Genomic DNA, 50,826 nt, shown 5'->3' with positions numbered 1-50,826 from the left:
CACTCTCTCACAGGGTACAGAGGAGGCTGGTGTACACAAAAACTGCAGTGCCGTCACATATAGATGGGGAAACATGTTTTTGTTCTTTCCAGTATTCAAGTGGATCATGGGTTCTGGGTATGTTAGTTTCCTTTAAGTATCAGTCAACCTCTATTACTGGTCAGCAGCTGTGGCATTAGGTTTTTGTACTCTGGTCCACAGCACTAACTAGCAGGTGCCACAGGTGTCCACCTAAACAATTAGAAGGAAAAACATCTAAATATGACTGCAAATGTGACTGCATCACACGCTAATATTTATGTCATGAAATATTCACAAAAAAATTTTTTCCCAAAACAATAAAAAATATATACTTGAAGTAGTTGCCGCCTGTTGACTTGTTGCCTGTTGAGATGAAGTTTCTGTTGAATCAGTGCTTGACGTTGATGGGGTTTGTTCTTGGATTCCGATGATGGTGGCACATTCCCCTTTTGGCCTTCTAACAGCTTCAGTCATTTTATTTTGAATAAAAGAAAAAAAATGATTAATTAAAAATAATGTTAAAGAGGTGTGTGAACTTGCAAGTACGATGTCAGAAACTGTAATATGCTCTGGTCCGCTCCCTGCTTACCGGGGCGATGAGATTCATAGCAGACTGTCGTCACTCAATGGCTGGATGTCTAAGTGGTGCCCGCAAAATAACACAGGCTTTATAGACAATTGGAAAAATTTTTGGGGCAGACCTGATCTGTTGAAAAGAGATGGTGTTCATCCCTCCTGGGGTGGTGCCGCTCTTCTCTCTAGAAATATGGCACATAGTCTTAGAGTTCGTATTTGACTAACTGGGGCCCAGGTCAGGAAGCAGACAGACTGGCTAAACCGACCGTCTGCTAGCCGCCTCACGTCACAGAAGTCAGTTAACTCTCAGCACATAGAGACTCCTTCACCTAGATATCACTCTATAGAGACTGTGTCTGTTCCCCGTAAAGCCCTGCCTTTCGGCCCGGGCCCGACGGGCCCCGACTTTTTTACGTCCCTAAGGCCGGGCTTCGGGCCAATTTTCACGTCATAGTTCAGACGAGGGCCGGGCCTCGGGCCTGTTTTAGTTTTGACACCCTCCACAAAGAGGGTAAGTCACAGAGGGTCATTACTGAAAGGTGTGGCTGTTTACAGAGTGCTGTATCAAAGCATATTAAATGCAAAGTTGACTGGAAGGAAGAATTTGGGTAGGAAAAGGTGCACAAGCAACAGAGATGACCGCAAGCTTGAGAATACAGTCAAGCAAAGCTGATTCAAACACTTGGGAGAGCTTCACAAGGAGAGAACTGAAGCTGGAGTCAGTGCATCAAGAGTCACCACGCTCAGACGTCTTCAGGAAAAGGGCTACCAAGCCACTTCTGAACCAGAGACAACATCAGAAGAGTCTTACCTGGGCTGTGGAGAAAAAGAACTGGACTGTTGCTCAGTGGTCCAAAGTCCTCTTTTCAGATGAAAGTAAATTTTACATTTCATTTGGAAATCAAGGTCCCAGAGTCTGAAGGAAGAGTGGAGAGGCACAGAATTCATGTCGCTTGAAGTCCAGTGTGAAGTTTCCACAGTCAGTGATGATTTGGGCTGCCATGTCATCTGCTGGTGTTGGTCCACTGTGTTTTCTGAAGTCCACAGTCAACGCAGCCATCTACCAGGAAATTTTAGAGCACTTCATGCTTCCTTCTGTTGACAAGCTTTATGGAGATGCTGATTTCATTTTCCAGCAGGACTTGGCACCTGCCCACACTGCCAAAGGTACCAAAAGCTGGTTCAATGACCATAGTGTTACTGTGCTTGATTGGCCAGCAAACTCGCCTGACCTGTCAAGAGGAAGATGAGAGACACCAGACCCAACAATGCAGATGAGCTGAAGGCCACTATCAGAGCAACCTGGGCTCTCATAACACCTGAGCAGTGCCACAGACTGATCGACTCCATGCCACGCCGCATTGCTGCAGTAATTCAGGCAAAAGGAGCCCCAACTAAGTATTGAGTGCTGTACATGATCATACTTTTCATGTTCATACTTTTCGGTTGGCCAAGATTTATAAAAATCCTTTCTTTGTATTGGTCTTAAGTAATATTCTAATATTTTGAGATACTGATTTTTGACTTTCATGAGCTTTAAGCTCTAATCATCAAAATTAAAAGAAATAAACATTTGAAATATATCAGTCTGTGTGTAATGAATGAATATAATATACAAGTTTCACTTTTTGAATGGAATTAGTGAAATAAATCAACTTTTTGATGATATTCTAATTATATGACCAGCACCTGTAAATGTAAGGAATTATTATTATTATCAATTAGTGATGAAAAAAAATTGCCGTGCTGGTGGAAACAACACGAGACCGTGCCGCGACTGCGAAGAGCGGCTCAATGGTGTTTAGTGTCCCGCAGCAGCGATCGCGCCGTTCTGCGTTCAAATACACGCAATAAAGCTTGCCGTAAAGCCCCAGCAAAAGTAATTACCATGAATGTGTCCGAGGGAAATAGTAAGGAGATATTTGAATTACTTACTAATAAACTAGTGTTTTCTGTGTCAGTGTTGCATTGTGGATTCATCTCCTCATTAGACGCGCCTTTGGAGAGAAGTGCATCTTCACGGATTATGATTATAATGAATGAGTTTTTGTTTTCGATTTGATTTATTTCGTTAAGTAGTAATTCAAAGCTTTCTATAGATATATTTATCATGTCTGTGAGGCATGTATTTGCTGACTTTCGGTTCATTTTTGTGAAGCGCTCCTTTTCAAGACGAGACGGCAGAAAGCGTATCCCCAGCCAACACATCCATGTGGGGCCCATAGGGGTTGCAACTGGGCCGATATCTGGGGCCCATCTGGGCTACCCAACTGGGACCCAGCTAATTTTGTCCTCAGTTTCCATGGTGGCCCAACATGGGTTAGCCCAGATGGGCTGATGATGGGCCCTTGATAGGCTCCACATAGGGCCCATACGGGTTAACCAGGTAGCTCCCATTTGGTGCCTATATGAGTCTGCCTACATGGGTTAGTGATGGGACCCAGCTAGGTCTTATGTAGGTCTCTTATGGGCCACAACAAGTATACACATGGGCTAACATTTGTCTGTTTGGGTTACCTTATTTTACAGTACACCCCTAAATACAAACATTACATTAAATCCACTAAAATGCTAAAGGTATTCAATAAACAGAAACCAGTAGTTCATGATTTTAAGCAAAGTTTATTTGGAATAATTTAAACATTACTATTATAACTTGTACATTTACAACTTTATAAAACAAGTATAAAAAAAGAGTTAATTTTAAGCTCCTGAAAAACTTTATTTCTTGTAAAAAATAAAAATCATCATAACTTGTATTCTGCATGCTTTAAACAAGGTTTCGTTGGAATAATTTGAACATGACCATTATAACTTGTGTATTTACAACTTTATGAAAACATAAGCATCTTAAAAAAAGTTAAAGTGAAGCTCCTGCCAAACATTATTTGGAATAACTTGTATCGTTTGTATACACATATCTGAAAACTCTAAAATACATTATTTCACAAACAAACAAACCAACCATGCAGCTCCTCTCACCTCTGTCCTCGCTCTCCCAACGGCCCTTTGAAAAGACAACAATTAATGAACCACTGTGCCACTTTTTCAGTTAAAACAGACGATTCTTGTCTTTTTAAAGATTGTATTTCCATTTAATAATCACGAATATCACTTACCTATCTTGCTCTCTACTACGAGACTTCGCAGAACGGTTTCCTCCCGTCACCGATGAGCCACTTTGACGCTGACTTTTCTGCCTCTTTTCTGGTAATTTGGTTAAGAGAATTTTTTCAGGCTTCCTGTCAAGCACATCAAAAGCATTAAAGATAGATTAAATTCCATATTTAAGCCCTTGCAATAAATAAGCAGTCATCTCCATTTTTAAATTTTTTCAGGATGTACAATAATGGTATCGGATATAATATTCTATCATAAATGGATGTGTGTAAACAAGGGCACAGGGCAACATTTAAAGGCATAGTTCACACAAAAAAATGTATTTGTCTCATTTAAATCACAAATGTCAAAATCTGAAATTCTTTAAAAAATTATAATTTTTATCAGGCAAATATAGGTCATCATTCAATTCATTGCCATTACAGTGAAATAACTGAACATAAACATAAGAGCCTGAAAATTTCAGACGGTTTTTGTATCTGATGTCTTCGTTTGTTCTTATTTTATTACCACTTCACTTGTATTAGTGTACTTGTCTTTAATAAAGTTTGAATGTTATTTATTATAAACTCTTTTTGTGCTGTTGCATATATCCTTTGTGGATTTGACCCGCCACCTACTGGACATTTAAAGTACTACTCGTGATATGTTTAGTTTCACTTTCTCTCAGTGAAGATTGTTTAGGACAATGCGCACGCAATGTACTTTGAGTGGTTGATTTCTTCGTTTGAACCTTGGATATATATGTCCGTAAGTGCCATATTTGTGTTAAAACATACTAATGTCCATAAGGAGGTGTTTATTTGTTGAAAGTATTGATTGAAACTGCATTTATTGTGGGAGAACGAATTGCTTTAATAATTAATGCTACATGCTAACGGTTCTAGGGAACGTTAGGTTTCTCGTTGTTTGACACAAAATGCATGTATTTATAGTATATACAAAGCTAAAATAATGTTGTGAAGAAACTAGGTACATTGTATTGTTTGACTATCATAGATATAAATATAATGCTTACACACAATTTTCTTCTTTGTTTGTAGTTTTACAGCTAAAATAACCAGTAAAGTCACCAAGGTCACAAGACTGCTTTCTGGAGTTTTCTTTGTTCGCTATCTGTTAACCCTTTGCTTAAGTAACGCATTGGTGAGAACAGAATAGTAAAAGGACATTGACACAACGGGTGAAGACAACAGAATTATACTGCCATTGTTACATTGCATCGTACAGCTCATCAGAAGCTAGTGAAATATGGAGTCACACAGTGCAGAGAAGGATGTGTCCCAAGCCTTTGAAATTAGATCACAAGTTCCTAGCTCAAAGTCATCTCGAAGATCAAGTAGGTCATCGGCCAGTGTGGCAGCGACTCGGGCAAGAGCTAAAGCAGAAGCGGCGAGAGCTAAAGCATCTTATGCGGAAAAAGAGGCAGCTATGATGAAGAAAAAAGCAGAGGTGGAAGCAGATCTATTTGTGCTACAATCTCAAAAAGAAGCAACTGCAGCATCTGCTGAAGCAGCAATTTATGAGGCAGCAGCCGACATTGAGGAGGGAAATATAGACGAATTGGTTAGTGAGACACACTCAGTGCGAACCCAGCGTACCAAGGAGTATGTTCAGAAGCATGCAATTGAACAACATCAGCAGCAGTTTGTTGATATTCCGATTCCACAGTTGTCCTTTAGAAGTGCTGAACCCCTTCAACATGAAGCTACGGGAACTTCTCATCGTGAATATCCATCATATGGAATGGAGGAGTTAAAAATTAAACAGGAGACAGAGGATAACCAGAAAAATGAAGTTCATGGATGTCGCTCTGCTTTCCAAGAATCTCCTACTCCCATGGTTAGTTTGCCATACACGTCTGATTTAGCTAACTACATGGTGAGAAAAGAGATGGTAAGTTCTGGTCTCATGAAGTTCGATGATTGTCCTGAGAACTACTGGGCCTGGAAATCCTCTTTTCAAGATGTGACAAAGGACCTTGGATTAACAGCCAGAGAAGAGCTTGATCTTCTCACTAAATGGCTCGGCCCAGAGTCATCCAGGCAAGCCAAACGCATTAGATCTGTTCATGCACACTATCCAATAGCAGGTGTTCATATGCTCTGGCAGCGTTTGGGAGAGTGTTATGGGAGCCCAGAAGTAATTGAGAATGCACTGTTAAGAAAACTGGAAGAGTTTCCAAGGATTTCTAACAGAGATGGTCAGAGACTCAGGGAGCTAGGAGACATGCTTTTGGAATTGGAATCGGCAAAGACAGGTGGACATTTACCTGGGCTGGCAATTCTTGACACAGCCAGGGGAGTCAATCCCATCATTGAAAAACTTCCCTTTAACCTGCAAGAAAGATGGATCACTCATGGAGCCAAGTATAAAGAGGATCATCGTGTCTCTTTCCCACCATTTGGCTTCTTTGTGCAATTTGTTTGTGACCAAGCAAGAATAAGAAATGATCCCAGTTTTTCTTTGTCTATGCAGAGTCATCTTAAACAGGAGAAATTTTCACGGCTCAGTAACAAAATACCTGTGTCAGTGAGGAAAACTGAGGTGCTAGCCACTGTTTCAAATTCCAAAGCCAAGCAACTCCCTGAACAGAAGGTTCTGGATCCGAGTAAGCAATGTCCAATTCACAACAAGCCGCATCCATTGTCGAAATGTCGTGGATTTAGAGTAAAGCCCCTGGATGAAAGAATAAACATACCTCAAAGATCTATCTATCTGCTTCAGGTGTTGTGGTTCCCGTAAACACATAGCAAAAGAGTGTGAGGCAGCTGTTAAATGTCGAGAGTGTAACAGTGAGCGCCATGTCTCTGCAATGCACCCAGGGCCTGCTCCATGGGCGGAGGGAACTCCAGTAACAGAGCAAGAGCATGGCGGGGAGTCCGAAGGAGACATATCATCTGAAGTTACCTCCAAATGTACAGAAATTTGTGGTAAAGCTCCTAGTCCTAAATCGTGCTCGAAAATCTGTTTGGTTGACGTTTTTCCATCTGGTTGTCCTGAACAAGCTGAGAGAATATATGTAGTTCTGGATGATCAAAGTAACCGGTCCTTAGCAAAGTCTGCCTTTTTCAAGCTGTTTGGTATCAAAGGAGATTCGTACTCCTATACCTTACGCACATGTGCAGGAACAGCAAAGGCAATGGGAAGAAGAGCGGACAATTTCATTGTTAGGTCACTTGATGGGGAAGCCCAGGTGTCACTTCCAACACTTTTAGAATGTAATATGTTGCCTGAAGATCGAGACGAAATTCCAACACCTGAAATAGCAAAGTATTTCTCTCATCTCAAGCCGGTGGCTGACAAGTTACCACCCTTTGACGCAAGCGCTCCTATTCTTCTCCTTTTAGGGAGGGACATTCTAAGTGTCCATAAGGTTCGAGAACAGTATAATGGACCTGGTAACATGCCATATGCTCAGCGTCTGGATTTAGGCTGGGTCATCGTGGGAGAGGTGTGTATGGGAGGAGTACACAAGTCTGAGACAGCAAATGTGTTCAGGACAAACATACTGCAAAATGGACGCACTTCCTTTTTCTCATCCTGTTCTAAAGGAATTCAGGTCAAAGAACAGTTTGGCACTCCCATTCGTCAATACCAGTCCACTCTACCTGGCTATCCAGTCACAAGCTCTTGTACAGATCACCTAGGAAACAATGTGTTTCAAAGGACTCCCAGTGATGATAAGCTTTCGCTGTCTGTTGAAGATGGCATCTTCCTTGATATTATGTACAGAGAAATGTACATGGATGAGTCGAACCACTGGGTAGCTCCCTTGCCGTTCCGTTTACCTCACAACCCATTGCCGAACAACCGAGACCAAGCAATTAAGCGTCTTAATGTTCTGCAACGCACCTTACAAAGGAAACCTGAGATGGCCAAACACTTTGTGGAGTTTATGCAAAACATGTTCATCAATAAACATGCAGAGCTAGCTCCACCATTGCAGCCTGATGAAGAGTGCTGGTATTTACCAATATTTGGTGTATACCATCCCATGAAACCTGGGAAGATTAGGGTCGTCTTCGATTCTAGTGCTCACTGTGAAGGAATCTCTTTGAACGACACTCTTCTTTGTGGACCAGATCTAAACAACAAGCTACTTGGGGTCCTGATGCGTTTCCGTAAGGAACAAGTTGCAGTCACGGCTGACGTAGAACAAATGTTCTACTGCTTCAAGGTCCGAGAAGATCACCAAAACTTCCTGAGGTTCTTGTGGTTCAAGGATAACGATCTCTCCAAAGAAATCACGGAGTACAGAATGACAGTACATGTTTTTGGGAACAGCCCATCTCCAGCTGTGGCAATCTTCGGGTTGAGACGGGCAGTGGATTTTGGAGAGGAGGAGTATGGTAGAGAAACCAAACAGTTTGTCCATAGAAATTTTTACGTGGACGACGGCCTGATCTCTGTTTCCAGTGCAGCCGAAGCCATCAGTCTCCTGAAAAACACCAAGAACATGTTGGCGGAATCGAACATTAGGCTTCACAAGATTTCTTCAAATAACCATCAAGTCATGGAAGCATTCCCTGTATCTGATAGGGCAAGTGACCTGAAGGATCTGGATTTAAGTGTCGATCCTCTACCTCTCCAACGAAGCTTAGGGGTGAGCTGGAGTTTAGAGACTGATTGTTTCACGTTCCAAGTATCTCCAGACATTAGACCATTCACTCGACGGGGCATACTTTCAACAGTTAACAGTCTCTACGATCCTTTGGGATTTGTTGCTCCTGTTACCATGCAGGGCAAGGCCTTAGTAAGAGAGCTGTCTTCAGGCCAGTTTGACTGGGACACACCACTCCCAGCAGATAAGGAGGCCCAATGGAAGGCATGGAGGAGAGACTATCTTGCTACATTGCAAGTACGGAGAAAGTGGACGGAGGAAAACGTAACCTTCAAGAAGGAGATGTCGTCTTGCTTAAGGACTCTAATGTGAAACGCAATGAGTGGCCTGTTGGGCTTATAGTGAAAACCATACCCAGCAGCGATAATAGAGTGAGGAAGGTAGAAGTAAAGATAATTAAAGAAGGATCTGAGAAGGTGTATCTGAGACCCATCTCAGAGGTGGTACTTCTCCTGCCTGGGAAGTCATAGAAGGTTCAATAGTGGTATAAAGTTATTATACCAGGCGGGGAGTGTGCTGTTGCATATATTACATGGTTACCCAAGATGGCGGCGCGAGTACATCGCGAGGCTCTGGGTCTCTCCAGATTTTGCAATTTTGCGGTATTTTTCTTACTCATCTCGGCCTGTTCGCAGAACAGTTGTGCCTTTACATCGTACACCCGTTGTGAGCTTTTGGATATCGGTTTGCAATTTCCGACACTTTTATGGACAATCTTCGACTCCTTCCTGAGATCGCTAGGACACCCGAGGCTATGCACCCTACCCGGCCGGGCGGAAGTGCTCGCAGGCGGCGCCGAGATCGTAAACAAAGGCGGGGAAGCGCGGAGGACTAAGAGCTAAGCTAAGGCTAACACCACACCGGCTCTCTTTACCCAGCATTTTCCTTGCCAATGTACGGTCGCTAGTGAACAAAATGGAGGAGATTCGACTCAGCATCACACACAGCAAGAAACTTTTGAACTGTAACGTCCTAATCTTCACGGAAACCTGGTTAAACAGCGGAATACCGGACACCGCTATTGAGCTAGCGGACGCCACACACTCGGGCGGATAGAACATTAGATGGCTCGGTAAGACCAGAGGTGGTGGATTGTGCATTTACATTAACAAAGCTTGGTGCACAAACTCTGCTATTGTTGGGAGTCATTGTTCAGCTAACCTTGAGTTTCTCATGGTTAAATGTAGACCGTTTATCTACCGCGGAGTTCACTTCCACCATTATAACTGCAGCCTATATTCCCCGGATGCTGATGCCAAGCTTGCTATGAAAGAACTTCACGCAGCCATCAGTAAACAACAGACTGATCACCCGAAGCGGCTTTTATTGTTGCAGGTGACTTTAATCACTCAAACTTAAAGTCAGTGCTACCCAAGTTTCACCAGCATGTTTCCTGTCACACCAGAGGAAACAAAACCTTAGACCATGTTTACACAAACATGGCTGGAGCTTACGTTGCGACACCCCTCCCCACCTGGGACAGTCAGATCACCTTTCTTTGTTCCTCACCCCAAATATGCACCCCTCATCAACCGTGTGAAGCCATCAGTGAAGACCATCAAAGTGTGGCCTGCGGGGCAGATTACACACTCCAGGAAAGGTTTCTACACACAGACTGGAGTATGTTTGCTTCTCAAGCCACCAGTGGCGCTCACACAGACATTGACTCTTACACCTCCTCTGTATTGGATCATATCAATATCACCATTGACAGTGTTACAACCCAGAAACAGATCACCACATATCCAAATCAGAAGCCTTGGATGAACAAGGAAGTGCGACTCCTGTTGAAGTCACGCAACACTGCCTTCAGATCAGGAGATGCACAAGCCTACAGCACATCCAGAGCAAACCTGAAGAGGGGCATCAAAAGGCCAAGCACTGCTACAAGCTAAAGATAGAGGGACACTTTTCCAACTCTGACCCTCGGCGCATGTGGCAGGGCATTCAGGCCATCAGTGACTACAAACCCACCCACTCCACCCCGCAGCCACTGATGTCAACTTCCTGAACGAGCTAAATTACTTTTATGCTCGCTTTGAAAGAGACAACAGAGAAACTGCCACCAAGCTCAATCCCTCAGATGACCACCCACCAATCATACTCTCCTCCACAGATGTCTGCAAGGAACTGAACCGGATCAGCGCGCACAAGGCTGCTGGACCAGACAACATCCCTGGTCGTGTTCTCAGGGCATGTGCGGAGCAGCTCGCTGGGGTTTTACAGACATTTTCAACCTGTCTCTTGCCCAAGCAGCCGTACCAACATGCTTTAAATGCACTTCCATTGTGCCAGTGCCAAAACACTCTAGTCCGAGGTGCCCTAATGACTACCGCCCTGTAGCACTCACACCCATCGTCATGAAGTGCTTTGAGCGGCTGGTCCTGGAACACCTAAAAGACTCTCTACCATCCACATTGGACTCACACCAGTTTGCCTACCGTAGCAATAGGAGCACAGAGGACGCAGTTTCCATGGCACTGCACTCTGTGCTCACTCACCTGGACAATAAGAACACTTATGCACGTATGCTGTTTGTTGACTTCAGCTCAGCATTCAACACTGTCATCCCAACCAAGTTAATAGCCAAACTTGGAGACCTGGGCATCAATACCTCAATGTGTAACTGGATTTTGGACTTCCTGACCAACAGACCCCAGAATGTTCGATCAGGATTCACCTGCTCCACATCCATCACACTTAACACTGGTGTACCACAGGGCTGTGTGCTAAGCCCGTTTCTCTACTCCCTCTTCACCTCTGACTGCAAGCCTGTGTATGGATCTAATTCCATCGTCAAGTTTGCAGACGACACCACGGTGATTGGCCTCATCAGTAACAACGATGAGACTGCCTATAGGGAGGAGATCCAGCACCTGGCCACATGGTGCACTGAAAATAACCTGCTCCTCAACACCACCAAAACGAAGGAGCTCATCGTGGACTTCAGGAAGGAGTCAAGAGACACACACGACACCATCCACATCAATGGAATGGCTGTTGAGCGTGTCTCCAGTTTCAAGTTCCTGGGGATCCACATCTCGGCGGACATGTTGTGGAAAACCAACACCTCCAGCCTGGTCAAGAAGGCTCACCAGCGCCTCTTCTTTCTGAGGACACTGAGGAAGAATCAGCTCTCCTCAGCTATCCTGGTGAACTTCTATCGCTGCGCAATAGAAAGCATCCTGACCAACTGTGTCACAGTATGGTATGGGAGCTGCTCTGTTGCGGAGCGCAAGGCACTGCAGCGGGTGGTGAAAACTGCCCAGCGCATCACAGGGACTCCACTACCTGCCATCGAACACATCCAGAGGAAACGCTGTCTGCATCGAGCTCGCAGCATCCTTAAGGACTCCTCTCACCCAGCCCACAGACTGTTTTCTCTCCTGCCCTCCGGCAGGCGTTTCAGGTGCCTCCGGACCAGGACCAGCAGACTAAAGAACAGTTTCTTCCCCAGAGCTGTCTCTTTACTGAACTCTACCCCCCGTTGATCCACTTCCTCATATATTATTAACTCTTCTCTCCTACCTCACATCTGCCTTATTTGCACTACTGAATGTAAATATTTATCACAGTAACAACTGTTTACTTTTGTATCTTGCACTACCATACCTAAATTGGACTATGCTCATTTGCACTGCCGACTGTTGTTACATTATCAATGCTTACATTAATATTTTGTACAGTTAATCACTTCCACTGCACTTTTACACCTTGTTTATAGTAACAGTCATCTGTATATATATTATATTGATAGTACATATCACCTGTAAATTCTGCCTATAGTAATAGCCATCTGTATATTTATTCACTATACATATTCACCTGTAAATTCTGTATATTTATTCACTATACATATTCACTTGTAATTTCTGTATATTTATTCACTATACATATTCACTTGTAAATTCTGTACATTTATTCACTATACACATTCACCTGTAAATTCTGTATATTTATTCACTATACATATTCACCTGTAAATTCTGTTTATATTAATAACCATCTTTCTATATATATTTATACATATACTCAGTACATATCCTTGTCCTGCACTTATTCAACCATTGTATATACTGCACTTGCTACTATTGCACTTCTGGTTAGACCTAAACTGCATTTCGTTGCCCTGTACCTGTACTTGTGTAATGACAATAAAGTTGAATCTAATCTAATCTAATATCCTTTGTGGATTTGACCCGCCACCTACTGGACATTTAAAGTACTACTCGTGATATGTTTAGTTTCACTTTCTCTCAGTGAAGATTGTTTAGGACAATGCGCACGCAATGTACTTTGAGTGGTTGATTTCTTCGTTTGAACCTTGGATATATATGTCCGTAAGTGCCATATTTGTGTTAAAACATACTAATGTCCATAAGGAGGTGTTTATTTGTTGAAAGTATTGATTGAAACTGCATTTATTGTGGGAGAACGAATTGCTTTAATAATTAATGCTACATGCTAACGGTTCTAGGGAACGTTAGGTTTCTCGTTGTTTGACACAAAATGCATGTATTTATAGTATATACAAAGCTAAAATAATGTTGTGAAGAAACTAGGTACATTGTATTGTTTGACTGTATCATAGATATAAATATAATGCTTACACACAATTTTCTTCTTTGTTTGTAGTTTTACAGCTAAAATAACCAGTAAAGTCACCAAGGTCACAAGACTGCTTTCTGGAGTTTTCTTTGTTCGCTATCTGTTAACCCTTTGCTTAAGTAACGCATTGGTGAGAACAGAATACTTTTTGTGATCGCTTCACCACAAATGAACAGTTACTTATCACTAAAATAAGCAGTACACCTGGTTCATATTCTCATAATTTTGGGGTATTGCTTGTCCAAATATGGACAATTATTTGCATTCAATCAAACTGATTTGATTCCACTGATTTATGAAACTCAACTCTACCAAATAACCTCTGTTTGCACATGAACGTTAATAATGCAACAGCAAGTAAACATACCTTATACAACCTCAAGCAGTTTGAGCCCCCGAAACTCTCACTTTCCATGCCGGCTAACAAAATTGAACTCTCTTGATAAGGGGTGGTCCAAAAGGAAGGCCCTCATTCTTCTCGTGGCTTCATCCACAGTACTGCCTCCAATTTCTACCACCACAGAAAGCTAATGGAAAACAAGATTATTATTATTGGGGAGACAACACAAAAAATTAACCCCGAATAATTGCAATTACATTTTCCCCAAGATCTACTGTGTGTATCAAGTCCATACAAGTCTATTACTCTCAATTCCTATGGAACACTTCCATAATTCCTATGCAGTTACCTCTGTAACAGATGTTTTATACTTGTACTACAATTGTGTTGCCTGTGCTACAAAAATATTCTCTATAGCAAAACAGCTACAGTACTGTGAAAATGTGTTAGGCCACCATTACATTTGTTGTTTTGGAAATGGTATAATGATTATCTCAGAGTTTTTTTTATTAGAATACAACAAGAAAATACAGTTAATTTATAGGCAGTATTAAAAAAAATGAAAGAAACGAAATGGTGGCCTAAGACTTCTGCACAGTACTGTAACTTAGGTGCAGAAACGTTAACGTTCAGCCCTGTGAACCTGCTAAATGGTCATGTTAGAACATACCACTTGTTTCTGGAAGGTGGGGTCTGCCAATTTCTGCTCCACTGCATCAACATCCAAGACCGTCCGATTACTTTCTGTAAGAAAAATGCTTATTACTTTAAAAAAATTAAAATTCTAATTTAGGCAAAAACATTTGTATAGTCATAACAATTTGTATGATTTGTAATAACACCCGAATGCAAACTGTTGCAGATTTATATTTAGATTTATCTAAGGCAGAAACTCCTGTTTGCATGATAAATATTAAATATTGTTGTACTATTATTGTATTATATTTATTGTTAAAAGTACAACAGCCTTGTTTACTGTTCAAATGGAGATCTGTCCCAGGCTAAGGTAATTACACTAACGTTAGCTTCTCTGCTAGAAGCCATTTCACATCGTCGTCGTAATCTTCCTGTATCGTGAGCACACAGCCCGCTGCCAAACTTTGCAGTTTGAGCTTTTTTAGTGTTTTTTTTGTTTGTTTGTTTGTTTTGGAGGGCGTAGGGAACATCAATACAGCATTATCGTTTAACGTTAGACATTGGCGCCAGAAATAAGAGGAAAATATGGCGCGATCTGAGTATGGGGTCTAAATTCTAACGTGACAAAAGCCAAACTATGTTTCGGTTAACATCATGGTTTGTAAACAATGTAATTACATGCTCTACATTTTTTTTTAAATTGTAATTCTTACCTTGGTTACACTGACGGCAAACGTCTTCTCTCGAAAATTACAGCAAAGCAGTCAGAGAGTAGTAATGGCGTCGGCGCGATGCAGCGCGTGCTGCGTGGGGGATGGGAATTGCTGAATGAAATCTCGCGGGATCCACACTGCATGCAGATCGAGGCAGGGCTGCATCTCGCGGTAGTTTGATGTCGTGGGGAATGGGATCTCGATGGAACTCGGGAGATCTCGAGTTGTCAGCACAATTAAAGTGGCAGCATTTTTTTTTTTTTTGGCTAAATGTCAGTGGAAAATTGGGTAGAATAAGTGTTGGAATTGATTAAAGTAATCCAAGTGTCAAAACAACAACAAAAATAATTTTAAAGACACATATGTGCATATATATACATACATGTAATCACCCCATTGGATTAATTATTTTTGCACTTGTATATTTGATAAAACAAATAGGGTCCCATGTGCAGCCCATTTTGAGCCCATGCACACATTTCCCATTAATTACCCAACTGGGAACCACATGGGGAGCCCACCTGGGTTCACCCAAGTGGGCCCCAGATAAGATACCCACCTAGGTTCACCCATGTGGGTCCTAGCTGGGCCACCCAAGTGGGCCCCAGATAAGATGCCCACCTGGGTTCACCCATGTGGGTCCTAGCTGGGCCACCCAAGTGGGCCCCAGATAAGATGCCCATTTTGAGCCCATGCCCACTCTGTACCCCTGTAGCCCATGTGAAACCCATGTGGGCCCCACATTAACGTGTTTGCTGGGTCGTTTACTTAAAAGCACGACGTTTTGTTGATATTGTGAGTGCACACAAATAGAAGTAGACCCTTTACAGTTCCGAATGATGTATTTCTCTTACCTTTATGAGCAAAAATTACAGCCTATTTTAAAAAAAAAATGCAATTGATTGCGCTGGTGCCTCCATTTAGCTTCCACTCTCCGCACAAACTATTGGATGCAGCGCACATTTATCTAGGTTTAACCTTTAAACATTGTTATATGCTTGAACTGTTTTAGTATATCTATAGATTTTATTTTAGGCAAGTCGTGATGATTTGAGAAGGCTAAATTGATCAAACATGCTGATCAGCATGATCTAGGGTCGGACTCGGGCCGGTAATTCTGATAAGCTGTCGGACACGGGCCGGGCTAGGGCCTAAATTTGAGGCCCGTGCAGGGCTCTAGTTCCCCGTACTAGAAAATACAGAAAACATCCAAACCAAAGTAATAGTAACAATTTAATTGATGTTCAACTAATAAAAAACAGATATAATACAATTAAACACATGATAAAGCTTGGCTCATTGAATATTAAATCCCTTTCTACAAAAGCACTTTTTGTAAATGATATGTTCACTGACCATAAACTAGATGTGCTTTGTTTGACAGAAACCTGGCTAAAACCAGATGATTACATTACTTTAAATGAGTCTACACCCCAAGATTACTGTTACAAACATGAACCGCGTCCAAAAGGTAAAGGGGAGGTGTTGCTACAATTTACAGCAATATTTTCAGTATTTCTCAGAGGTCGGGTTTTAAGTATAATTCATTCGAAGTAATGGTGCTTCATATAATGTTATCCAAAGAAACAAGTATTAATGATAAATTCCCTGTGATGTTTGTACTGGCAACTGTATACAGGCCACCAGGGCACCATACAGACTTTATTAAAGAATTTTCTGATCTTCTATCGGAGTTAGTACTGACTGCAGATAAAGTCCTAATTGTTGGTGATTTTAATATCCATGTTGATAATGAAAAATATTTGTTGGGATCAGCATTTATAGACATTCTAAACTCTATTGGTGTTAAACAACACGTGTCAGGACCTACTCATTGTCGAAATCATACTCTAGATTTACTCTAGATTTCTGATATCTCAGATCATTATCTAGTCTCCTGTATATTCCATATAGCTAAAGCTGTAAAGCCAACTCCTTGTTACAAATATGGTAGAACCATCACTTCTACCACAAAAGACTGCTTTATAAATAATCTTCCTGACTTATCTCAGTTCCTCAGCATATCCAATAGTTCAGAACAACTTGATGAGGTAACAGAAACTATGGACTCGTTCTTCTCTAGCAACACCGAGCGAACACCGCCGCTTCGGGAGAATCGGGAGCTTTGTGAGCGGACACCGCCGCCTCGAGAGGAACGTGAGCGAACACCGCCGCTTCGGGAGAATCGGGAGCTTTGTGAGCGGACACCGCCGCCTCGAGAGGAACGTTGTGTGCGGACACCGCCGCCTCGGGAGGACCGCGAGCGGACACCGCCGCCTCGGGAACCTTGTGTGCGGACACCGCCGCCTCGGGAACCCTGTGTGCGGACACCGCCGCCTCGGGAACCTTGTGTGCGGACACCGCCGCCTCGGGAACCCTGTGTGCGGACACCGCCGCCTGGGAACCTTGTGTGCAGACACCGCCGCCTCGGGAACCCTGTGTGCGGACACTGCCGCTTCGGGGATCCTGTAAGGATCATGAGCGGCCACCGCCGCCTCGGGAACCTTGTGAGCGGACACCGCCGCCTCGGGAGGACCGCGAGCGGACACCGCCGCCTCGGGAGGACCGCGAGCGGACACCGCCGCCTCGGGAACCTTGTGTGCGGACACTGCCACCTCGGGAACCTTGTGTGCGGACCCCGCCGCCTCGGGAGGACCGCGAGCAGACACCGCCGCCTCGGGAACCTTGTGTGCGGACACCGCCACCTCGGGAACCTTGTGTGTGGACACCGCCGCCTCGGGAACCTTGTGTGCGGACACCGCCGCCTCGGGAACCTTGTGTGCGGACACCGCCGCCTCGGGAACCCTGTTCCCTCCCGCAGCTCCACCTCCTTCAAATAGATGACGTGGTCGACCATCTCCCAATAGGACCACGTATCCATTTCCCCCAGCTCCTCCCGGTTGACAGGCTCATCCAGGCCCGCTAAAAACAGGTGGATGAGGTTGCTCCCTCTAATCCCCAGCTCCTGGCCTACCTCGAAGAGGTCTTCGGCGTACCACCCAAAAGGGCGATTGTCTTGTGGGCAAGGAATTCCCATTGCCGCTGAGTCTTCAAATGTCTCGTTTGTACTGTCACGGGACGGGAGAGACGAAGACTCAAATGCTGGCAAATGGTGTTTCCTTTATTTACAAATTACTAAATAAACCAAAACACAAATGAAACCACCCCGAAGGGGAAAAAGCCAGAGCTAACACAAGCACTGAAAACAAGACATACACGGGGCACAAGGCAGACAGATATCACAGGCATTACCTGGCACCAAAGTGAGACAAACGAGCCCAGAACAGAAAACACAGGGAGCTTAAGTAGGGACGGCAATCAGGAACACAGCTGGGGCAAATTAAACAATAATGAGGTGAGTGGAGTTTGGGGAATTGAATCCGGGAGACAGTGACCTCTGGTGGTGAGAGGGAGCATCGTGGACCCGGATTCATGACAGCGCAGTTGGAGGAAATCAAAACTAGAGGTATTTCGTATAGCTTGGCGGGAAAGTACCCTATCCTACAGAAAAGCATTAAAAACTGCTAGATCTGATTACTTTTCGTCTCTTCTAGAAGAAAACAAACATAACCTCAGGTATTTATTCAATACAGTGACTAAGTTGATGAAAAATAAAGAATCAACAGGTGCTGGAATTTCCCAACAGCACAGCAGTAATGACTTTATGAACTACTTTACTTCCAAGATCAATACTATCAGAGATAAAATTGTAACCATGCAGCCGTCAGCTACAGTATCGCATCAGATAGCGCACTATAGATCCCCTGAGGAACAGTTCCACTCATTCTCTACTGTAGGAGAGGAAGAACTGTATAAACTTGTTAAATCATCTAAACCAACAACATGTATGTTAGACCCTATCCCATCTAAACTACTAAAAGAGCTGCTTCCAGAAGTCATAGATCCTCTTTTGGCTATTATTAATTCATCATTGTCATTAGGATATGTCCCCAAAACCTTCAAATTGGCTGTTATTAAGCCTCTCATTAAAAAAACACATCTTGACCCCAAAGATCTAGTTAATTACAGACCAATCTCAAATCTCCCTTTTCTGTCAAAGATACTAGAAAAGGTATAGTATCCTCACAATTATATTCCTAAAATGGTATCTGTGAGGAATTCCAGTCAGGATTTAGACCGTATCATAGTACTGAGACTGCTCTCATTAGAGTTACAAATGACCTGCTTCTATCATCTGATCGTGGTTGTATCTCTTTATTAGTTCTACTGGATCTTAGCGCTGCGTTCGACACTATCGACCACAACATTCTTTTGAATAGACTAGAAAACTTTGTTGGCATTAGTGGAAGTGCCTTAGAATGGTTCAAATCATACTTATCTAACTGCCATCAGTTCGTAGCAGTGAATGAAGAGGTATCATAGTGAGTGCAGTATGGAGTACCTCATGGCTCAGTACTAGGGCCGTTACATTTCACGCTTTACATGTTACCCTTGGGAGATATTATCAGGAGACATGGTGTTAGCTTTCACTGTTATGCTGATGATACTCAGCTCTATATTTCTTTGCGGCCTGGTGAAACACACCAAATTGAGAAACTAACGGAATGCATAGTCGATATAAAAAACTGGATGACGAGTAATTTTTTACTGCTAAATTCTGAAAAAAACCCACATGTAATAACCTTGAACACTATCTAACACTTGATGGCTGCTCTGTCAATTCTTCTTCATCAGTCAGGAACCTAGGTGTGCTGTTTGATAGCAATCTTTCATTTGAAAGCCATGTTTCTAGCATCTGTAAAACTGCGTTTTTCCATCTCAAAAACATATCTAAATTGCGACCTATGCTCTCAACGTCAAATGCAGAAATGTTAATTCATGCGTTTATAACCTCAAGGTTAGACTATTGTAATGCTTCATTGGGTGGTTGTTCTGCACGCTTAATCAACAAACTACAGTTGGTCCAAAATGCAGCAGCTAGAGTCCTTACTAGAACCAGGAAATATGACCATATTAGCCCGGTTCTGTCAACACTGCACTGGCTCCCTATCAAACATCGGATAGATTTTAAAATCTTGTTAATTACTTATATAGCCCTGAATGGCTTAGCTCCTCAGTACTTGAGCGAGCTCTTATCACATTATAGTCCTCCACGTCCACTGCGTTCTCAAAACTCTGGCCGTTTGATAATACCTAGAATATCAAAATCGACTGCGGGTGACAAATCCTTTTCCTATTTAGCACCCAAACTCTAGAACAATCTACCTAACACTGTTCGGGAGGCAGACACACTCTGTCAGTTTAAATCTAGATTAAAGACCCATCTCTTTAACCTGGTGTAACCGGTCCTTTGCTGACCACTGCTACCGTCATCTGCGTTGTGTATAAGAAGTCTCAGGACACTTTCACTTCTGTTCACCAAAAGGGGATTTATTGACAGCCATGTCCAGCATTAACTTCACTCCATCTGTGAATCAACATGAATAAAGTTCATATCTCTCTCTTGGGTAGTCCATAGACACATTCCTCTCACCAGCATATACAATGCAAACTCCCTTTTAACAATTGAGTCTAACAATTAAGAACGACACTGTTAACACTGAAACATAGTACAAGAATATAGAAGAAAACCAATAAGAGTGAAATACCTGTGAATTAACATGAATAAAGTTCATATCTCTCTCTCTTGGGTAGTCCATAGACACATTCCTGTATGATATATTTATTAGCTAATTAATAACTCAAAACCATGCCAATAGCATATCATACGGCCCACATAATATAACTTTACATTCTTAATCCACTCGTGCATAAAACTTATAACAGAACACTGCATATAGTCTCAGAAGTACTTATAAGATAGATAGATAGATTCTAAGGACCTCAGAGTGGTTGCTATGATGGTTGCTAGGGTACTTGGGGTGGTTGCTAGGGTGTTGCTATGCGGTTTCTAAGGTACCAAGGGTGGTTGCTTGGGAGTACGTTTGTCTGCGTGTTTGTCATATTTTTGCGTACCAGTTTAACCCATAGTAACATTTTACCCGTCAACATGGCGGTAACAAACTTTACTATGGTAAACTGCGCTGTCATTTCAAACGCCTTTTGTCAGCTTATTGAATTAAGTTACCTAATTAAAATTATTTTATCCCATAATTTTATGTTTTATATTGATATGATTTGATTTGATATCTTTGACTTGGCTATGTAATTGACGTAATACATATTTACCTGACTGATAATACAATTTTATATTTGATTTATTCTGAACTGTCCTGAAATCATTATGACTAGTAAAGGCGTGTTTGTTTACATTTCTTCCTGCGCCACGCGACTGTGCGTGATGACGTAAGCTGTACGCAGCGCTCTGGCTCTCAGAAGAGAGGAGGCAAGTTAGCTTTCAGAAAACCAGACTAAAATGATGCAAAAAACGAGTGTTTAGATACTACATAACCATGGAGACTGATGCAAACTCCTTCCACGTGGAGTTCCTGGATTTTTCCTGCTCGCTCCTGAAGAAGCTGAACCAGCAGCGGCAGAGAGGGCAGCTGTGTGACCTCATCGTGTCCATCCGTGGCCATCAGTTTCGCGCCCACCGCACGGTTCTGGCCGCCAGCTCTCCGTACTTCTGCGATCAGGTGCTGCTGAAGAACAGCGCCCGTGTGGTGTTGCTGGACGTCATGCATCCGTGTGTTTTCGAGCAGCTCCTGCTGTCGTGCTACACCGGAGAGCTTTCGGTGCCAAGTGGAGAGGTGGTTTCCTTCTTCACAGCCGCAAGCTTCCTGCAGATGTGGCACGTGGTGGACAAATGCACTGAGCTTCTGGAAGTAGGGAAGAAAAACGGATCAACCATGGATCGTCTCCAAAAGGTGATGGTTATGCCACTGATAATGAGGACTCTGGTCAGACTGCAGGTCAAGGAGAAGATCTAGCTGATCTAGATCCCGCTTTAGGTCCAGGGACGTTAGAAAGCGCCGGTTGTTCGTCTCCAGATGATCCGAGCAGCGAGAATGGCTCGGATGCAACGGAAAACCAGTGCTCTAGACGGGCCTATGTGCCGCCGAGCATAATGGGACACAGAAAGAAGGTGCATATAAAATCAGAAAGGCAGAGTCGAGATGCTTGCGGCGGCACCGAACACGCCGTAAACGATTCAGATGAAAACTCTCACAATCCAAACATAGCAGAGGATTGTTTTGATGAGAAACTGGTGGAGTGCTTGGATCGGGATTGCTCTTATGAAGAGCCGTTAGACTTCTACGGGACCTCCGTGGAGGGCTTTTCGCAAGCCTCGGACGAGCTTTCCAACCCACCGTCCAGGGATAAACTTCAGCTCGAAGGAGGTGCTGATGTTTCTAAAGATGAGACGCCGGTCGACGCCGGCTTAAAGGAGCAGACCTCTCACTCAGGCTTCGCTTCGGTGGTTTACAAGCTCTATCCGTGCCAGTGTGGCAAAAGTTTCATGCACAAAAGCCAGAGGGACCGGCACATGAGCATGCATTTGGGTCTGAGGCCGTTCGGTTGCGCCGTTTGCGGCAAGAGCTTCAAAATGAAGCATCACCTGGTGGGCCACATGAAGATCCACACGGGCATTAAACCTTACGAGTGCAGCCTGTGCTCCAAACGCTTCATGTGGAGAGACAGCTTCAACCGACATACCTCCACATGTGCAAAGGCCCATCAGACCCGATGGTCCTCCCAAATGTGCTAGTGCTCCTGCAGGAACCTCGTAGGAATGTTTGAGAAACCTCAGCATGGAAGCATCCTTTACCTGAATGCCAAACTAGCCACTGTATACAGTAGGATTATTTTAAACAAGCACCTCAATTTTGAACAGAGGCCTTCTGTTCGGTTCATTTGTTCAGGTGTAAAGTACCGGTCAAAAGTTTGGAATAATTACATTTTTTAAATGTTTTTAGAAGACTTTCTTATGCTCACCAAGGCTGTGTTTATTGTTCAAAAATACTGTAAAAGCAGTAATATTGTGAAATATTATTACAATTAAAAAACTGTTCTCTGTTTGAAAGGTTAGCTTGTCACTCGCGGTTCCATTTCCATTTCTATTCGCGCCTATTATTTATTTATTTATTTTTTCTCGCTCCATTTTTCACGAGCTCATCAAACAACAGTGGTAAGTGGTAAGTAAAGTTGGTATCATTCATCAATCACAGTGAGTAATGGTTTCTTCTCCTGCTATTGTTGTTTGCACTGTTTGCCACATGTATAGTTTATCTGTCTCTGTCAGCAGCGAAGGATTCACATGTGATAAATGCAGGGAAATAGTTAGGCTGACAGAGAAGGTTTTAGAACTAGAGACACGCATCCAAACTTTAGTTGAGGACAGTAAGAATGTGAGGGCTGTAGATACTGCTTTGGATGCGACTAGTTTAGGGAGTCCTGTACATTGTTCGGTTTCGGTTGAGCCCGTGCAGCAGGGCAACTGAGTGACAGTGAGGCGGCATAGACGCGGGTCAAAACACCACTCTTCCGTTCCGATCAGAACATCAAACAGGTTCTCCCCACTCAGTGAAGCACCCACTGAGAAACCTGATGAAAGTGCTGTAGTTATTGGCGATTCTATTGGTCCGCTCCCTGCTTACCGTGGTGATGAGATTCATAGCAGACTGTCGTCACTTAATGGCTGGATGTCTAAGTGGTGCCCGCAAAATAACATAGGCTTTATAGACAATTGGAAGAATTTTTGGGGCAGACCTGACCTGTTGAAAAGAGACCTGGAGCCCAGGTCAGGAAGCAGACAGACTGGCTAAACCGACCGTCTGCTAGCCGCCTCATGTCACAGAAGTCAGTTAACTCTCATAGAGACGACTCCACCTAGATATCACTCTATAGAGACTGTGTCTGTTCCCCGAACTAGAAAATACAGAAAACATCCAAACCAAAGTAATAGTATCAATTTAATTGATGTTCAACAAATAAAAAACCGATATAATACAGATAAACACATGATAAACCTTGGCTTATTGAATATTAGATCCCTTTCTTCAAAAGCACTTTTTGTAAATGATATGTTCACTGACCATAAACTAGATGTGCTTTGTCTGACAGAAACCTGGCTAAAACAAGATGATTACATTACTTTAAACGAGTCTACACCCCAAGATTACTGTTACAAACATGAACCGCGTCCAAAAGGTAAAGGGGGAGGTGTTGCTACAATTTATAGCAATATTTTCAGTATCTCTCAGAGTTCGGGTTTCAAGTATAATTCGTTCTAAGTAATGGTGCTTCATATAACATTATCCAAAGAAACAAGTGTTAATGATAAATCCTGTGATGTTTGTACTGGCTACTGTATACAGGCCACCAGGGCACCATACAGACTTTATTAAAGAATTTTCTGATCTTCTATCGGAGTTAGTGCTGACTGCAGATAAAGTCCTAATCGTTGGTGATTTTAATATCCATGTTGATAATGAAAGAGATTCGTTGGGATCAGCATTTATAGACATTCTAAACTCTATTGGTGTTAAACAACACGTGTCAGGACCTACTCATTGTCGAAATCATACTCTAGATTTAATACTGTCACATGGAATTGATGTCAGTGGCATTGAAATTTGGCAGCAGAGAGATGATATCTCAGATCATTATCTAGTCTCCTGTATATTCCATATAGCTAAAGCTGTAAAGCCAACTCCTTGTTACAAATATGGTAGAACCATTACCTCTACCACAAAAGACTGCTTTATAAATAATCTTCCTGACTTATCTCAGTTCCTCAGCATATTCAATAGCTCAGAACAACTTGATGATGTAATTGAAACTATGGACTCTCTCTTTTCTAGCACTTTAGATGCGGTTGCTCCTTTACGCTTAAGGAAGATTAAGGATAAGAGTCCAACACTGTGGTATAATGAGCACACTCGCGCCCTAAAGAGAGCAGCCCGGAAAATGGAGTGCAGCTGGAGGAAAACTAAATTAGAGGTATTTCGTTTAGCTTGGCGGGAAAATACCCTATCCTACAGAAAAGCATTAAAAACTGCTAGATCTGATTACTTTTCGTCTCTTCTAGAAGACAACAAACATTACCCTCTGTATTTATTCAATACAGTAACTATATTAACGAAAAATCAAGCATCAACAGGTGTTGGCATTTCCCAAGAGCATAGCAGTAATGACTTTATGAACTACTTCACTTCCAAGATTGATACTATCAGAGATAAAATTGTTTCCTTGCAGCCGTCAGCTACAGTATCGCATCAGATAGTGCACTATAGATCCCCTGAGGAACAATTCCATTCATTCTCTACTGTGGGAGAGGAAGAATTGTATGAACTTGTTAAATCATCTAAACCAACAACATGTATGTTAGACCCGATTCCACCTAAACTACTAAAAGAGCTTCTTCCAGAAGTCATAGATCCTCTTTTGGCTATTATTAATTCATCATTGTCATTAGGATATGTCCCCAAAACCTTCAAATTGGCTGTTATTAAGCCTCTCATTAAAAAAACACAACTTGACCCCAAAGATCTAGTTAATTACAGACCGATCTCAAATCTCCCTTTTCTGTCAAAGATACTAGAAAAGGTATAGTATCCTCACAATTATATTTCTTCCTAGAGAAAAATGGTATCTGTGAGGAATTCCAGTCAGGATTTAGACCGTATCATAGTACTGAGACTGCTCTCATTAGAGTTACAAATGACCTGCTTCTATCATCTGATCGTGGTTGTATCTCTTTATTAGTTCTACTGGATCTTAGCACTGCGTTCGACACTATCGACCACAACATTCTTTTGAATAGACTAGAAAACTTTGTTGGCGTTAGTGGAAGTGCCTTAGCATGGTTCAAATCGTACTTATCTGACCGCAGTACCCCAAGGCTCAGTACTAGGGCCATTACTTTTCACGCTTTATATGTTACCCTTGGGAGACATTATCAGGAGACATGGTGTTAGCTTTCACTGTTATGCTGATGATACTCAGCTCTATATTTCTTCGCGGCCCGGTGAAACACACCAAATTGAGAAACTAACAGAATGCATAGTCAATATAAAAAACTGGATGACGAGTAATTTTTTACTGCTAAATTCTGAAAAAACAGAGGTGTTAATTATCGGACCTAAAAACCCCACATGTAATAACATAGAAAATTATCTAAAACTTGATGGCTGCTCTGTTAATTCTTCTTCATCAGTCAGGAACCTAGGTGTGCTGTTTGATAGCAATCTTTCATTTGAAAGCCATGTTTCTAGCATCTGTAAAACTGCATTTTTTCATCTCAAAAGCATATCTAAATTGCGACCAATGCTCTCAACGTCAAATGCAGAAATGTTAATTCATGCGTTTATGACCTCAAGGTTAGACTATTGTAATGCTTTATTGGGTGGTTGTTCTGCACGCTTGATCAACAAACTACAGTTGGTCCAAAATGCAGCAGCTAGAGTCCTTACTAGAACCAGGAAATATGACCATATTAGCCCGGTTCTGTCAACATTGCACTGGCTCCCTATCAAACATCGGATAGATTTTAACAAAAACCCACCAATTCACGATCTCAACAAATTAGAATATGTGACATATCACAACTAAAAAGAGAGTTGAGTGTCCTTTAAATTTCAAGTACAAGTAAATTCAGCAGCTTTATTCTTTGTTGAGTTTGCACACTGAACCTGTGTTGAAGCTCTTCATTCTGAACTCTCAAAGTGCACCATATTAATGAATTTAACTTTAAAATGTACAAACAAAAATGGTCTAATAATAAACCTTACATTACATTATTTAAAATTGAACTGAAGCATTACTTTGAAGCCTTAAAAGATCTAAGGATCTTAAAAACCCAAAAAGGATATAATGAATCCTTTTCTAATGGAGATGTCTTGTAAGTTTTGTTTTGTTTTGTTTTTTGCCTTCTGTCTTTTTTTCTGTTTGTTCCTTTGATGCTATTATGAATGTAACAGATAATAGTTGAACACACTGTGATGCTCTATATATGTATGTTGTGTTATTGTTCTTGTTATGCAATAAAACAAATAACTAACTAAAACCAAACTTATTTAACAAACGAACTCTTGAACTTACATCAGCGGAATAAATACATCTTTGGAAACAAATATTGAAAGTGTAATGTAATTATTTCGTTTGTCTCTGGTCTCATTAGATTAGATGGAGGGGGCGGGGTTTGTGACTATACTGAGTCCAGCCGCCTGGAGGCGCTCGAGACGCTCTGCTTCACTCTGCAGCGCTCGTGAGGATCACTCGGTGTGCGCATGCGCGAGAGACTGAGAGCTGTACGGTGAGAGTGAGTCCTCCTTTTCTTCTCTTTCTTATCTATTATTTGCGTTTTGGTGTTGTGCATGGATTATTTTGCGTAATTAAGTTTAAGGGCAGCAGGAATGTGAGGTAAATGTCAGCTTTTCGTATGAATAGCGCTGGAGTGATTTACTTAACGTGTTTAGTCTGTGCAGAAAGAGACTTTTACTCCAGAAATGCCCTTCGTTCAACTTTATAAAAACGATCATATTGTGTCTAATGTTCCTCCGTTCAAAAAAGATGACTTGAATACGGAGTTGTTCAGGACAAATAGTTTCACAAATGAGGAAAAATAAATCCACCTTTACTCTCTCAGTTAGACACTTACTGAAGTGAGCTACAACATTTTGGTGAATTAACGTTACAATTATTTATTTTATAGGTCATTCTACAGAAACGGCTACTTTTCTGTCCCTAGACTTTACAGAAATATTACAATTGAAATACACATTTAAAATGAAACAATGTTATTTGAACAATTACACCTTCCTGAGCCATCGATGTGGCATTATTATTATTATTTTTTTTATTAATTATATAGAATTCCAAGCACCACAAAACTGCTCGTCCCCACAGCCATGTACAGAGGGAACATGCTTGAGGTCAAAACAGGATTTTCTACCATTTAAAATGCAAAAGTATATTCATAACTATCAAATATATGATGTAAATGGTACGGTGATGACCAGATCATATGATTGATTTCAGAGCCCCAGGCACTGAATAAGCGTTCAGTTCAAATTGATAAGCGATTCTGGGAGTTCATTATGGGGCAGTTGGGCAAGTAAATTAAGGCACCATGAAATGTAAAATGAGGACAGTTCAAAGTTCACACCTCTTAGTCATAACCTAGTATAAGAGCATGACATAAAATAGCAGCGGACAATTGCAGTTTAGACAATGTACTGTAGTTTGTTGTACATTTTAGTTGTTTTAGTTCAAATGTTTTAAAATGTTGTTTCTGTTCTTTTCTTGTATGCCAAAGGTAACAATTTAGTAATTGTTAATTATAGTTGAAGAATAAGGATGTTTGGTCTTATGTATGTCACTGTGTGTTTTTTTCTGTTACATTCTATAAAATGTGTCACATGTGACATGATAATAATTTTACATCTATTGAATTCTGCTAAACTCAAGAGTTAAGATTTAAAGGATTGTATCATTACTCGTTTATAACTGTTTTTCAAATATTTTCATTGTTATAGCAAATACATGTTTGTGCAAATTAACTAACATCATTCAGTCACACTTTTAACAAACCTGATTAAAATAAATAAAACATAATCTCCTTATTTGTTGCATTATCATTATTTTATGTAACTCTGACTACATGTGCTGAAATAAAAAGAGAAATAATATTTCATAAAAACCTTTAAAATTGCCAAAGAAGAAGGTAACACCAGTGACAAAAAAAAGGGTACATGCGGTCTTTAAATAAACTCACCCTCGTGTCGTTTCAAACCCGTAAGACCTTCGTTCATCAAGAACACAAATTAAGATGTTTCTGATGAAATCAGAGAGCTATCTGACCCTCCATAGACAGCAATGTAACTGAAACGTTCCCAGATCCAGAAACGTAGTAAATACATCGGTAAAACAGTCCATGTGACATCAGTGGCTCAACTTCAGTTTTGCGACGCTACGAGAATACTTTTTTTTTGCGTGCCGCTCGTGCACAATTAAAAGAGCTGCGCTTCAGTCATGTTGTGATGATAAGTGCTCCGTTCGGTTCGTATGTGAGGTTAGCGATTCAAATAATTAATAAATAGCCTGATTCTAGGTTTCCATAAATTTCAACCCCACCCCCCCCACAAACTACGCCCCTGCTGGGTACATTTCTGTTACATTGCTGTCTATGGAGGGTCAGATAGCTCTCCGATTTAATCAAAAACATCTTAATTTGTGTTCTGAAGATGAACGAAGGTCTTATGGGTTTGGAACGACACGAGAGCGAGTAATTAATGACAGAATTTTCATTTTGGGGTGAACTAACCCTTTAACAAATACAATGTAATTTAATGGAAAACTTTGCGACTCTTTGATTTATTGTTTATTTTGGCAAATCTGCTTCTTCCACACAGAAATTCATGTTCAGTGAAACTCCTCCCACAACAATCACACACTTATGTTTTACATTTATTATTTCTGAAAGTTTAAAATAAATTTGCATATTCCTTCAACCCAACCGTCTGACGTGGATTCGATTTCGCATCAATAAGCAAGGAAATTAATAAGAAATATAAAAACATTATAAAGTAATAAATTAATGAATTATCAAATAATACAATTATATAAATGGTAAATGATTAAAAAAATAATAATACATTACATAAATGACTAATGTTTATAAATGATTATATGAAAAAATGATTATAAATTAATAAAAACAAGAAAAGAAAAACATAACACAAATGTATTGTCACTTTCTTGATGCAACACACAGTTTGTATTTGACTTCATCAGTTGATCAAACATATTTAATCGTTCTCCATATAGAAACATGAGGTTTGTGCCTATAATATTTTAAAAATAATAATTTGAAGATCAGTGTACCTCATTCAGGAAAAGTTTTAGGGACGGTTTAATTTTTATGTCCTTTCACTTTTCTGTTTTTTTTTTTTTTTATGAGTTACTGACAAATGTACTGTTTTTATTTTTGTTTCAGAGTTGATTGAAGAGAAAGAAGAATTGAGTGAAGTTGAGGAGAAAAATCATGTCAAAAGTGGAGAAAAACCCAAACAGAAATATTTAAAGAAAAAAAGGGCCATGAAATCTTTCACCTGCACTCAGTGTGGAAAGAGTTTCACACACAAACAATATCTTGAGCGTCACATGAGAGTTCACACTGGAGAGAAACCGTTCACTTGTGATCAGTGCGGGAAGAGTTTCAGACACTCATCAAGCCTTAAGCATCACATGAACATCCACACTAGAGAGAAACTGCACACATGTGATCAATGTGGCAAAACATTTTTGAGAGCTTCATACCTGAAGAAACACCTGAGAGTTCATACAGAGGAGAAGCCATATTCATGTCATTTGTGTGAAAAGAGTTTTTCGCGTCCAGAACATCTAAAAGTGCATCAGACAGTTCACACTGGTGTGGGAGAGTACATTTGCTTTGAGTGTGAGAAGACTTTTACTTCAGCGAGCGGTTTAAAACAGCATGAGATGATTCACTCTGGAGAGAAACCTTACAAGTGTTCACACTGTGACAAGAGATTCAGACAGTCAGGATCCCTGAAAACACATGAGAGGATTCACACTGGAGAGAAACCGTATCACTGCACTGAATGTGGGAAGTGTTTCAATCAATCTTCTGCTCTACACAGTCATATAAAAAACAATCACAGTAAGTAGATCATCTTCAGATCCAGCACTTTCAGATCTGATGCTGCTTCCTCACCAAATGTGACATAATAATGCATCAAGCAATAAAATAAAATATAATCTGGATCAATCTGCTCTAACCAGACATTACAAGCGATTTGACACAGAAACACTATCTAAAGTTTTCACAGTGAATAAAGTTCATCTTCATCTTCATCTTCAAAACCAGCAGATTCAACTGAGATTCAGATCAACTCAAAGATGGAGTTCCTCCTCGAAGAACAATGTCAAAAGTTGTATTCTTGTGTATCATTTTGCTTTATGAAGTAAATGATATCATTGTACTTTCTTATGGGTTTCATGTTATGTTCAATAAGTTTAATAAGCAGTATTGTAACAATAGTAATACCATAAAAACCTCACCGATACCCATCTATACTTGTCAGTAGGAGAGAGATCCAGCTCATTAGTTTTCACTCTAAATGTAATTATTGATTAAATGTTACTTTCTTTTATTAATACACTGTTATCTTTTTATATTTTATCAACAACTTTTATTGTCTGCTGATTGTATTTGAATCAGAAAAAAGTAATTTTATAATTTTAGTTTTAATATCTAAAAGCTATGAAGTATTATAATTGCTTTTAAATTTCTCAATAAAGCTTTTATTTGCTTAATAAACTATATTTTACTCCACACATGACTGAGATTGAATGAGTTTGTCTACATTAGCAACCCTTCTTCTTCTTCTTCTTCTTCTAGCGGAGGGCAGACTGATCCTAATATTGATAGTATCGATATGAACGTTGATATTGGTATCGGATCAATATGAGCCTGATGAGATCAATACTTTAGGTCCATTTTCTCTCCTCTACGCTTAATACATTACTTCTGTTTCAACAAAGAGAAGACAAGCCTGTGTGTGTTTATATGCTGCTCCTTTCACATCTCAGAGCTGCACGATTCTGGATAAATTGAGAATCACGATTTCTTTGTCTCAAATAGAGATCACGATTCTCCCACGTAGAGATGGTGAAATGAAGCCTCATGAAGCTACACTGTAAAAAAAAAGTTGAGCCAACTTAAAATTTTAAGGCAACCAGCTTCAGCAGATTTTTTAGTTTTCTCAACTTATTTTTTTAGGTGATTTTTGAATTGTCTCAACTTTTTGTTGTATAAACTTAAAACAACAAGTTGAGAAAACTCAAAAATCTGCTGAAGCTGGTTGCCTTAATTTTAAGTTGGCTCAACTTTTTTTGTGTTTGTGTGTGTGTGTTTTTTTTTTTTTTACAGTGTATGAGGCTTTCCTCTAACTGGATCGAGAAAAGATTTGAAGTCTCGGAGTATCGATTACAGTGCCGTCTAGTGGATCATAAAATGTACAACAGCCGTATCTGGGATGAAGCTTCACTGGATGAAACACTCACCTCACTGATGTAATATTACTCTGTAGTGCACAAATAAAAATCATATGCTGATAATATTTTTATGTACCACAATGTGTTAATTCATGGTAATGAGTCAATATTAGTCAATGTATTATAATAAAATACTGTTTAAGCGTGTCGTGGGTGCCACAGTAAGTGAGCAATTGTTGAATTATTATAACTAAAAGACCTATATATGACATGTAATTGACTTAAAACTGTCTGTATAGTAATAACATTGTCTGTATTTATTCTTCATCTGGTAAAGGAGACTAATGCAACTTCAAAGAATCCATGGATTATGTGGTTATTAAATGTGCTTGTGTAACTGGGTGAAGAAGAAACAAAAAGGGGCTATTTTACTGTTTTTTATTGAGAAATATAAAAAGTTTGACACTGTTAGGGCAGAGCCTATTTCTCCTCTTGCACAATACGATTGAGCAACATCTATTTCAGACTCTCCAAGATCGTGCAAATATACTTACCGTTTATGTAAAATGTAACATGCTAAATTAATCATTTATTTAACCACCGTTTAAATCTGCTTCAAAACGAATGCTGTTAACAAAATCATTGTTGAAACATTTGCAGTTAGCTTACTGGACGAATAAAAACACTATAACAAAATTATAAACAATGAATAACTCCAAGGCGAAGGTATATGTGTATACAAAGCATAAATCTTTCTTCAGATTTAAAAATGAGCACTTTGCGATTTGTTATATGTTGAGGTCGTGTCCGTCTGATGTTTATTATGTTCATCTGATGTTCGCTACTGTAATGTATATGAAGGTAACGTTTCCCGACATTTTTAAATAATAACCGTTTACATGCCCAGGGAGTTTGCATTGTAAGAATGCACAGGGATACTTCACATTTAAAAACGCTGACTTGTTAGGTGATGTTTTCTCATTAAATTCGTACGATTTCCTATTAATTCAATAGAATGTATGGGAATACTGGGGAATACCAATATGGCGGCGAGGTGGCTTCACTTTCATGACGTCATGAGCAATCCAGTTCTCTATTACAGATCAGTGGTATAGACCCTCCACGAGTTTGTTCCCTAAAATGGACTTCTATAGATCCTTTTTCTGTTAGTAAACAATGTGACGTTTTTCTGTGGGCGGGGCATAGCTGGAGGCAGAAAGATTCCACTGACCGCTTCACTAACGCTAGCTATGAAGTTTGTTATCTTTTTTAAACAATGGCTGGAGAAAATCCGATTTTACCTGCATATGTAAGACCACTCACTGTGCAGGACCATGATTGTTATTTAAATAAGTTAACTTTAACGGACAGAGTCAGATTGGCCGACCCTATGCTCATGGATGGACGATCTGACAGGATTAAAGGTACCTCCATCGAGTCGCATATAACGTTAGAGAAACCTAACGAGTAGTAAAGAGAAACTCACCTATCTACCTGTCTATCTAGTCATGAAGATGTACATATATTTCAACTTCAGCGGGCTATATTTACAGCTAACGTTATGTGAGAGTGAACTGGGCCAAAATACAAAAAGTTAAACATTCAATGTGATGATATATTATTTGAAGATGTATGTATCATGGCCAAATAGTTATTTTAAAGTATATACATCCTGTAAATTATGTAAGTTAAGTTTACAATACTTTACATACAGTACATTTAAAGGAAGATGTGAATAGTTTCTAGAAATAAAAATTCCAGAAATTAATTTTGAACTTCCTGTATTTGATTATTCTTTCTTACTAAGTTCTTAGAAAGTCCAGCCACTATCAATCACAACAATTACAGATGATTAAGCATATAAATCGTCAGTTTGTTGTTTTATACACATGCACACAGACATTATAGTTGTGAGATGCATAAGAAATCTTTAGACACGTAACACAAACCATAATCCATAACAACAAGACAATACTTTATTTAACCTTTTCTAACAAGAAGTGTGCGCTGCAAACGCGAGCATTTCTGACGATAGTTTCTGTCCAGTCCGCTCGTTTTATCTCGTTTAAACACAGCTATCGTCGTTTTTTTTTTTTTTGGCTGGGAGTGGCAGCAGGTATGCGTTAAAATTTCAAATTGGAGCCTGTACTACATAGATTCTTGCATCCAACATCACAACAAGATGATATTTTAAGCTCCTTATGTAGCCGAATCTGCGCTGGTTTGAATGGGCCGCCTCCAGTTTTCACTTTGTTTTGCCTCCAGCTAGCGCGGTGACGTAATCGTGACGTCGGCGCAAAAAGGGTCTATAGGTCACAAACCACGCCCCCTCCATCTAATGAGACACGAGACAAACTAAATCATTACATTACACTTCCAATATTTGTTTCCAAAGATGGGTTTTGACTTTGTATGTATTTATCACGCTGATGTAAGTTCAAGTGTTTGTTTGTTAAATAAGATTGGTTTTAGTTAGTTATTTGTTTTATTGTATAACAAGAACAGTAACACAACATACATACATAGAGCATCACAGTGTTTTCAATCAATTACATTCATAATAGCATCAAAGGAACAAACAGAAAAAAAGACAGAAGGAAAAATAATCTACAGGGGATAATTTATAAGACATTTCTATTAGAAAAGGATTCATTATATCCTTTTTGCCTTTTTTAAGATCCTTAGATCTTTTAAGGCTTCAATGTGCTGTTTAAGTTCAATTTTAAATAATGTAATGTTAGGTTTATTATTAGACCATTTTTGTTTGTGCATATGGTATTTCCCAAACATAATTATCAAATTAATCACCAAATTTACTCCAAACTCTTATTTTTATACACCAAAAATATATATTTACCAGAGAATTTAATCTTTAATTTGATAAATTTAAATATTATATATTCAATATCAATCCTCAGGATTTTGTGAGTCTGTGGTGGGTGGTCCTCGGTCCCTGTAGGGGGAATGTTTGTACATTTTAAAGTTAAATTCATCAATCTGGTGCACTTTGAGAGTTCAGAATGAAGAGCTTCAACACAGGTTCAGTGTGCAAACTCAACACAGAATAAAGCTGCTGAATTTACTTGTACTTGAAATTTAAAGGACACTCAACTCTCTTTTTAGTTGTGATTTAGTGTCTCAGTCTCACTGGTGAATGTGGAAGCCAAACAAATTAGAATAAAATAATAATAATAATTTTATATTATTATTCCTATTACAGTAATAGCCACATATTGTAAAACAATTGCAGTGTCAAATAAATGAAAATTAGTGTTTCACAGGTATATTATTATATTTCACAGGTATATTATTTTACCTCACACTAAAGTAGGGAATTGCTTTTGTCCTAATTTCTACACTTGCAAGCAGGGCCTAAAATTAACTTTTTGCCACATCTGCCAGTGACTGGTGACTTGAGAAAACCATAAACCATACCGTCCATAAATAGTTTTCCTTGCCATGCAAAAACCGGCAGTTGCTACTATTACAGTAACTAAACATATTTAAATAAATAAAAGCCATTTGAATTTACAACCAACCACTGCATTTTAATCATGATACAAACAAAGATACTACACACACATAGCATCATATTACGTTTTCGGTTTTAATTCATTGGTTTGATGGATACTTTGCCAAAGCAATGGCGTGAAACACAATGTTAAAGACCTTTTATGATATAATGAGAAGCATAAATATATCATCGGTTTATTATGAAACTGTGGCGGGCCGCCACACTCTAGTTAATGAAGGAGAAACACTGATCCAAAACATTTTGATAAATACACAATCATAAAATAAGTGGATTCTCTCTATAAGTTACAAAAGATGCATGTAGTCTCCATGTCTCTAAAACAAATTTGCAACTACTTGTGTCTCTTGGTAAATCAAACGAATAACTTCTTTAACTTTATTCGAGAGACAGTATTTACTGGGTAAATTATAGACCTCTTTCCATTCAATCTGAGCAAATAACAAATTACAAAAAGGCAATAGTGCTTCCACGTATTTTTTAAATATGAAAGTTATTAAATTCATTATCCATAATTTTCACACCATTAATACTTAAAGGATTAGTATATAAGGGGATAAACTCAGAAGAAAGTTGAATAAGGCCACTAGAACTGGCATCAAATAGTACTGAAAACTCTTTAGCAGTTATATGGATCTTATAATAATTAAGGAATTCAGGTTTTAGTTAGTTATGTAAGGCTCCACCCGCTAGCCCAAACAACGGAATCCAGCGGCCTAGTCGAAGTTTTAATGCGTGTTCGGTCTTTTACTTGCGCTTCTGAATTTATCAGGATTTAGTTTCAATTTTAGTCTAGCTCCGTGCTTGATCTGACTCCAATTTCAAGTGATCATTAAACTTAGACAATATTTATAATTAAACTGATCACAGATATCGATTGTATATTAACTTAGATATTTGATTATTCCGAAAATCCCATACTTTCAATTATTCGTTCATTAGGGACTAGGTATCGCACAGGAATTACACTTCGGCCGATTTTTTAGTGAATCCACGACACAAACTCGTCAGTTCTGAACTTACTCAGAGGGTGCAGAGTGTTATAATACCTTTAAGTGAGCTGCACCTGCATACTCATAACAAAGAGTGTATTTTTCCTATAACCACGAGAGCTACACCGTGTTAAGCCAGCGACAGTCAGAAATCCAAAGTCTCCTTCATGGTGCTCCCCATGGTTCATCCATTAGTGCTTTGGTGTGATCTGTCCTGAACGCAGATTTGCGGAAATACCTCTACCATTAATCTACTGGAAAAAATGATTTCAGAAGAGATCAGAATAAATCAAATATAACAATTTATTATTATTCAGGTAAACGTATCTTGCCAATTACATAATAAAACAATAAGAAGCCTATTCAAAAATAAGAAAATACATATCAGTTGTTCAAAGATGAATCTAAGAGTAAAATGTTTACCTGGCTTCAAGAAGAAGATACATAGTATGGAACATATTAAATACCCTCCACACTACGGGCTGATCTGGCTACAAATCGCACCGACTTATTTGCAACTTTCCCTTAAATACTACCAGAACAAAAGGCCCATAAACATTTATTCTCTGCCCCAAAACAGATTAGATCTGTGTATGGGGGATGAGAAACCTCTCTAGGAGCTGTTCTCGTGCCCCAAATGGTCACCTGTAGAGCAATGTTTATCAGGTTTTGAAAGGAGACCGCCCCCACAACAGAGGTACAGAATTCACTTAAGTTTCCAATATTTCCCATAATATAAGTGACTGCTGTGAAATTGAGACCAGTTTACCCATCGCACCGAGACCTTTAAAATGATACCAAACATGAAAGAGAAAAACAACAGGTTCACAAGATACATGATATGTGGTATTTGCATATTCTTAATGAACTTTGAGTGAACCCTTTTGGGGAGAAGGAGGGAGATGCAGAGATGGCAGGGTGAAGAAGGGGGTCATAAATGATCAAAGAAGATAAGTTAGGTTAGGGTGGTGTTGTCTGTTCTCTTTGGAGATCTTTTGTTGTCTTTGGAGATCTCTTCTCCAGGTTAGTTTCATGGCTTTATTGCATGGTATCTGTGAGTTCCTGAGTTAATTTCATAAAGGAGATAATTTCACTCCCTACAGTTACGTGATGCTATAAAAACAGGAGTGTGACGTCATGATTGACAGCTGAGATTGACAGCTTCTCTGAGTGAACTGAGGCTCCAGAGGACTTTATCGGGATCTTCAGGAGCAGATCAGAGTTGTATTTATCTTATGAAGCCTCTTCACTGTAAAAATTACTCTGTGGGGTGTTAAATGCAACCCATGAAAATCAGTTCGATTTTACTTAAGTATATTAGTTAGCAAGTAAAATATATAATAATGGGTCAATTCTACCTACACTACCTATTTGTTTACAGTAATTACTGCAACAGTAAAAACATTAAGCAATATATGCCTAAAAGTATTAGCTCTGGCACCGGGACTTGTGGGATTCAATAACATGTTCATATCATCATTAACGCAAATGCTAACTGTTTAATGCTAAGATCTACAAAAAGATTTGTATTGGGGCGCTTCTTTTTCATGTACATAGAATAATTCATTTCATTATATTCGTGATTTATGTTTTTTTTTTTTTTATTATTAAAATTTTGTTTTATAGAATGGCTAGGGTATTCGTTATGTTTGTATATTCCTTATCATTAGCCCAGCCTATCCGCTATGAAGTTGATTTAAAATCCTTCATAACAAATTTTAAGAAGTTAAAAAGTTAAGAAAGAAGGGAATTAGCCTGTAGTCTATAGATAGATCTATTGGATAATTCTATTTTCTGAACTTTTATTAGACTGCAGATCGGGGGAAAAAAATTATTCTCAATTCTTGATCATTTTTAAAATGCAAGAAATCACCGACATAATTTAGGCTATACTTTCTTCGACTGCAGAAAAAAAGCTAAATCATTTAATTTGCAGTGTTAACTCATGAATTAAATGAAGAACAAGAAATAAATCACAACAAGAACAACATATTTTACAATAAGAACAAAAGAAAAAATATTAGACAAAATTACAAAATTAATGCTAGTAAATACTATAGTGTTTTTGAACAATACTATAGTAAATATACTATAGTAAATTGTGGAAAAAAATACTACAGTAATTTATAGTAATGTAAGGATACACCCGCTAGCCCAAAAAGTGGAATCCAGCAGCTTGGTTGAAGGTTTAATGCGTGTTCGGTCTTTTACTTGCGCTTCTGAATTTATCAGAAATTTATTTCAATTTTAGTCTAGCTTCATGTTCAATCTGACTTAAGATTTCAAGTGATCATTAAATTTAGACTGTACTTCTAATTAAAAATTGATCACAAATATCGATTATGTATTAATTTAGATATATGATTATTCTAGACATCCCATACTTTCAATTATCCATTCACTGGGGACCTAATGTCGCCCCGGGTTTTGTGTAGATCTCACGGACACAAACTCGCCAGTCTGATGTTAGTCAGAGGATGTAGGTAGACTAATACCTAATTGCCCGCTGCCTACTGCTTACTTATGACAAAAAGTGTAGTTAATTTTGTCCTTTCCCGTACAACTTCCCAGCACCAGTGATAGACAGAAATCAGAAGGTCTCCGATGACATGCCTACTGCTCCTATCATTCATGAGCATTCAGTTTGACCTCGACACAGATCTGTGGTAACAAAAGCCTCCTCACAGTTTACTAGTCATAATGATTTCAGGACAGTTCAGAATAAATCAAATATAAAATTTTATTATCAGTCAGGTAAATATGTATTACGTCAATTACATAGCCAAGTCAAAGATATAAAATCATATCAATATAAAACATAAAATGATGGGATAAAATAATTTTAATTAGGTAACTTAATTCAATAAGCTGACAAAAGGCGTTTGAAACGACAGCGCAGTTTGTTACCGCCATGTTGACGGGTAAAATGTTACTATGGGTTAAACTGGTGCGCAAAAATATGACAAACACACAGACAAACGTACACCCTAGCAACCACCCTTGGTACCTTAGAAACCGCATAGCAACACCCTAGCAACCACACCAAGTACCCTAGCAACCATCATAGCAACCACTCTGAGGTCCTTACAATCTATCTATCTATCTATCTATCTTATAAGTACTTCTGAGACTATATGCAGTGTTCTGTTATAAGTTTTATGCGCGAGTGGAATGTAAAGTTATATTGTGTGGGCCGTATGGTATGCTATTGGCATGGTTTTGAGTTATTAATTAGCTAATAAATATTATATCATACAGGAATGTTTCTATGGACTACCCAAGAGAGAGATATGAACTTTATTCATGTTAATTCACAGGTATTTCACTCTTATTGGTTTTCTTCTATATTCTTGTACTATGTTTCAGTGTTAACAGTGTCTTTCTTAATTGTTAGACTCAATTGTTAAAAGGGAGTTTGCATTGTATATGCTGGTGAGAGGAATGTGTCTATGGACCCAAGAGAGAGATATGAACTTTATTCATGTTAATTCACAGACGGAGTGAAGTTAATGTTGGGCATGGCTGTCAATAAATCCCCTTTCAGTGAACAGAAGTGAAAGTGTCCTGAGCCTTCTTACACACAACGCAGATGACGGTAGCAGCGGTCAGCAAAGGACCGGTTACACCAGGTTAAAGAGATGGGTCTTTAATCTAGATTTAAACTGAAAGAGTGTGTCTGCCTCCCGAACAGTGTTAGGTAGATTGTTTCAGAGTTTGGGTGCTAAATAGGAAAAAGATCTGCCGCCCGCAGTCGATTTTGATATTCTAGGTATTATCAAACGGCCAGAGTTTTGAGAACGCAGCGGACGTGGAGGACTATAATGTGATAAGAGCTCGCTCAAGTACCGAGGAGCGAAGCCATTCAGGGCTTCATAAGTAATTAACAAGATTTTAAAATCTATTCGATGTTTGATAGGGAGCCAGTGCAGTGTTGACAGAACCGGGCTAATATGGTCATATTTCCTGGTTCTAGTAAGAACTCTAGCTGCTGCATTTTTGACCAACTGTAGTTTGTTGATCAAGCGTGCAGAACAACCACCCAATAAAGCATTACAATAGTCTAACCTTGAGGTTATAAATGCATGAATTAACATTTCTGCATTTGACGTTGAGAACATAGGTCGCAATTTAGATATGTTTTTGAGATGGAAAAACGCAGTTTTACAGATGCTAGAAACATGGCTTTCCTGACTGATGAAGAAGAATTGACAGAGCAGCCGTCAAGTGTTAGATAGTGTTCTAGGTTATTACATGTGGGGTTTTTTGGTCCGATAATTAGCACCTCTGTTTTTTTTCAGAATTTAGCAGTAAAAAATTACTCGTCATCCAGTTTTTTATATCGACTATGCATTCCGTTAGTTTCTCAATTTGGTGTGTTTCACCGGACCGCGAAGAAATATAGAGCTGAGTATCATCAGCATAACAGTGAAAGCTAACACCATGTCTCCTGATAATATCTCCCAAGGGTAACATGTAAAGCGTGAAAAGTAACAGCCCTAGTACTGAGCCTTGAGGTACTCCATACTGCACTCGCTATGATACCTCTTCATTCACTGCTACGAACTGATGGCGGTCAGATAAGTATGATTTGAACCATGCTAAGGCAATTCCACTAATGCCAACAAAGTTTTCTAGTCTATTCAAAAGAATGTTGTGGTCGATAATGTCGAACGCAGCGCTAAGATCCAGTAGAACTAATAAAGAGATACAACCACGATCAGATGATAGAAGCAGGTCATTTGTAACTCTGAGAGCAGTCTCAGTACTATGATACGGTCTAAATCCTGACTTGAATTCCTCACAGATACCATTTTTAGGAATATAATTGTGAGGATACTATACCTTTTCTAGTATCTTTGACAGAAAAGGGAGATTTGAGATTGGTCTGTAATTAACTAGATCTTTGGGGTCAAGTTTTTTTATTGAGAGGCTTAATAACAGCCAATTTGAAGGTTTTGGGGACATATCCTAATGACAATGATGAATTAATAATAACCAAAAGAGGATCTATGACTTCTGGAAGCAGCTCTTTTAGTAGTTTAGATGGAATAGGGTCTAACATACATGTTGTTGGTTTAGATGATTTAACAAGTTTATACAATTCTTCATCTCCCACAGTAGAGAATGAGTGGAATTGTTCCTCAGGGGATCTATAGTGCACTATCTGATGCGATACTGTAGCTGACGGCTGCATGGTTACAAATTTATCTCTGACAGTATTGATCTTGGAAGTAAAGTAGATCATAAAGTCATTACTGCTGTGCTGTTGGGAAATTCCAGCACCTGTTCATTCTTTATTTTTCATTAACTTAGTCACTGTATTGAATAAATACCTGGGGTTATGTTTGTTTTCTTTTCTTGAAGAGACGAAAAGTAATCAGATCTAGCAGTTTTTAATGTTTTTCTGTAGGATAGGGTACTTTCCCGCCAAGCTATACGAAATACCTCTAGTTTTGTTTTCCTCCAACTGCGCTCCATTTTCCGGGCTGCTCTCTTTAGGGCGCGAGTGTGCTCATTATACCATGGTGTTGGACTCTTATCCTTAATCTTCCTTAAGTGTAAAGGAGCAACCGCATGCTAGAAAAGAGAGAGTCCACAGTTTCTGTTACATCATCATCAAGTTGTTCTGAGCTATTGGATATGCTGAGGAACTGAGATAAGTCAGGAAGATTATTTATAAAGCAGTCTTTTGTGGTAGAAGTGATGGTTCTACCATATTTGTAACAAGGAGTTGGCTTTACAGCTTTAGCTATATGGAATATACAGGAGACTAAATAATGATCTGAGATATCAGAAATCTAGAGTAAATCTAGAGTATGATTTCGACAATGAGTAGGTCCTGACACGTGTTGTTTAACACCAATAGAGTTTAGAATGTCTATAAATGCTGATCCCAACAAATCTTTTTCATTATCAACATGGATATTAAAATCACCAACAATTAGGACTTTATCTGCAGCCAGCACTAACTCCGATAGAAAATCAGCAAATTCTTTAATAAAGTCTGTATGGTGGCCTGTATACAGTAGCCAGTACAAACATCACGGGGATTTATCATTAACACTTGTTTCTTTGGATAACGTTATATGAAGCACCATTACTTCGAACGAATTATACTTGAAACCCGACCTCTGAGAGATACTGAAAATATTGCTATAAATTGTAGCAACACCTCCCTCTTTACTGTTTGGACGAGGTTCATGTTTGTAACAGTAATCTTGGGGTGTAGACTCGTTTAAAGTAATGTAATCATCTTGTTTTAGCCAGGTTTCTGTCAGACAAAGCACATCTAGTTGATGGTCAGTGAACATATCATTTACAAAAAGTGCTTTTGTAGAAAGGGATCTAATATTCAATAAGCCAAGCTTTATCATGTGTTTATCTGTATTATATCTGTTTTTTTTTATTAGTTGAACATCAGTTAAATTGTTACTATTACTTTGGTTTGGATGTTTTCTGTATTTTCTAGCTCGGGGAACAGACACAGTCTCTATAGTGTGATATCTAGGTGAAGGAGTTTCTATGTGCTGAGAATTAACTGACTTCTGTGGCGTGAGGCGGCTAGCAGACGCCAGTCTGTCTGCTTCCTGACCTGGGCCCCAGTTAGTCAAATACGAACTCTAAGACTATGTGCCATATTTCTACAGAGAAGAGCGGCACCACCCCAGGAGTGATGAACACCATCTCTTTTCAACAGATCAGGTCTGCCCCAAAAATTCTTCCAATTGTCTATAAAGCCTGTGTTATTTTGCGGGCACTACTTAGACATCCAGCCATTGAGTGACAACAGTCTGCTATGAATCTCATCGCCACGGTAAGAAGGGAGCGGACCAGAGCATATTACAGTGTCTGACATCATACGGCAACTACTTCAAGTATATTTTTTTTATTGTTTTGGGAAAAAAAACGTTTTTGAATATTTCATGACATAAATATTAGCGTGTGATGCATTCACATTTGCAGTCATATTTAGATGTTTTTCCTTCTAATTGTTTAGATGGAGACCTGTGGCACCTGCTAGATAGTGCTGTGGACCAGAGTACAAAAACCTGTAATGCCACAACTGCTGCAGTAATAGAGGTTGACCGATACTTAAAGGAAACTAACATACCCAGAACCCATGATCCACTTGAATACTGGAAAGAACAAAAATGTGTTTCCCCATCTACAGTGGGTACAGAAAGTATTCAGACCCCTTTAAATTTTTCACTCTTTGTTATATTGCAGCCATTTGCTAAAATCATTTAAGTTCATTTTTTTCCTCATTAATGTACACACAGCACCCCATATTGACAGAAAAACACAGAATTGTTGACATTTTTGCAGATTTATTAAAAAAGAAAAACTGAAATATCACTTGGTCCTAAGTATTCAGACCCTTTGCTCAGTATTTAGTAGAAGCCCCCTTTTGATCTAATAGAGCCATGAGTCTTTTTGGGAAAGATGCAACAAGTTTTTCACACCTGGATTTGCCTCTCCAGTTCTGTCAAGTTGGATGGTAAACGTTGGTGGACAGCCATTTTTAGGTCTCTCCAGAGATGCTCAATTGGGTTTAAGTCAGGGCTCTGGCTGGGCCATTCAAGAACAGTCACGGAGTTGTTGTGAAGCCACTCCTTCGTTATTTTAGCTGTGTGCTTAGGGTCATTGTCTTGTTGGAAGGTAAACCTTCGGCCCAGTCTGAGGTCCTGAGCACTCTGGAGAAGGTTTTCGTCCAGGATATCGCTGTACTTGGCCGCATTCATCTTTCCCTCGATTGCAACCAGTCGTCCTGTCCCTGCAGCTGAAAAACACCCCCACAGCATGATGCTGCCACCACCATGCTTCACTGTTGGGACTGTATTGGACAGGTGATGAGCAATGCCTGGTTTTCTCCACACATACCGCTTAGAATTAAGGCCAAAAAGTTCTGTCTTGGTCTCATCAGACTAGAGAATCTTATTTCTCACCATCTTGGAGTCCTTCAGGTGTTTTTTAGCAAACTCCATGCGGGCTTTCATGTGTCTTGCACTGAGGAGAGGCTTCCGTCGGGCCACTCTGCCATAAAGCCCCGACTGGTGGAGGGCTGCAGTGATGGTTGACTTTCTACAACTTCTCCCATCTCCCGACTGCATCTCTGGAGCTCAGCCACAGTGATCTTTGGGTTCTTCTTTACCTCTCTCACCAAGGCTCTTCTCCCCCGATAGCTCAGTTTGGCCGGACGGCCAGCTCTAGGAAGGGTTCTGGTCGTCCCAAACGTCTTCCATTTAAGGATTATGGAGGCCACTGTGCTCTTAGGAACCTTAAGTGCAGCAGAAATTTTTTTGTAACCTTGGCCAGATCTGTGCCTTGCCACAATTCTGTCTCTGAGCTCTTCAGGCAGTTCCTTTGACCTCATGATTCTCATTTGCTCTGACATGCACTGTGAGCTGTAAGTGTAACAGGGTTAAAAAGAACATTTAATTTAAAGAGTAAAGATGTGTGAATTTCATAAAATAAGGGATTTGTTTGTATTTGTTGGTGTTCGAAGGCTCCCCTCCTGTGGCTGTTAATGGTATTGCAGATGTACTATTTTGTCCCTCTTCTCTTTCCGTACCACAGCAGATTTGAGTGTCGCTGCTGTGGGTATGTACGATTTTTCACGCTCTAACTCATTAACGTATTAATTGTGGGAATAATATGTTTTATGTCAATATTTTCGACGCAATTGATTGAATTGACATATTTGAACATGATATAACGTATTTAACACGGTTGTTGAGGCCATTTTAAATGTAGTGAATTTCCTCGTGCATTCATGAGCGGGAACGAGTGCATTTCATGTGGTCATCGTGTCTGTCTTAAAATTTCTGATAAATTGTAATATGAGTTGAGTGAAAGTGTCATTTCTATTTTTCTAGTCATATGTATATCTGCAGTATATTGTTTCCTTCAGCCAACCTGATTTGTACCCGTTTTTCTATCAAAAAGATAAATCAAAGCTGAAGAAATCCCATGTGTGAGTGTGTCCTTTCACATCCGTTTCACTGGTGCCGTGACTCCTTGGATCAGCTCGACGCAGATCGACCGTGGTTGCTGTGTGCGGTTCAAATTCGTCAGTGGATCAAGTCTTCGATACTCCGGATGAGGACAGTATGCATAAACATTGTGATTGGGACTGTATATTAATCTTTTGCATACAACCTACACAACGCATGGACATATTAATTTTTTTTTTACTATTGTCGTGTTCAAGATTTTATTTCAAATAGTGAAATACCTCATAATTGATATTGTATTTGTTTTTCCTCTTCTTTTATTATTTTTCATGCACATTTTTTTTTTTTTGGATTGCATAATGGCTGAAAAACACGAGTGTGATGGTGACCTGGATGTAACATGTTATAGTAACATGGGTTTTCCTAGAGGAAGAGGTACATGGTTAAATGATGGTTCAGAGGGTGGCATTTTGAGTGACCGTGTCAGCCGGGGGGTTGAACAACCGCAGTTATATTCTGACAACGGTAGGGGTATCGGGTTAAGTCAGACCGTGGGTAGTACTCCTGTTGGGCGGGTTCCTGGTGAGGGTCCATACACTTCGACACCTGGTATTGACAGAGTTGCTTTTGACCACCTCACGGACATGGTGGGCCAGTTAGGTTAGCAGATTGGTGACAGCTTAGTCAATGTAAACTCTGAATGTCAAACCAACTCACCCAGTCACACTCAGACACCTACACGCACAGAACAGTGTACAAATACAGTGATGGCACCACAAGTAACAGTACACATGAAGTCAGAGCATGACACATTTAGAGGCGATAGCTCTGATAAGTATGGCATTGAGGAGTGGGTAGACAGGACAAAAGCTTGCTTAAGAAAACAGATGTGCCCTGTTCAAGATCAAGCTGAGGAGATAATGAGTAGACTTGCTGGAAGAGCAAAGGATATTGTTAAAGTCAGTCTGTGCAGTGATGCTATGCTTAACATCAGACAGAACCCTGAGTTAATTTACGGTATCCTCATGCAGTATTTCAGTGAAGCGCCCTCTTGCCTACCACTTGCAGATTTTTAAAGAGAATCCTGTGGATTACTGGATCCAACTGAACAAAGCGGCTGATCTGGCAAATGAGGGACTGCAAAAGCAAGGAAAACGTTTAGATGACATCGGAGAGGAGGTAACACGAATGTTTATCAAATTCTGTCCTGACCCCAGTTTAGCAAACATATTCAGATGCAAGCCTATTCAAGAATGGAGTGCAAGAGAAATACAGAGCAGGATTGATTATTACGAGAGGGAATTCAGGAGCCGGGGAAATACTGGTGTGAATTTACTGAGCCATACAACTGCTGTGTTTAGCAGCGGACATGATATGTACGATCGCCCCAAGACTGAGTCGCCTGCTCTTCCGATCCAATCATTCGGCTCTTTACCAGATGCTCAAGTATGCCGCCAGCCAGAGCCTACATCAGTGCCCAGTCAGGCACAGCATCAGCCCTCCTCCTGCTCATCTCCGGCCCCAGTAATGTCTCAAAACACACAACAGGCTGAGAGTCAGTTGCTCACTCGTATGATGGAGATGATGGAGCAGCTCATGGACAGGGTGCAATTTCGCGACGTTTCCAGCCCTAGACATGACACTAGACAGCGGCACAACTTTGTCAGGAGTGCCTGTTGAGTCTGTAACGACAACAAGCATACCACGGTGACGCATTGCATGACAGACAAACTGTGCTTTGCATGCTTCTCCCCAGGGCACACAAAAAAGGAATGCCCTAAACAGTCCTCTGCCCAGTCACAAAATGAGGGAAACTAACAGACCCGTATTTGGAGGGAGGCAGTGCGGGTCATCACCATTATAACTCCCAAGCAGTTGATGATTGTGAGTCTCAGAATGCTTACCTTTCAGCCAAGGTAATTTGTGATCATTCAGAAGTCATTTATCAGAACATACATGTTGTGGGTGGACGTGACAGCCTCTTTTACACGCCAGTGAAAATTGGTGAGGTGGTTACGCTGAATGCAATGTTGGACAGCGATTCGATGGCCTGCACTATAAATGAATCTGCTAAGATGACACTGAGATTAGCCGGTGCAGTGGATGAATGTGATGAGTTCGTTGCTGATGTCACCCTAGTAGGCTGTGGAGGGCTGCGTGTGAAACCAAGATCATCATTCAATCTTACCATGGAAGTGTATGGTATAAAGATGATAGTGCCTACCCTTGTAGTGCCCGGACAACATGATGAACTGATACTTGGGACTAATGTTATTAAACACATTCTCAGATACTTCAAATTGAGTGATGGATTTTGGCAAGCAGTGTCTAAACCAACATCTTCAGACCCTGAGTGTGAAAGCTTCTTGTCAATGCTTGCCGGATTGAACCGTTGGAGAGGAGAGGAGATTCCTGAGAAGATAGGGACAGTAAGATGCAACTCAGATGTCCATCTCGAGCCAGGCTGTGAGTACTTGGTATGGGGGAAGTTGCCCAAATCTGCTATTGTGTCTCCAGGGAGTGCAGTCATGACTGAGCCTACATCTTCTCACTCTGCTCCCAGAGGTGTCATGGTGGCTAGACTGATCACGTCTCTGTGGGGAGATGGATGGGTCCCCTTGAAACTTATCAACACATCAGGCAGGCCTGTGCTATTGAGAAGGAATGCAAAAATTGCAGACCTTTATCCATGCATTGCACTCGATCACGCAAATACTGTCAGTCCTCTGCTGGTAAACTGCTCCACAAGTTTTTCTGATGAAGCAGCTGATGCGTTACCTGTGAGCGAGCGACTTAAGTCAATTGGTCTGGACAGTCTTGACATTGACTCATGTGACATCTCAGATGCATGTAAACAGCGGTTGGAACACCTGATTCTGAGTTACAAAGATGTCTCTTCACGTAGCCATCTTGATTGTGGGAAAGCTAAGGGCTTCGTACACAGGATACACCTCTCAGACACCAGACCATTCAGGCTTCCATTCAGACGAGTAGCACCCAGTCAGTATCAAACACTGCAGCAGGTACTGACCGAAATGGAGGAGAAGGAGATAATTAGGCGATCTACCAGTGAGTATGCTTCTCCTCTCGTTTTGGTCTGGAAGAAGAATGGGGACTTGCGTGTATGTACAGACTTCCGCTGGTTGAACAGGAGAACACTGAAGGATGCGCATCCTCTTCCGCATCAGGGGATTGTTTAGCAGCGCTGGGCGGAAACGCTTTATTCAGCACAATGGATCTGACGTCCGGATTCTATAACATGCCGCTGCATGAAGACGACCGCAAGTTTACTGCTTTTACGACGCCCATGGGTCTTTTTGAGTACAATCGTTTACCTCAGGGCTTCTGCAACAGTCCTGGCAGCTTCATGCGTATGATGACCAGCATATTCGGTGACAAAAATTTTCTCAGTCTCCTGTGTTATCTGGATGGCTTGATTGTCTTCGGTCCAGATGAGAAAACCGCTCTTGATCGTTTGGAAATGGTGTTTGGTAGGCTCCGCACTTACAATCATAAGCTGGCCAAAAAAATGTCACCTTATGAGAAAATCGGTGAAGTTCCTTGGGCATATAATTGATTGGACAGGTGTTTCAACGGACCCAAGCAAAGTTGACAGCATCTCTAAGATGAGCAGTTCGGATTTGATGGAGCTAGATGGAGCTACTCCTTCTCAGAAGAAAATAAGATCATTCCTGGGAATGGTGAATTACTACCAGCACTTCATTCCAAATTATTCAGCTGTAGCGAAGCCTCTTTTTAGTCTTCTGAAGGGCCAGCAGGCAAGAGCAAAACTTATTTTTGTCAAAACTGATGTCATGCAGAGATTGCTCAAAGAGCCATATGGAGCACTTCTAGCTGATTCCAAAGGAATGTCAACGGATTCAGTATGGGATGCCTTCAGACTTTCGAGTGATTCGGATAGAAGGCAGAGTGTCCTTAACACAAGTCAGTCATACAAACACAACATCCAACAAATTAGCGAATCAATGATGATCCCGAGAGGAGGTCTCTGCCACATTGGATTCGCATGTCAAGTGGAACATCGGTGCCAGAGCTCGAGCAATGGCTGTCATCGATCACCTACCTCAAGTGATGTCAGGAGGACAGGACACGCTGCCGGCATATACGGAACAAGAGCTGCGTGAAAAACAACTCAGCGACAGGCACCTGTCAAGAGTTTTGTATTATGTCGAACGCCAGCGTAGACCTTCGAGAAGAGAAAGAACAAAGGAATCAATGGTTATCATTCAATATCTGAAGCATTGGGAGAAGCTAGTTGTCAGAAATGGTGTGTTGTACAGTGTCACGTGACCAACTATCAAAAATTAAACGTCATCAGTTTGTTGTCCCAGAGTCTCTGGTGAATGTGATTCTCAAAGGAATTCATGACGACTGTGGCCATCAAGGTCAGTCTCGGACTATTAGCCTTGCAAGGCAGCGTTTCTTTTGGCTGAACATGGATCGAAATGTAAGAGACTATGTGCATGGATGTTACCGCTGCACTGTGAGCAAGACTACCGATCCTTCTGGGAGAGCCCCCTTGGAAAAAATTTCTACAAGTAGGCCATTAGAGCTTGTCTGCATAGACTTCTGGTCAGCAGAAGATTTCAGAAACAAGTCTGTTGACGTCTTGGTAGTGACTGATCATTTCACAAGACTGGCACAAGCTTTTGTGTGTAGAGACCAGTCCGCCAAACAAGTTGCCAGGGTCCTATGGGACAGGTACTTTTGCGTCTATGGCCTTCCAGAATGGATTCATAGTGATCAAGGCCCATGTTTTGAAAGCAAGTTGATTCATGAGCTTCTAAGGGTTTCTGGGGTGAACAAGTCACGCACAACTAGGGATGGGTACCGAAACCCGGTATTAAATCGGTCTCGGGGCTAAATTATGAAAGACCGGAGTATCGATAAGCTCTGACGTTATCGGTTCTGCTGTCGGTACTGGAGAAATCAAGAAAACACACATACATTTATTGTTACTATATATACACATTATTTAGCAAATTATATTTCACCAGAGTTGCCAGCTGTTTTTATGTGCAATAATATTCAAACATCTGTCTATGATACATTTTGCTATTCGCAATTCAGAAGCGAGAACGCTTACGCGGAGGAGTTTCAACACGTGCAACATGAAAGCCCTGTTTAATTATGATAGAAGAGAGAACTAACTATTCAAACATCTGCTTATGCTTTAGGCCTGTGGCTGTTATATTAAGCTTAGTTTATTTTTTTTTTATTTCGATTTTGGCTTCTAAGTATTATAGCCGTGTTTCTTCTAGCACAACTTCCTTCCCTTTACAGCGGTGCGCATTCGTTCCTCCCTAACCAAAATTTAACGTCAGAATCAGCTCAATCGGTGATTATTGTAAAATGCTGTCTTTACTGCTGCTACATTGCGGGACATGTTTGATAATAAAACATTGAAAGCACAATCAGCGCGAGAGACGCTGTTCCCCAGGATGAAATGTGTGCGCGCGCTGCGCTCCAAAACGGACAAGCAGATTACACTTTGAGCTTCAGGCGCATCCAAACGATCAAATGCACACAAAATGTCAAAATGGCCAGCTACGAGAGTATTCACTTAAACACAGTTTATGTCTTAAGTGGACGAGATCAGTTGGGAGAAAATCCGATGTGTGTCAATATTTTGTCTTAAAGTGACAGACTGGTGCTTGGGCCATCAATGTTAAATAACAAAATGCAAAGAGAAAATCACCCATAGCTCTTAATCTGAATAACGTTATAGCTTTAATAAGCATTAATCTATCAATACATACAGTGAAA

The 50,826-nt window shown here is 40.3% G+C and overlaps 2 protein-coding genes and 1 long non-coding RNA gene across 3 annotated transcripts; 2 read left to right on the top strand and 1 right to left on the bottom strand.

Moving 5' to 3' along the window:
• Positions 1–3,199: 3,199 nt before the first annotated feature.
• On the bottom strand, positions 3,200–14,920 carry LOC131536589 (uncharacterized). The gene is made up of 5 exons (XR_009270005.1): positions 14,639–14,920; positions 13,960–14,033; positions 13,317–13,476; positions 3,717–3,839; positions 3,200–3,604 (listed from the first exon to the last, which is right to left on the bottom strand). It is a non-coding gene; the product is annotated as an uncharacterized LOC131536589 (long non-coding RNA).
• Positions 12,591–30,893, top strand: LOC131536569 (gastrula zinc finger protein XlCGF7.1-like). Its single transcript, XM_058769601.1, has 4 exons — positions 12,591–12,681; positions 26,721–26,861; positions 29,538–30,224; positions 30,432–30,893. Exons 3-4 carry the CDS (start codon positions 29,639–29,641, stop codon positions 30,530–30,532), a joined length of 687 nt encoding a protein of 228 aa, XP_058625584.1. The 5' UTR covers positions 12,591–12,681; positions 26,721–26,861; positions 29,538–29,638; the 3' UTR covers positions 30,533–30,893.
• Positions 20,771–22,529, top strand: LOC131536521 (zinc finger and BTB domain-containing protein 43-like). The gene is given in 2 exon segments (XM_058769513.1): positions 20,771–21,439; positions 21,442–22,529. Coding segments are annotated over 2 exon segments (1,254 nt in total). The 5' UTR covers positions 20,771–21,051; the 3' UTR covers positions 22,308–22,529.
• Positions 30,894–50,826: the final 19,933 nt, after the last annotated feature.

This window comes from Onychostoma macrolepis, chromosome 03 (genome assembly GCF_012432095.1).
Source record: "Onychostoma macrolepis isolate SWU-2019 chromosome 03, ASM1243209v1, whole genome shotgun sequence".
In the NCBI taxonomy this organism is placed as follows: Eukaryota; Metazoa; Chordata; class Actinopteri; order Cypriniformes; family Cyprinidae; genus Onychostoma; species Onychostoma macrolepis.
The sequence above is the reverse complement of the archived record's forward strand: the minus strand, read 5'-3'. Positions and strand labels throughout refer to the sequence as shown.

What these genes read in the sequence shown, in the direction of transcription:
- LOC131536569 (XM_058769601.1), top strand. Translation starts at nt 29,639, where the DNA reads ATGAAATCTTTCACCTGCACTCAGTGTGGAAAGAGTTTCACACACAAA. An exon ending in TCATATAAAAAACAATCACA is followed by an intron (nt 30,225 to 30,431) that starts GTAAGTAGATCA and finishes CTTCAAAACCAG; the next exon opens with CAGATTCAACTGAGATTCAG.